This window comes from Arachis ipaensis, chromosome B5, assembly GCF_059453495.1.
Source record: "Arachis ipaensis isolate K30076 ecotype BB chromosome B5, ASM5945349v1, whole genome shotgun sequence".
In the NCBI taxonomy this organism is placed as follows: domain Eukaryota; kingdom Viridiplantae; phylum Streptophyta; class Magnoliopsida; order Fabales; family Fabaceae; genus Arachis; species Arachis ipaensis.
In genome coordinates, this window is record NC_142440.1 from 61,739,301 (window position 1) to 61,811,389 (window position 72,089).

Below are 72,089 nucleotides of genomic sequence, written 5' to 3' on the forward strand. Positions count from 1 at the left end.
CTATTCTATTTCCCTATCTTCTTTCTTTTATTTCTTCGGGTGTTTTGAGTGAAGTGTGAGAGAGAAGGGAGTTGTGAGGGTTAGGGTTAGGATTAAAAAAAATAAAATAAAAGATTATTTAAGAATTTTTATAAAATTAAAAGATAAAATAGAGATTTAGGATTAAATATATATGATATAATAAAATTAATTTAGAAAATATAAATATTTATTTTTTAATTTACTAACTAATTTTAAAAAATTACTTAAATTTAAAATAATTTTATTAAATTTTTATTCATAAAATTAATTCTAAATCTCAATTATTTAAATTAATTTATTTAATTTTTATTATTTTTTAATTACTAAAATTTTTAAATTTTAAATATGAAAAATACACAATATTATTTAAAATATGCACAATGTGAAAGATAGTTATTTTTACTGATGTGACGTTACGTAATTGGATGCATGTGTAAAATTATTTTACACTGACAGTGCATCAAAATTAAATTCTTTATATGAGTCTAAAATAATTTTAAACTCCAAGTGTCATTAATTTAACTTAAATATTTTTAGTAAAATAATTTTTTGAATATAAATTCTTAAATAAATATAATAAATCATAAATAATTCATTATTTTAATTTTCAAAAATTTAGAGTCTTAAATTTAATATCTTGAAATAAAATTTTTTATTAGTTACAAAAATTTTTTGAATTTTGTGTCAAATAAATAACTTGATACAAAAATATTGTATTTTGTGACAAATTAATTTTTGGTTACAAAATATTTAGAGCTTTTGAAACAAATAGATATTTTGTTACAAAATATTTTAAATTTTTGTAACAATATAATCTTTTGTTACAAAACATTAAAACATTTTGCAACAAAACAACAATTCGATATGAAATCTAACATAATTTGTAACAAAAGAAATCACGTTGTTACAAAATATTGAAATATTTTGTAACAAATTTTATCGTTGTTACAAAAAACGATAATTGGTAACAATTTTAAATTTGATACAAATTTTTTGTTACAATGCTCCATTTTCTTGTAGTGATGAGACACCAGAAGATTCTGCTTATGAGGACCTCGCTTAGGTAGCTATCTAAGTTGGGGTGGACTTGATTCCCATCTGCATATATATACTCTATGACCCGTTAAAGAGAAAGATTACGTAGTTGTTGCTGTTTTTGAGACATCCTGTTTAGCCACGTTTAAAGATCTAGAGTATCTTTCCCTCACTTTTGTAACCTTAGAAGGGACTAAGCTTATAGAGAGAATTAGGCTAGCCTAGGTTCCAGTTTAAGGGCTTCGTGAATAGGCCAGGACTTGAGATGTCGTGTGTGCGTGCGTGCGTGCGTGCGTGTCAGGAATGTTTTGAATGGACCTTGTACGAAGTTGACGACTTATCACCGTATACGTGGTTTCCTATATGTATTTGTGAGTTGGTTATGAATATTTCTATATTATCTTGTGACTGTTATTATATCTACTGTGATATGTGCTGACTTAATGTTTTGTTAAAAAGAAAAAGTTTTTCATAAAATTGACAACATGTTAACTACGATTAGACTCATAATTATTAAATAATAGATAATAATTAGGAAGATAAGTTGGTAGCACTCAGTTTTCGGTATGATCTAGACATACTGAAAATTGGGCTGCTACAACTTAACCACCCTTTAAAGGTTTCCTCAATCTCAAAAATTTATCAACATTTCCTGAATAATGATCAAATAAAAGATTCTTAGTAATCAACACAATGATATCAAGCAAAAATTAAAACTTCCAATAAGAATTCATCAAACAATTCACAAACTCACACGCATTCAACCATTATCAAATTCAATTACATCAAATAGTTAGGTGAGACAACTATTTGCAATTATATGCTAAACTTTATGGGCATTCATTAATTAAAAACTTTAATTTGAAAACGTATCCCCTACCTCAATTAGTCAAATCCGTAGGAATTATAAAACACGACACTCTCTGTTCTAACTCGCAGCAACAACAACAACAATAACTCTCAACAACACCAGTGGCTTCAAACAAAGATAGCAGCACCGAACAATAGTAATAACAATTTTGGCGAACAAGATGAATCAGAAATAGTTGTAGAGTAGGCCAACACAGAGCAAGATAAGGGCAGTTTTTTGACAAGCTTACTAGAATAGGAGGTGGTGGCAGTAGTTTTCGACGAGCAAAGGAAGTAGCAGTAGCTCCTTTCAAGCTCACTAACAACAACTGTGCTAGAACAGAGCCATAACAGTGACTACAACAACTCCGGTAGCAAGGGCACAACTGGGTTCATCTCCAATGGTGGTGGCAGCGAACTCCGGCGATGGCGAACTCCAGTGGCGAGCCATTGTAGCAATAGCAGCGGCGGCAAATAGCTCCAAAAACAACTCTGACAACCTTTTTTCCTTCCTCAATTCGTGATTCCGACGGTGGTGACATTAGGCAGAAGCGGCGACAGAGGCATGACGGCGTGATACAATGCCTCCTTATCTCTCGCGCCTCTCTCTCTCTCTCTCTCTCTCTCTCACACACACACACACACACACACACACACACTCCTCCTCCTTCACTCGACAACGACAACGGCTCCCAGCCCCGCCGATGTTGTCCCCTTATTCTTTCCCCTTTTTTTCTCTTCTTCTTCTTCTTCTTCTCCTTTGCATTCTGATTTCTCACCTCTCCCTCTTTGTTTTCTTCTATTCTGTTTTGATGAGTCATGGTGAAAGAGTGAGGGGAGAGCTACACGTGTTTTTGGTGAAGCACGCGTGCGCGTAGCTGATTTTAGGGTTAGGGTTAGGAAAAATAGGCATTAAGAGTATAGGAATCTTGCAAAATATTTGGGGACCCAATAATAATTTAGGATTGAAATATGATATCGAAAAATTACTTTGAAAACGCATAAAATTTTATTCATCAACATACCAATAAGTCTACATAATTATTTCTAATTTAAAATCTAAAATGATCAAATTATTCATCTTTTATAAAATACAGTTTAAACTCAAAATATCAATTATTCAAACTAAATTACATAATTTTCATTATTATTCACCTTTCTTTGTAGTACAGCCATATGTTATTTTTGCACCACCATCCATGAGTCGAATTGCTCCTTCCCCTCTTCTAGGACTTTTTTAACCCTGTCTAAAGATATATTTCCCATTGTGCCCTTATTTCCTCCATTAATATTTGTTTCGTTGGTGTCATTACTTTGGTTCTCCTCTACTTCCTTCCTGCCATTATTGCCCTTACTAACCTGCTTGGAATAGTTAGCTTTTCATGTCCCACAAGACCACAACTAAAGCAAATATTATGGATACCTTCATATTCAACTTGATATCAAACTCTATTAATGGAATACTATAATACCAAGAGTTCCATCAAATTTAGTTGGACACAGAAGCGAGAAAATTTCCATGACACTTTTTAGCACTTTTGGTATCTACTCTTAGTGTCTTCCCAAGCATATGTTTTATTTGTTCTAGAATTTCTTGGTCGTAGTACTCTGTTGCAAGATTGCGAAGTCTCACCCATGCCACCACCGTGTCAATGGTTGCTTCCATGGTCTTAGAGTTAGGTAATGGTCAAAAATTTTCTGTGGACCTCCAATCAGGAAAAAGTTGAGGTCCTTTTGAGAGAAGAATCTGACTGAGGTAGAAGTCATTCCTAAGATCAATCACTTCAATACTACTTTGCCGCTGCCACACAGCTTCTAAACTTCTTGTCAAAATAGGGAGCGATATTCTCCTTCCTATCAGTTTTACGATAAGGGTGTCCCACCTAGGGTGTATTAAAGTCTCATAGTTGTCTCATTGATCACCAGGTTGAAAATGCTGTTTACTCTTTCGACCCTTATTTCTGGGTGTTGACCCCATCCCTTAGCTCCTTTGTTAACTTCCACATGAGGCTCATCTCCCTTCTCCTCCTCTGACTCCTTTAACTCTTCTAAGGATGAGAAGCTATCATCTTCTTCCATGAGTGCTAGATTCTTATCTCTTTTAACACCTTCACAAAATAGCATTTTGATATCTCCTGTACCATCGTAGTATCCTTCCCAGCCTCGCCCTCAATAACATCGTCATTCATCCAATCATCTTCCTGTGGCAACAAAGAGGTATCCACCAGAGAACACTATTCCATTACCACCTTTCCTCACTTTCTTAGTGAGATGGGCGTTCTGGTTATCCCTTCCTAACGGAGGAAGTTCATGGACATATGAGTGCTATTCTTAGATATATCGACCCCTCATCGTTAGTCCTAATGCAAGCTCACAAGTAGAAATGACGAAGAGTGTACACAGAGAAAATTTTATGACTTGGTCAAAAGTTTTCAATAATATATTTATTTAGACAGAGCTAAATAGCATTTTCTCCTTTCGGAGATTTTTTTAAATAAATATTTTAAATATTTTATTTACTGATATAGGTAATTTGGACATAATTTACGTATTTGTATCATATTATTTATCTCGTTTACAATCTAAACAAATTACTTATGAATATATCTCGTTTACACTGTAAACGATATAAGACACAAATTTTTAAACAAATATCATTAGTGCACACGTGATACGTGAAAGTTGACGTATTCCACCTATCTTGTTGATAATGTAAATGAGATATATTCATAATTAATTTGTTTATCCTATAAATGAGATATGGATATTTGTAAACATAAAAATGAAATTTTTATAGGCATAAAAATATAATTTTTTAAAATAATAAAAATATTAATAATTTGATTTGGACCAATTTAAAAAATAAAAATCGATATATTTTGTTACTATTAAGATAAAATGGAACATTAATAAATGTTTTAGTTGGATGATTGAATTAAAACAATTCAAATGTAGTTACAAAAATTGTGTTCGTTTTGTTTGGCTCAAAATCCTCTCCTTAGTCACTCTTTCGCTTTCAAAGTTATAAAATAAAAATAAAGTAAAAAAAAATGAAAATAGCATTTCCATGTATTACGAGTTGCAGTTTTGGCGAGTTCAAAATCTCACCTCAACCTACTTTTTTTGGCGATTTGATCCGACGAATTCGATTCGTTTTGCCATCACCAATTAAATATCTAAACCCTACTATTCCTTTTTTTTTAAATTTATTTTATTATTTAATTTTCAAATTTTTAAATATTACGATTACCATCTTTTTTTTCCTTTTTATCGCACACTAAATTCATGGACTATATTTACGTTCTTGTAAGTTGTAACTGATTTCTATATTTGAGTTTTTTAATCCAGCCATCCAACAATAGTATTTGTTAATATTCGATTCGATCTAAATAATAATAAAATATATCAATTTTTATTTTTTAAATCAGTCTAAATCAAGTTATTAATATTTTTTATTGTAAAAAATTATTTTTATACCTACAAATACTCATATCTCGTTTAGTGTAAATAAACAAGTATATTAACCCGTGCCATGCACGTGATAAAATTAAAATTATAATTTTAAATTATTTTGTTAAGATTAATTTAAATTATAATAATTTGATTAATAAAAATATAGCATATTATGTATTATTTGTTTTTTCTTAATCTAGTGTTAAATATATTAACTCTAAAATAGTTATTAATTGGTTTTAGTAATATACTTTGTTCAATAAATCAAACATATATACTCAATGTGATCATAAATAACTTAATAATACTTAAACCCACCAACAAATTTTTATATGTTGTTTTACTGTCAAGTAAGAACATATCAAAATTAGTCCAAAATAAATAATAAATTATTAGCGAATTCTAATGCACAAAATTCTCTAATAAACAATAAATAATTTAAATCTACTAAAAAATAACTCAACACTTTTCTTTGATGCCTGCAAAACATATACCTGAAATAATATTATATCAATGTTAATATACAGTTTTACAATTATCGACCGTATTTACTATACATGGCTCCTTCTTAAAAGTTATTCTACACACATGTGCAGTCAGAAGATAAATTACTGGACTTTTATTTTATTTTTCTAAATTATTATAATTATGCATTATTCATTAGATGCTAATTATAATATTGTAATATAATTATAATAAAGATATTTTTCTAAAATAAATTTAGAAGAGAGAATAGTGCTTTCATTTTGGAGAGAAAATGAATTCACGAGGAATTGACACCTCACTTTTATTAGTTGATAATGTATTAAATATTGATTTTATATAATTATAATAAAAATATTTCTCTAAATTAGTATAATCATGCATTATTCGTTAAATATTAATTGTAATATAATTATAATATATATATTTTTCTAAAATAAATTTAAAAAAAAATAGTGATTTCATTTTAGAGAAAAAATGAATTCATGAGAAATTAACACCTCACTTTTATTAGTTGAAAAAAAAATCTAGTTTTAGTATATTTTGTCATTATTATACATTTTTCTCTAATCACATATATCCACTATTTTCTTTTATTTGTTTCAGCATTTTGAACTTGGGTTTAACTTCTCGTAGTTCTCACTTCTCAGTCATTCTATTAGATGTAGTTGATAACTATTGAAATTCTTCGATTAATACAGGAAAAAAATATATTATTATATGATAGAATTAATATATATGAGTATATTTTATTATTAAATAAACAAAGTTAATATAAAATAAAGTTATACATAAAAAAAAAGCAAAGAAAATAAAACTAAAATAGCAAAAGTGATAAAAAGATTATTTTTATAATTTTATTTTGTCATTTCTATGTATATAAGATTAGAAAATAGTAAATTTTTAACTAAATTAATTTATATTTTTTGTATTCAATTTAAATAAGTAATAAATTATCTTATTTTAATTTATTCTTTGAATTTATATATCATAAAAATTAAATCAAATAATTAATATACATAATTTTAAATTGTGTGATATTTAAATATTTATTCAAATCAATTAGTTGATATAATTAATTCATCATAATGAATTATCTTTGATGAGTTAAACAAAATAAATCAGAAGCATACTACGTTGATTCTATCATTAAAGGTAAAAATTCGATTTTTATATAATAGAATAGATAGAATAGATAATATAATAGACGGCGAGAAAGAGAAAGATAAATATTTTAGATCCTAAGTTATTTCATTTGGATGTTGCAATGTGAGTATCACATTATTTAACTTATTCTACCGTATGGACCATTTTGTAACTTTATTTCAGTATCAATGGAATTTCACTACCTTTGAGTACTAAATTAAAATTCAAAATGAAACTGAAAAAAAAAGTAAAGAGTATAAAATTATTGATTGAAAAACACTCTAAATAATAAAAAGTCAAATTAACTTTAATATTAAATTCATTAATACGATTTACATTTTATATAATAGTTAGATAATAGATTAGTAAAAGCAAATGGAAGAATGACTTTAATTAGTATTTGATAAAATATTCAATTAGAATAATTAAAAAATATAAAATTATGATATTATTAAAAATAATACATTTTTATGTTAAAAAATTATATTTAAATAAAATATTTATAAAATATAAAATTTAGAGTAACATAGCTTCATGAACATTAATCATTAATCAATTATGAACTAACATTAAATTATAATATAATTTATTTATGAAAAAATAATCAATAATTAATATTAATAAATATAAAAATCATCCAAATACTTTGATTAAAAGTATGAGTGGTTAATTATTATTCATTATTAATAATATTTTGTTCATAACAAAAACTGAAAATATAATTATTCAGATTTAGATTTTAGAAAAATAAACGTATAAGTAACAAATGATCTATTTTATCATGTATATTATAAATTAATGAATTAAACTAACTGATATAATGAATTATAATTAATTAATTGGTATAAATTATAATAAATTATATGATATTTAAAAAGAAAATAAAATGAATAAAAAAATAAAAAAAATAGAAGAATAAAAGACTACAATAAAATAAATAAATTGAATGTGAGTTTTTTTCCTTTTACAAATTTTATATCACATCCGCTTCAATAATAATAAATAAAAATACATCAACTTAATATCTAAGAGAAAATGATGAGATAAAATCATAACACAATTCTAAAATAAAAGTTTAAATTAAACCATAATATCATTGCACAACACAAATTGAAAATACTTTCACACTACAATATACCACACAAATAAGTAAATGACTTAAGCTTAATTACGGATTTTTTTTTTTATTTATGTATACATGATAACACCATTGGTTTATAAATGGGGCAAAAAACATAAATAAGCTAAGGAAAAAAATAATTTACGTGAATAAGCCAAAATGAAAACTGTTTCATGAATCCACCAATGCACGTTTATACGTAGTTCGAACCAGCTTGGTTCGAATTCCATTTCTACATAATTCGAACCAGCTTGATTCGAATTATACACAAACACATGCACACACTAATTCGAACCAGCTTGGTTCGAATTACACACAGTAATTCATGGTATAATTCAAATTATGCTGTTAAAAAATTAATAATTTATTAAAAAAATTTTATTAAAAAATTTATTAAAAAATTAATAATTTAAAATTAAAAAAATATATATTTTATTTCATACGTTAAAAAAAAGCTAACAAAATATTTAATTACGAGACTTCTTTAAAATATTAATGAGCTATCAATTCGAATTCCATACAATATTTTTCTGTCCATTTTTAATAGCTCATGAATATTTTTTAATAATTTTTTTAATAAATTTTTTAAATTATACTACAAAAAATATTTTATCCTATGCAAAACAATTTTAAAAAATGGCTTAAAAAATATTAGGAGTACTATAAAAATTTGTAATGTTATAATAACTTAGGTAAATACATGCATGTACTCAAATTTTAAATAAAATATTTTACATAGTCAATAATAATTTAAAAATGAAAGAAAATATTTTATTCCATACAAAATAATTAAAAAATATATTTTATTCTATACAAAATAATTTTAAAAAATGGCTTAAAAGATGTTATGAGTACTATAAAAGTTTGTAATATTCTAGTGATTTAGGTAAATACATGATAAAAATATTTTTTCTTTAATTTCTAAATTATTAGTGACTATGTGGAGTAATTTTTTTATGTCCTAAATCATTAGGACATTACAAATTTTTATAGTACTTCTAACATCTTTTAAGCCATTTTTTAAATTATTTTGCATAGAATAAAATATTTTTTTGTGGTATAATTTAAATAAATTTATTAAAAAAATATTCATGATATTTTTTTAATAAAATTATTTAAATTATATGGTGAGATATTACATTATTCGAATTACGAATAGGGAAGTTCGAATATTCAAATTATATGGTGAGCAATTCGAATTCTATACAATACTCTTCTGCCCATTCTTGATAGCTCATGAATATTTTTTAATAAATTTATTTAAATTATACCACAAAAAAATATTTTATTCTATGCAAAATAATTTTAAAAATGACTTAAAAAATGTTAGAAGTACTATAAAAATTTGTAATGTTCTAATGACTTAGGACATTAAAGAAATACTCTACATAGTCACTAATAATTTAGAAATTAAAGAAAAAATATTTTTATCATATTTTTACCTAAATCACTAGAATATTACAAACTTTTATAGTACTCATAACATCTTTTAAGCCATTTTTTAAAATTATTTTGTATAGAATAAAATATATTTTTTAATTATTTTGTATGGAATAAAATATTTTCTTTCATTTCTAAATTATTATTGACTATGTAGAATATTTTATTTAAAATTTGAGTACATGCATGTATTTACTTAAATTATTATAACATTACAAATTTTTATAGTACTCCTAACATTTTTTAAGCCATTTTTTTAAAATTATTTTGCATAGGATAAAATATTTTTTGTAGTATAATTTAAAAAAATTTATTAAAAAATATTCATAAGCTATTAAAAATGGACAGAAAAGTATTGTATGGAATTCGAATTGATAGCTCATTAATATTTTAAAGAAGTCTCGTAATTAAATATTTTGTTAGCTTTTTTTTCAACGTATGAAATAAAATATATATTTTTTTAATTTTTAAATTATTAATTTTTTAACAGCATAATTCGAATTATACCATGAATTACTGTGTGTAATTCGAACCAAGCTGGTTCGAATTATGTAGAAATGGAGTTCGAACTAAGTTGGTTCCAACTACATATAAACGTGCATTGGTGGATTCATGAAGCAGTTTTCGTTTTGCCTTACTTACGTAAATTATTTTTTTCCTTGGCATATTTCTGTTTTTTTTTTCCTTATAAATGCTTAATAGATAACATATCATATATTGCTCTGAATGATGAGCACCAGAATTGAAGAGTGTATGCTGATTTGTGTCCATGATAGTTACCTTCTTGTGACGACGCCTCATAGGAAGAAAAAAAATTGTTGTAAAAGCTACCCAATGAAAGAGTAATTGGTAAATGAATGATATTTTCTTCTAACATATATGGTCTTTTATAGTGGTGAAATAAAAATGAAAGGAATAAAAGTTTGTATTTTTATATTAGAAATAGAATTTAATATTTATCCTAATAAAATTAAATAACTAATTAGTTATATTTAAATAAATTAAATAAAAATATTTTTAAGAATTAATCAAATCAATTAGTCAATACAAATAATTAGTATAATTAATTTTATTTGATTTATTGAATTCAAAAAATAAATTAAAAAATAATTGATTGAATTAATTAGTTGATATAATTAATTTATTATAATTGATTAGATTTAATGAATTAAAAAAATAAATAGAAAAACATAGGAGACAATGATTTTTTTAACTAAATTAATATATATTTATTGTATTTAATCAGTATAAGTAACAAATCATCTATGTTATTATGTACCTTATAAATTAATGAATTAAAATAATTATTATAATAAATTATAATTATTTGATTGATATAAATTATAATAAATCGTGTGATATTTAAATACCTAATCAAATCAATTAGTTGATATAATTAATTTACTGTAATAAATTGTATTCAATGAGTTATAAAAAATAAATTAAAAAACACGCTAAGAAGTATGCCACGCCCATCATGAAATGCAGAAATTCAATTTTTATATAATAAAAATATACATTTTTATATATGTTATAGAAATATGATTTGATTCCATTAACTTGCTTATTTTTTTTAACTTACCACCTATATTTAGCATGAAATTTTAATTTTTCTAAAATAAATTTAGAAAAAAGAATAGTACTTTCATTTTGGAGAGAAAATAAATTCATGAAAAATTGACACCTCGCTTTCATTAGTTAATAATGTATTAAATATTCATTTTATATAATTATAATAAATATATTTTCCTAAATTAGTTTCATTAAATGTTAATTGTAATATAAATATAATAAAGATATTTTTCTAAAATAAATTTAGAAGAGAGAATAGTGCTTTCATTTTAGAAGAAAAATGAATTTATGAAAAATTGACACCTCACTTCAATTAGTTAGAAAAAAATAAAATTTTTGTATATTAAGTAAAAGTATATTATTATTATTATTATTATTAAAATGACTAAAAATATTTTCGATTGATAATTGATAAGTAGTTTAATAATGTATTAAATATGAATTTTATATAATTATAATAAATATATTTTTCTAAATTAGTATAATTATGCATTATTCATTAAATGCATTCTTTTTGGAGGGAAAATGAATTCATGAATAATTCACACCTCACTCTAATTAGTTGAGGAAAAACCCAATTTTAATATATTAAGTAGATTATATAAATAGAAATACTTGCTAAGTATATATAAAAGAGGAGATATATAATTATATATAATACAATTGCTATCTATGTAACAGATATAAATTGCTATAATTATAGAGACTTACTATAATTATATTAAATTTAATTATAATGTAAATAAATAAAATTGATAATAATTAATATTATTTTTTTTACATTTAATATTTACCGTAAATATAAAAAATATTGAGAAAAAAGTAGATACTGACTTTATTTTATTTTACGTCATAGATTTCTTTACTAAAATTAATGGAGGAAAAAAAATCTTTATGATTATATATCAATCACAATCACAATAAATAAGATGAATCGGTTGAGCAACTAATAAATTTAACGGGTAAATGTTATTTTCCATTTATGAAAAAAATGAGGTAACATGCATACGTATATTAATTGCTATAATTATAGAGACTTACTATAATTATATTAAATTTAATTATAATGTAAATAAATAAAATTGATAATAATTAATATTATTTTTTCTTTTTTACATTTAATATTTACCGTAAATATAAAAAATATTGAGAAAAAAGTAGATATTGACTTTATTTTATTTTATTTTACGTCATGGATTTCTTTACTAAAATTAATGGAGGAAAAAAAATCTTTATGATTATATATCAATCACAATCACAATAAATAAGATGAATCGGTTGAGCAACTAATAAATTTAACAGGTAAATGTTATTTTCCATTTATGGAAAAAATGAGGTAACATGCATGCGTATATTAATATAGGAAGAATATATACTCACAGCTTTAAAATATTTAAGAATATTCGATTGTATTATCTTTCAAGTAAAAAAATCCATCCTTTATTTTCATTAAATATTTATATTAATTTAATTAGATGAGTGTTTTAATAAAAGAAAAGACGATTATTATTATTATTATTGAATCATAACGATAATTTTCGTTATATATATATATATATATATATATATATATATATATATATATATATATTTTGTTGCTTCTACAATCGTGCAATAATATTTCCTTTTATTTGTTAACTAATTAAACTTGGTTATTTATATTAAATATATTTAATGATTACTAAAAATTAATCATATAATTATCCTTATTAATAACCAATTATTAATAATCAATTTATATTTCTCTAAAATATAATTTTCTATCTTTTATTATTATTATTATTATTATTATTATTATTATTATTATTATTATTATTATTATTATTATTTAGGTTACCATTAAGATAATAACTTATCACTAATAAAATTTTAGGATAATGAATAAAAAATAGAATTATATCAATATAATTAAAATAGTTAAAAATATTTTTGATTGATAATTAGGTTAATAACTCATTAATTATTGATTTTATATAATTATAATAAAGATATTTTTTAAATTAGTATAATTATGAATTATTCATTAAATGCTAAATGCTAAGTATAATATTGTTATATAATTATAATTAAGATAATTTTCTGAAATAAATTTAAAAGAGATTAGTATAATTATAATAAAGAGATTATCTTAAATTAGTATAATTATGTATCATTCATTAAATACTAATTATAATCTAATTATATCAATTAAAGATAATTTTTAAAAATAAATTTAAAAGAGAGAAATAGTGCAATCATTTTGGAGGAAAAATGGATTCACGAGAAAATGACACCTTACCATCATTAGTTGGGGGAAAACCCAGTTTTAGTATATTAAGTAGATTGGTATAAATTATAATAAATTATATAACATTTAAAAAGAAAATAAAATGAATAAGAAGAAAATAAAAATAAATAGAATAGATAGAAGACTATAATAAAATAAATTGAATGTGAGAGTTTTTTTTTTGGTACATTTCATATCACATCCGTTTCAATAATAATAATAAATAAAAATACGTCAACTTGATATCTAAAAAAAATGATGAGATAAAATCATAATACAGTTCTAAAGTAAAAACTTAAATTAGAACATAATATCATTACACAACACATATTGAAATTAATTTCACACTACAATATACCACAAACAAATAAATGACTTAAATTTAAATACGAAACATTTTTTATTTATGCATACATGATAACACCATGGACTATAAATACTTCGTAGATAACATATCTTATATAGCTCCAAATGATGAGCACGAAAGTTGGAGAGTGTGGTAGTTTGTGTTCACGATAGTTGCCTTCTTGCAACGACGTCTCATAGAAAGATGGTAAATGAATGATATTTTCTTCTAGCATACATGGTCTTTTTATAGTAGTAAAATAAAAATGAAAGGAATTAAATTTTATATTTTTATATTAGGAATAGAATTTAATATTTATCCTAATAAAATTATTATTATTATCAATATAAATGGGTTAACAACTTGCCATTAATAAAATCATTGGATAATGAATAAGAATTATAAGGATATTAATATAATTAAAATGAATATAATTAAAATGTTTAAAAATATTTTCGATTGATAATTAGTTTAATAATGCATTAAATATTAATTTTATATAATTATAATAAAGATATTTTCCTAAATTAGTATAATTATACATTATTTATTAAAATAATTAAAAATATTTTTGATCAATAATTGATAAGTAGTTTAATAATGCATTAAATATTAATTTTATATAATTATAATAAAGATAATTTTCTAAATTAGTATAATTATGCATTATTCATTAAATGCATTCATTTTGGAGGAAAAATGGGTTCACGAGAAAGTGACACCTCACTTTCTTTCGTTGGGAGAAAACCCAATTTTAGTATATTAAGTAGATTATGTAGAGTACGTCAACTTCTAATATAATGTGTGCACTCGTGAGATTTGTTTAAAAATTTATGTCTTATCCCTTTATAGTATAAATGAAATATACTCATAATTAATTTGTTTACATTGTAATTGAGATAATAAGATATAAATACATAAAATATATTGAAATTACCTATTTCGAAAAATAAAACATTTAAAATGTTTATTTAAAAAAAAATCCATCTTTTGGGTCATGGGAGCTAAATATTAACTTCTAGTTTTTGTCTGGAGCGGAAATGCTCTAATGAAACATTGGGCCAAGTCCAGCATAAACTAAAAGAACCGGCAGGAGGGGAATCGAAATCCAAATTGAAGCAAACCGTTGTCAAAGAAAAGGTTGAAGCAAGGCCCGAGGAGGGTCGGAGGGAGAGAGAGAGCGCGCATAAGGAAAACTGGAAAAGGAAGAGAGTTTATTCTTCGTAGGGAAGAAGAGTGAGGGTGGAGACTGGATTCCGTTTCCGTATCAATCGATTTATAAGAGCTAAAAAGTGAAGCGAAGAGTGAGAAGGCACAGCCACAAGTTCACCGTTGAACCCTGTCGGCCACAATCAACAATCATTCAACACCGATAGGTAAAATAAAATTAATAACCTCACCTCGCATTACTCTTCTCACTTCGTTTATTTTCTTTCTATTCTTCTTTTAAGTTTGTTTCCCCCCTTTACTTTTCCGCTCCCTGCTGAACTACTAATTTATCAGTTATCTATTTATTTTTTATATTTTTTTATTTACAGTGTTTGGTTGATTTGTTGGGTGAATGAATGATGATATGCCCTGTGCTATGTGCAACACTTGAATAAAAACGGAACATTCATACTCCTAATCTTTGTTTCTATTGTTAAGTTGTTTGGTTTTAGGGTTTTATAGATTTTGATAGTTGTTGATGATGCTGAAACAGTAATGGAGAGTGCTTTTGCGAGTGCTTCTGCCATTACAGACCAGAGGCAAAAGATAGAGCAGTACAAGCACATCCTTTCTACCGTTATTTCTTCCAATGACATTGTTCAAGCTAGGAGATTTATTGACCACAGTTCAGTTTCTTTTCCTTGTACCATAATTTTTTTTTCTTGTCCTAATCTAGGGTTTTATTTGTTTTCCTCAATTCGAAGTTCATGATAATGATGCTTTTGGTTTCGTAGTGTTGTCGGATGATGTCCCATTAGTAGTGTCTCGGCAGCTGTTACAAACTTTTGCTCAAGAATTGGGACGATTACAGCCGGAGACACAGAAAGAGATTGCACATTACACCCTTGCGCAGATTCAGCCTCGTGTTGTGTCTTTCGAAGAGCAGGTTTAAATTCACACATTCTGCAGATTTTAAATTCTATGCTACTTAATAGCAGTGCTTGATTGTTGTTTATGGAAACATACTTGCCAGGATGTTCTCTAACCGAACCCCCCGCCTTCCCCCTGTGCTAGGAATCATTTTTCTTTTTTCGTAATTATCACTAGTTTGGTGGGTAAATTTTGTGAACCAATAAGACTTGTTTGGTAAAGAGGAATTTTTTACTCGCGTTTTGTGCTATTTTTAACAATTGTATAAATTCTTCTGAGTTGGTGGGAAGGAGATGACAGAAAGCATTCTTTTGGTAGAGCCATTTATCTGGATATGCATTCGACAACTTAATTATTGATATGGTAGTTCATTGTTATGTCAATCATCAGGGTTTTGAATGTGTAGTAAAGCTGACAGAAAGTGAAGCTAAGTAAAATATGTAAATTGGTTAAGATGTTCAGTTAGACATTCTGTATGAGGGTTGAGGAAACATTTTACTTGTAACTAAAACTGTCCTTGACTTTATACAAAATTTCTCATTATATTATCTACATGTTTGCCTTCTTGTATTTTAATTCATTTCCGTCAACTATAATGACCACTTGTTTTATTGTAGGTTTTAGTTATTAGAGAGAAGCTTGCAGAGCTTTATGAATCTGAGGAACAATGGTCAAAAGCAGCTCAAATGCTCAGTGGCATTGATCTGGATTCAGGAATGAGGTCTTAGAAAATTTCTTGCTGCTAAATTTATTTGCTTGTGTGAAATATTGTCTCAGCCCCAAATAATAAACACACTCCTTCCTTACTAATTTTTATATTTTGAATTATTTTATCAGGGTTATTGATGATAAATTCAGGTTGTCAAAGTGTGTCCAAATTGCCCGCTTATACCTTGAGGTAATGACCTTTCTTTTGGCAAGGAAATACATATTTGATCGGTGCTGTTTCTAAGACCATGTTTGACTTTTTATTTTCTTGTTTGTTTTGGATCTTGTTAGGAGGATCTCTTGTCCTTCAATCTTGTACTATTTTTCTCTGAGTCTTACTTATATCCTTCCTTTATCAATTTTTACTTTTTTAAAACAGAAATGCCATATAGGATATACTCGTAGCAAGTCATGGAAGAGCAGAAGTAGTCAATAATATATTATCAATGATTTTTAGAGTTATATACTGTCTATTGCAATTCCTGTTCTATTTTTGCATACAGACGAACACTATTATTTTAACTTCTGTAAGTATAGGGTTGTTTCTTCCTATTTACTTACACTTTTTGTCTTTGTTACTGATGGCAAATCATTTTTTTATTGTTATTATTATTTGCAAAGTAAAGTCTTCAATTAAAATCTACCCTTTCTTGGCAGGATGATGATGCTTTCAATGCTGAAGCTTTTATTAATAAAGCATCATTTTTGGTTAGCAATAGCCAGCATGAAGCACTGAATTTGCAGTATAAGGTTTGAACTTATAGCTGTGAAAGATGACTTAGCTGAATGATGCATAAATCCATTGAGTCTTGACAAATCTGTATCTCTTTTTTCCAATTCTGTTACCCCTCAGGTATGCTATGCAAGGATCTTAGATTTGAAGAGGAAATTCTTGGAAGCAGCTTTGCGATATTATGATATATCTCAAATTGAGAAAAGGCAAATAGGGGATGAGTATGTACCTTGCATTCAGTCATTTTTCTGTGTGAATTTATTGATATCATTACATGTTTCTACGTATGCACTTGCTGTTTTCTTTATTGTAGGGAGATCAATGAGGAAGCCCTTGAGCAAGCTTTATCTGCTGCTGTTACGTGCACAATATTGGCAGCTGCAGGACCGCAACGTTCACGTGTTCTTGCAACATTGTACAAGGTATTTGATTCAATCATTAATGAGTGTACAATTGTGTAAGTTCTGTTTGCCATGTCAAATGTTTATTATATTAATGTTTGCGTACTTTGATTAGGATGAACGGTGTTCAAAGTTAAAGATTTATCCAATACTGCAGAAGGTCTCTCTCTTTAAACCCTACAACAACATTAACATTTGCAGCTCCTCACTTATATTGTATAATGTGAATCCCATTTATATCAGGTGTATTTGGAGAGAATTCTTAGAAAGCCCGAAATTGATGCATTTTCAGAAGAATTGAAACCACATCAGGTTAATATAGGCTTGCATTGTGTATCTTCTTATTTTGGGAAGTTATGGTATATTTGTCTCGGTTTTTATTTTTCTTTTTCCACAGAAAGCTCTTCTTCCAGATAATTTCACTGTGCTGGACCGTGCTATGATTGAACATAACCTTCTGAGTGCAAGCAAACTGTATACCAATATAAGGTTTGTGAAATTTTATCACCAGTTTATTGCTTCCTTTTGGTTAGATTAATTGGAAATTGATATTATCAGGTTAGACCCCTTTTAAGCTGTTTGTATTCTTTTGTAGCTTTGATGAGCTAGGGACGCTTTTGGGGATCCCACCTCACAAGGTATAGCATTTAGTCTCAACAATCTACATTTTTAAGCTGCTAAGTTTTTATTTGAATTTTCCTATGTTTCTAATTCATACACTTTTATTCAAGTTCAATCCGTCCATCTTTGTTTTGATTTTATGTTTAACAATAAATTTTGCTTTTAGGCCGAGAAGATAGCATCAAGAATGATTTATGAGGATAGGATGAGGGGATCTATTGATCAGGTATATACATTACAGTTATGGCCTCGTAGTTTATAATTGGTACTTATAATTGAATGACTCTTGTTGACAGTATTCTTGCAAGGGTTTAACATTAGTTTTTGCGTCACTATTGCAGGTTGAAGCTGTTATACATTTTGATGATGATACTGAAGAGTTGCAACGATGGGACCAGCAGGTAACTTTAATGATGTTTTTTATGAATACCTGACAGGAGTTACTTTTTTTCCTTCACAAAAGCACTAAAAAATAGCAGGTCTTGAAATATTGATAGCTGCAGAAGTTCTCATTCTTTCGAATTCAATGTCTACATGCTGAATGAATAAATTTCTTTTAACCTTAAGAAATCAGACAACAGATTACAAAAATAGTTATTACCTTGAACGTATGATATGCTACGTTTTGTGCCTAAATCTTCTGCTTATATTATTACTATACCGCATTATCATGAAAAAAAAGGATCTAATTGGGCATGTTGTATTGGCTAGGAACCCTTCCAATCTTAACCTTTTGCCGTGATGGTTTATGCTTTGCAGATTATGGGTCTTTGTCAATCTCTCAACGATGTTTTGGATAGCATGGCCAAGAAGGGGTACCCAGTGCCTGTTTAGTTAATGTGGATGATTCACAATTTCTTTTTTTATACATTCTTAGTAAAACATCTTGTTCCTCCCCCCCTTCAATTTTTTTTGGCGAACTTCACTATAACATACAACCACATTAATTTCGTTAAATCCAGGCATATTTGGTTCGCTGCTTCAGTTTAAGTTTAATGTGTTGTGTTATTCATGACTTTTGCTAGAAACAAAATATATCACATATAAGGGAGACAAAATTAATTTTCTCAAAAATTCGCCAAGCTTGCACTGCGAAATACACTAGTTTTGGCAGGGGCTGGTTCATTGGGCTAAAGAGCTTTGTTTTTTCAACAAGGGTGATACTATAAGAATATATGTACAAAAATTGAAAATTATGTTTTTCAAGCACACTTCATTGTTGATGTTGAGGCCGTTTATGAGTGACAAATCTGTCTCATAAATTGTGTAAAAAAGAACTTTTAGTTGCGAGTGAATGAGTGTGGATATGAAATAAAATAAAAAATTTTATTTATTTTGTTATTAATTTTATTAATTTTATTTTTTAATATTTTATTTTCTTTTATACTCATATATGTAAGTAGTTATGTAATTTAACTTATTTCTTAAAATAATTATGGTTATTTTGTTTTTTTTTTTAATCATAACTCTTGTTTTTATTTGTGTTGTATTATATTGTAAATATTGTTATTATTAAAAATTAGTTATTTGAAAATTAAGTTGAAATTTTTATTATGGATAATTTTATTGACGTTTCAAATTTAGAAAAAGATTGTACAAAAAATTATATTATAATTTGACTATTTTTTATTTAATTTTGAATTATGATTAAATTTTTACATATTATTTTTTAGATTAATTTTTTTTTTTTTTTAAATTCGATATACTAGCATTTTTTACTCTGGACTTTGGAGTGCGGTTCACCTTTTTTGGACCGATCTTGGCGAAGAAGGGCGGACTATCCACTGTGTCATTTCTAATAAATAATAAACAAAATATGGAAATAAAAGTTATGCATGAACAATCACAATAAATAATAATAAAAAATGTTTTAAAGTCACAAAAAATGTTTTAAGGACCGTAAGTAAGAGTAACAACAGATCCAGATTAGACTTTATCCTTAGTAGGTTACAGTTTGCTATAAGCTAATTTTTAAGAGAAAATCTCTATATACAAGTATTTTGTGTTTACAAGCTTTACAAGTTTGAAGAGAACGAAACTCACTAAACGCGTTGTGTATGTTACGTGCCTCTTTAATAGACTTTAAATCAATTCAAATTAATTAACATGCAAATATATAACTTCCATTTTTCAAAAGATTTCGTTTCTTTTTTCGAGTTTCTTGCCAAATTTGTTGGATCTCCTTCGTACTTTCTCTCTTTGCTTGGTTTTTTTTTCGATTTTCATAGTTTCTGAAATCAAGCTTTGAAATCGTTTTAAAGATAATGGAACTTCAGAAATACACCCAAACGGTTACAGAAATACACCCAAACAGTTACAGAAATACACCCAAAGAATTTAAGAAATACACCCAAAACATGGGGAGACAGTATATTTCTTCTTTAAATTTTTTAATGTTTTGCTGGTTAAGGATGAGGCACATGACAGAAACAATCTAGGAAAAAACCTAGAAGAACAGTAAAACTGTACATTGAATAATGTTTCTTCGTTTTTTCTGGTGATTTTTGATGGAGATTTGTATCTTTTCTTCTTGATTTCTTCTACTCTTTGCGAGGAGTTGGAACGTTTCTGCAGAATCGTAGTTTGTTTTGAATGTCCCTTAAATTTTGACGGTTTACGTTTTGATCGAGGAAGAAGAGGAAGAGTGAACGTGTTGTGGAAGGATGATTAAAGCGCGTGCATTGGACGCTTGATTCTAAAAAAGTAGTGCGTGCGTTTTTTTCTTGGACTTGGAGCAACTTGTATAACTTGTAAGCCAAAAAGGCTTATATGTGTAGCAGGCCTGAATTTTTAAATACTAAACATGTTCTGTAATTAAGTAGGCCTATCATGAAATCTATTAAAAGGTTTAGAATGTACGATATATCAAATTTAATATTTATAATAATATAAATATCTAAGCTTTTAAAGTATTTAAAATGTATAAAATATTTATAATAAAATATAATAAATTTAAAAGATCTAATTTTTTTATTTATGAAAAATTATTTATATATTTATTTACATATTAACAAATTAAAACAGGTATGACAAGTGAAGTAGACTAATTTGTAAATCAAAACTTGATTTATTAATAAATTTAGACTTCAAATTAGTTTAAATTTGACTATATTTTGTGATAATCCAACTAATCTAGGACTAAACATAAGTCTAATTGTAATTTCCTGATAAGTGGTTTGACATATTTCTATCCCTAATTATAAATATGTAAGTCACAAAAATAGTTAATAATAGTTTAAAACTATCACAATATACCAGAGAAACTCCACTACGATTCAAAATAATAGAATGTGGATAAAATATAGAAAGAAATGGACATGATTTATATTGAAAGTTTTGAGATTTAATTTGATAATTGAATACAAATTTAAAGAACTAATTTGGCTAAAAATAAAATTTTCTTTGAAAAATATTTTAAGTTGATCATTTACTCATGAGTTCCGCTAAGGAGTCAATGGGATATTTATATAATGTATATAATGGACTACTTATTTAGTCCAATATGAGTTAAAAATGAAAATTATCCACGAAATATAGGACCGTCAAAATAGGTGGACTTTGTCTCTAAAATTAAGCTCGTTTAAATTTCGGATTAAACAAGCTGAGTCCGATTAACCCGAAAAAAATGACAGGTTAAATGGCTAGTCCGCAGGCTAAACGGATGGCTGTTTATTTTTTTTTTTTACATTTTTTTCAAAAAAGCAGTACTTTTAGCCGATATTTCTCCTAATTTGACCCGAAAATACGACCCATCAACTAAAAAAAGATATTTTTAAGTGTAAATACCCTTTCCGGCCCTTGAGCATTTTAAATTGGGACATGTCGCACCTTTATCATCCAGAAACCTCAACTAGGTCCTCAACCATCAGCATTAGTGGACGTATCGACCCTTGTGACCGGTTGCCAACAGGTTGCCTGGATGACATGTCAGGTGGAGGCTGAGTTGTCAAATGCAAGTGCCACGTGTCACTAGAAGTTGCTGCAGGGACTAAAAACCCCCTCCCTGCCCAAATTGTTCTCAGCCCCACCGGCAACACCCTCCACTCACCACCCCTCCTCAGCACTCCTCCACCACCGCCACCGCCGCCACCACTACAACCGTCTCACAACCTTCGCAACTCATGCGAGTCCTCCACCTCTTCTTCTTCCTCCACAACCTCCCAAAGCTTCACCCAATGGAGGTTCTCTCTCCCGAAAACACCTTCCACAACAACCACCACTACTCCTCCGCCACAACAACCACCACCAACTTCTTCCACAACAACCACCACCAATTTCGGAATCAACTTCTTCCTGGAGGGTGAGGAATGCAGGATTATGAGGCGGTTGAAGACCAAATGTGAGATGGGATAAGCCAACTCCCTCATTTTCTTCATGTACTCAAGTGAAAGCTTTATGACACCTTTATCCAGCATTGCAATGACCAGATTGTTGTATAGCAACTCATTCTGAAACTCAGTTGGAATGCGAGGGAAGAGCTTCTCACCATGTTCAATCCCATGAAGCTTAATTGTGAATTCCACAAGATAAGAGTAATCAAGTTCCCTAGGCCTATAGGGCCTCTCTCGGATCACCCATTCCATCACCTACAATAATTGTAACATGAGTTCAACTTAAGGGAATGTTTTTGGAAGTAAAAATCATATTTTTGGAAGCAATAATGATTGGTTGTTACCTCAAGTGGGCGTTTGTTCATGTTGAGCTTGCGAAGACGGTTGATGGCGTGGAAGACATGGCCTCTGTGAACGGGGAATCCATCACCCATCCAAGTGCAGAAGGCAGACCCAACAGCCTCCCCTTTCCGAAGCTTCTCGATCCTTCTAGACAAGCTCTCTGAGTTCTGAGGGCTCTCGGAATCACTTTCGGAGGATTCTCGCGATGATTGGATGCAAAGGAATCTGAAACGAAGGTGGGCAGAAGGTGCTCGACGCATTGCCTCAATAAACCTGCGTCGCATCATGTTTCTCTTTTCTTCCCTCGCCCAACAGAATTGAACAAATGAACAGCACGTTATGAGAATTTCCTTTCCTTTCTCATTGGGAAAATAACCCGATATTTTTTGGCGTTGGTAGTGGTTGTTGTGGCGGAGGAGTAGTGGTGGTGGTGGTGGAAGGTGTTGTCGGGAGAGAGAACCTCCATTGGGTGAAGCTTTGGGAGGTTGTGGAGGAAGAAGAAGAGGTGGAGGACACGCATGAGTTGCGAAGGTTGTGAGGCGGTTGTAGTGGTGGCGGCGCTGGCGGTGGTGGAAGAGTGCTGGGGAGGGGTGGTGAGTGGAGGGTGTTGTCGGTGGGCTGAGAACAGTTTGGGCAGGGAGGAGGTTTTTAGTCCCTGCAATAACTTCTAGTGACACGTGGCACCTGCATTTGACAACTCAGCCTCCACCTGACACGTCATCCAGGCAACCTGTTGGCAACCGGTCACAGGGGTCGATACATCCACTAATGTTGATGGTTGAGGACCTGGTTGAGGTTTCTGGATGATAAAGGTGCGACATGTCCCAATTTAAAATGCTCAGGGGCCGGAAAGGGTATTTACCCTATTTTTAAATATTTTTTACCTAAAAGTGGTATTTTTTGTAAAAATATTTTTCAAAAAATAAAATTAAATGATAAACGGGCTGGTCGGTTTAACCCATCAGGCTAACCATAAACAGTCCGGGCTAGAAATTTTGGCCCGCGAATAAAACGGGTTTAAACGGGCTAGGCAATTTAACCCACGAGCTTAACGGGCCGGGCCTAAATGGGCCGGGCTAGCCATCAAAAACTCTTATTCAGTTATTTCACATCAAATTTCAAATTTCAAATTCTCAAAGTTCAGATTTTAAATTTTTAAAAAATCCAGTTAGTTATTTCAAAAAATAACCATCTGAAATCCTCAAATACTCTCTTCTTTTTCAATCGGCGGCCACCTCACTTTCATCAATAATCATCCCATTTCACCGTCGCTACTTGGCTTGCCACACGCCACTCACCCTTAATAAAAATAACGATCCACTTAAGGATAAAAATAATCATCCGCATTCCTAATGAATTGAACATCTAATATATTTTAATTATATATAACTAAACTCAATCCAATCAAAATAATCATCTACATAAAAATAAAATAACCATCCGCATACCTACTAAAATGACCATCCTAAATTGACCATTAAAATAGAAGAAGAAGATGAATAAACAGAAGAAACTATTATTGTGGTGAAACATAATTTTGAAGAACTAGTTATGACAAAAGCGGCACTATTGTGATGCATAGGGTTCAAATCATGAAAGAAGCTAACCATGCTTGGATTCGAAGAAGAAGAGCATGGTGGTATCATCGGTGAGAAGAGGCTTGAAGAAATGGGAGAAAGCGAAGCCGGTTCGGAAGAGAGGCACGAAAACAGCGGCAACAACGTTAGGCTGAGCGTCGGAGGGCGAGGCGCATCGGGCTGACTGGCGGAAGTGAAGATGGTGTCGGTGGGAGGATGCGACGGCCTCGGTATGGCCGGCGAGAAATTCAGTGACACGAGGTGAGAACCGGAGAAGATGACGGTGAGTTTTGGACGTGTATTGGAGGTTACAGTAAGATTAGAAATAACCGTACATAGTATGGATGGATTTAAATACTAATCTTAATTTTTAAATTTTAAAATTTGAAATTAAATAATTAATTAATGATCTAATTTTTAATTTTAATTTTATCTTTTTTTTAATTCATTGTACACATTGTACAAATTAATATTGGTTCCCAATACTTTCTCTTTACTCATATTTGAATCAATTATGTTACATATATACTAAAATCAATTATTCGTATAAAATATATATTAAAATATAAAATATATATTAAAATAAATTAAATAATATATATTTATACACAAATATATAATACCAAATTTAGTAGTTAATTTTTAGTGTATAAGTAACATTTTTGTATTTCAATATATAACATAAAGAAGTAACTAATTACAATTGTCAATAATCTAAATGCTGCACATCTATCTTTCAAAATAAAAAAATAATTTAATTAAAATTAAAAAAATAATTAAGAAAAAAATTAAATATGTTATTTTTTATGTATTTTTATAACACAAAATAACGTCTTTGAAAAAAATTATAAATTTTCGAGTAATAATACTTTTCTTTTAATAAACCAAGAGGAATGTTAGGGAGCAGGCAGTTTTTGTGATTTGTAGCCATCAAATAGTCATCAATGATGGTTTTAATGGTGTGAGATTGGTGTGAGATTTCATCCAATGACTCACTTTTCGTTGCTGATTACATGCTGGCCAGAAATTTAACAAAATTGCTGGCCCTAGACTTTTCCTATAAACCAATTTACATTATCCAAACACCAAGAGAAAAAAAAAAAGAAGAAAAGAGTATATTTTAACGGGTTATGATAGGTAATCACTAATCAATGACTCTCTTGAATAACATGAACAACTATCAATCAAATAAAAACATACTATACTTCTAAATTACACCATCCATACACCTAGTGAAATGAATATCCGATATATCTATTATTCACATTGTTTAGTATTTTCATTGTCTACCTATACTTTTTCTATTTTAATTTATTTTTTAGAAAAGATTTTGAAAACTAAAATAATGGCAACAAGTATAGTGCTGGCGCAACAATGCCTCATTGTTTACACGAACCAGTTAATCTCCATAGAATTTCTTTTGAAGCTTAGGATTTGTGTGATATGAAGTGCTACCTCAAATTCGAGCTACAGTACTAGTAAAGAACAATAATTTTATAAACGAAATAAGATATTCACAAATGAAGTGATGTTCTCAACAAACTATCCGAACCGGCTTGGTGACTATTCCCTGCAACACGATCAACCTTCAAATTTTTCGCCAATTTCTCTAACCGCAACACGATCAACCTTCAAATTTTTCGCCAATTTCTCTAACCCACGGACATTGATTCCACGGCAAAACTTAATCATTCGCTTCATGTCATAAACATAAGACCTAAATAATTCAAAGACAACAGCCTTAAAAACATCAAGATCATTGGGCAATTTCCTTCCAGTGAGAACCTTAACCATGTACCCAAAATCATAGGAACTATGGAAAGTGACCCAAGTCAGATTCAGCATACTAAACATCAATCTTGATCTCGGAAACAATCTTATAAAGGCCACCAATTAAGATCCCCTCTTCTTAGCGAAATCGATTCCTTGTTCTGCGAGTAACTGAATTGCCTCCCGATTATGATGGTCGCGGTGGACGTCGAAGCCTTTGAAATTGAATTCCCAAAGTAGCAAGGTCGGGTAAGTGGCCGGCATAATTGGAGAGGGCGAGACCCAATTGAATGAGTTTCAGGAAATCGACATTGGCCTTCACGAGTTTGTAAACGTAGGAGGGTGGAAGCTTTGAGTAGTGGCAGTTCTTGTCGGACACATGGATGAATCCTAGGAACTGTGTCAAAGGCAACATGGCACTAACAGGGAAGATCTGTTCAATGAGAGCGAACTCAGATTCAAGGTTTGATGTCCAGACTTGACGAATTACCACGGGTTTGGTGCCATTGATCAAGAAAACGACAACAAATCTATCTCTGTTATAAAAATAAGATCGGACTGACTGGTCGAATCGATCGAACTGAAAACCGGCGATGTAAACGATCCGATTCAGTTTTTAAAACTGTCAAATAACTGGTAATTGGTTGGTTGGACCGGATTAGAAATCGACCGATTCTTATAATTAAACGACGTCATTTTGATTTAAAAAAAATGTGTAATGCGTCACCCACTTCCTTCCCCTAACACCCTCTCCCTCTTTGTTACTCATTCAGAATTAGAAAAGTAATGCTTCAAAGTTCAAAAATTAGGGTTCTAAGTACTAACAAAAAATTAGGATTCTGCCGGCGATGTCCGTTGTTGTCATCGCCTCCGTGACCTCCTCCTTCCCCCTGTCCCGAACCTAGCCCCTCTTGTAGATCGGCACGTCGTCCCCATCCTCCTATGGCTTCTCTGGTTGAGGGTTGGAGCTGCTTGCCGTTGTGGCCGTCATCTCCCCGCTCGCCGTCGTTTCAGCGCTCGCCGTTGCACTCACATAGAGGAAGAATCATTGCCAGCGCCGTAATTTCCTCCTCCTCTTGGTCAAGCCGTCATTTGCTTCTCAGGTGTGCCGCTGTTTGCTTCTCAGCCATCCTACTTGTCGCGGTTCCTTGTCGTCCACGACACTCGGTCACGTCACGTCCTCTGTATCTTAGGGTTTGCAGCTTTCTTCTTTTAATTTCTTTGTGCGTTTTGGTAATTTTTGATGTGTTAAGTTTATTTTTTTGTTTGATTCTTCTATTCTGCTATTTTATATGTGTTGTGATTTTATTATTTTAATTTACTGATTATTAATTATTGAATGTGTTGTAATTATTGATTAGCTTTGGTTCTTCTATGCTGCTGATTGTTCTAAATTTCTGAATGTGAAATCATTGATTTTGTGTTGTTATGCTGTTGTGCTATTTTTTTCTTTTTGTTGCTAATTGTTCTTGATTTTTGAATGTGAAATTATTTAATTTTTGTGTTACTAATTAGAGTTTTTGTGAGTAGTTAAGACCAAACCAAATATAATTGAGCAGTTAAGAAATGTTCCATCTCATAGGAAACTCTCATCTTTTGAGACCGAAGATTCTTGCTGTGTGCAGTAAAAATGAATGCTTGACCCCCGACTCTTGGTTTTACACCCTATTAGCTTAGACATGCCGTATTGTATCAAGTTTGTAACTAATACACCTTCTAGTTTATACTTATCAACTTGCATTGTCATCTTTTCAATGTTTAGACAAATCAAAATTGATTTTTAATTTTTTCACATCCCAAACAAACAAATATTATGTTTGCAGTGGGAGACTCTCTTTTAAATTCAAATAATAAATTATTTTTCTCACAGTTAGTTTTGCTTTGATTTCACTGAATATATGTACTAACAATAATATTAAAAAAATATTTGTTTGTAAATGAAAAAAAAATTCAAGAACTCTGATGATTAATTTTTGGTATTTATTACTGTAAATGAGATTAAATGACAAAATTAGTAGAAAATAAATAATTTCTCCAAATAATTTTTCAATTTATCAATTGAACACAAAAGCTAAATGCCAAAGCTACAATTTGTTGCTTCTGGTGAACGAGAGTTCAAACCTAGAATCATGTTCGTGTTTAGAGGAAAAAAGTTAGCAAAACAAAAAATTATGGTGTTCAAGAAGATTGAACGTGTTTCTTGTGCTTCCAATGCGTTTGCTAAAGACACCTTTATTTCTTGATGCATACTCCTTTGCCATTTTCTTGAAGTCAAGTTTCAAGTATGCGATATCTAGGGTAGGGGTATGGTTGTTTGATGTCACCATCCAATATCATCACATTGGCCATCGCTGACCTCTGTCTTAGTAGATTTCTAACCTACTTGTGTATCAGGGACTTGAAGCCGAAGATTTGGGGCGAACCAATGATGACTCTTTAGATTAAATGGAGTTATGTGTGGACATGGTTCATTCATGCAGTCTGGGATATGAATCATATCTCCCTACCATAACGCCGAAAGAGAGCGACAATTAGCAGGTAATTCTGGATGCAAATCTTGTAAAAAGATTATGTTAAGAAGTTAATCTGACGTGTTTGTCACAGATAGAGGTGCAATGATCATGATATACCAATAGGCATGCCACGCCTTATTGGCCGATAGATGTATGAAGAGGCTGTTAGAATTTGATGGCGGAAAAGTTGGCGCCATCCAGAGAGATGGATTTCCTCCAAAAAGTTAAAATTCGAAAGTGTTGACGCTGGTGATGATTGGATCCTTTGCGTAGTGTGACTAATTGGTGATTTAAATTCCTTATTAGAACACGTGCTTAAACAACCAAGGAAAATGAAAATTCAAATTGCAGGACTTTTAGGAAGGAAGAGCCATTCTAATAATTTGTCCTTGTGGTGATCAGAGCTAATGGGCCAATGCTACGTGTGAGTGTTTTTTCTAATGTCAATCTTTTTTGTTGGAGGTACTGATCCTTTATTATATAACTTGTTTTAGGTGGTCTCCCCTCTCTTCGTATCTGTCCCTATTTCACTATCTCGGTATCGCATTTCTTCACAAATACTTTCTACTACTACACTTGCTTAGGGGGATCGCCATGGATGCTCCGATGGAGTCTCACCTTCTAACAGAAGAGGATGGGTACGTGTTTCAGTTTGTACGATTCGCATAAAGTTGAATACGTTATATTAAAATAACACTTTTTAAAGTTATTATTTGCTCGGTGGTATTGGGTCTTCATTGAGTCCGTTTTGAACTAAAGACATGTATTTGGTGTGCAGGCTTGTGCAGTCCTCTCTGACTCCCTTCTGCAACCACACCGCTCGGGACGTAGGTACCAGGAACGTGAATCTAGAGCTTGCAATGGATGTGGTGAGTTTCTCTCTTCTATGTTCTCTTTCATTTTTGTAAATAATGGCCTTTATTGACCTTTGACTATTCATGGTTTCTTATGCTATGTTGCGATATAGTCAGCCCATGCAATTGATAAGGCTGTTCAAAAGGACGTGGTCGACTCCAATGATGCTCACAATGAGATGCTCGACATGATTTTGGCAACGGTGGAGAGTTCCTTTATTTGTTTCGAAAATGTTTCATTAGTTTAGGGTTTGGTATTGGAAATATGTTTCACTTGTAGCATGTAATGTTCAGTGTAAGAACCAAATTTTAGAATAAAATAATAAACTGATTAATTAGAATAAATTAATAATTTAATTGTCTAGAATATGTTTGAAAATATAGAAATATTATTTCTCGGATTTAATAAATTTTTTCGAATAGAAAAAAGTATTTTTCTGCTGAAATATGTGTAAAAATGCGTACCAGCTTAACTCTGTCTGGTACTACGTGAGAGAAATAAAAACTGTAGAAAAACTTAGGTAAATATTTAAAGTTGAAAACTAGGTACTAATTCTAAAGGTTTGGCCAAAAGTTAGGCCAAATGGGCCAAATATACTAACAGATTAGACCGGGCCTAAGTTGGGTCTAAACGCAACATATATAAACTCAATTAATGAGCCAACAAGCTCATTTTCAGCCCTAGAGAGAGGGAGCCACGGTGAGTGAAGAGAAAGGAGAAGAAAAGGGGTGTCACTATTCATCGTCACTTTTCTGGAGCCATAACTTGAGCTACGGTGCTCCAATTGACGAGCCGTTTGTGGCCACGCGAAGCTCTCGACGAGCTCTTAAATTCTATTGAAAAAAGTTGGTAATATTTTGAAATCCATGCTCTAATTCCTGCCCTAATGAAATCTGAGATTTTACGTTTGGTTTTTGAATAAGTTTTGTGATTTTGATGGTTTAGATGAACTTTAGTAGCAAGTAATTATCGGGCTTTGCTCCCAAAAACTATTCAAAAAGGTGAAAGAACTCTTTACCCTTGTTGATTTGTGAAATTGGTAAACTCTATGTATTAATTATGGTAGTATTGGTAGTATAGCTTGAAATTATGATTATTGGAGTTGATTTGGAGCCTTGAAATTGAGTTTGGTGGATTGTTGGTGATTGGAGGCTTTTTAGAATGAAATTTGGTAATTTTGTGCATGTTAGAGATCGGCCAAGACATGGTTTCGGTTTTCTTTATGTAATATGTAATATTTCGTGAAACTTAGGCTAGTTGACCTTAAGATTGGATTGAATGATGTTGGTGTATGATTAACTGTATGTGAAATTATGTTTGATGATGAAGAGTATGATATGGAGTGTTGAAATATGTGATATATGAATTATGATACTAATATGATGAGTATTGGTGGTATTTATGATTGTGATGATATTAATGAATTATGATGGTGATTGTTGATGTTTGGTGTGGATATGATTATTGTTGTAGATGATTGATGATGCTTATTGAGATTTAGTAATCATGAGAAATATTGAAATGAGTTGATAAAACATTGAAATTGAGATTTATGAGTATGAGTGGTTGAATGAATGATAAATAACTGAATTGTGATTGTGGTATGAGTTGAGATGTGGTTGTGGTGGAACTCCAATATGATGATGATAATTGAATTGAGGAATAAGGATGTTGGTGGATTTGATTAGTAGTGATGAGATTTTATGATAATGATGTTAATAGGGATCTAAGTAAATTTGTGAAATTGAATGGTTTTGATAGTGAATGGATGAGAGATGGATGAACAATGTTTGGTATGAGACTTTGGGTTGTTTTGAGTGTGTTTTGAATTGGTTTGGTTTTGAATTTTTGGAAACTAGTAAACTTTGTTGATTTTTGTAAAAACATTATTTTTGACAAATTTTTTGCGAGACATAACTCTATCTCCGAACCTTTGTTTTTTATAAAATTTGATTTAAATGAAAGCTGGGTCCGAAAGTGTTTAGACGTTCGAAGGACGGAAGAAAATATTTTAAAATGAAGAAGTTATGCACATTTGAAGTTCGGTATGAAAATCTGAAATTCTGCAACTTTCAAAATTTTCCAACCCTGCTATGGCTCGCGTACGCGAACCTATGCACGCGACGCGAGCATTTTCCACTACCAGGTGATCTCGCGTATGCGGGAATGAAATTTCGAGGCATGCGTACGCGAATTTTAAACACGTGAAGTGAGGATTCCCTTCGGGTTGGGAGTCTCGCGTACGTGAGGGATGTGTCGCATATGCGACCACCCTGTTTCAACCTTGTGCATATGCGGGACAGAGGTTTGTGTACGCGAGACCTCTGTTTTGCTAAAAACTTACTTTTCCTCATTTTAAAGGTTCTTCTAGCTTTCCAAACTTCTTTATTTTATGTTTAAGATTTATGGAGTTAGTGAATTTTGAGTTGTGAAGTGTTAAATTGAGGAGAAACTGAGAAATGGTAATGTTGATGATGAGTTGGGAACTTGGAAAGGAATGATGGACTTGTTGGTTGTTAAAAGTGTGTCATGCACTATATCCTTGGAACGATAGTGTGCAGGGCATTATTTCTCTGGGATTGAATTATTATTGATAACCTTTTCTGTCACAAGAGTGTGCCAGGCACTATATCCTCAAAATGATGCATGCAAGTGTGCCAGGCATTATATTCTCGGAACAATAGTGTGCCAGACACTATATCCTTAGAACAAAAGTGTGCCAGGCGCTATATCCTCGAACGTGGCAGAAAGGCAACATTCGAAAGGATATGTCGGGTTGGCATTTTTGGACCGATAAGTGATATCACGAGCCAATAGGACAGGCATTCATCACATGCATCTTTTATGTGTTTTGCTTGCTTTGCCTAATTTCATCTTTTGCCTAAATGTATAATATGCTTACTTGCTAGTTGTCTTACTTGCTGTATATGTATATTACTTGTGTTTTACTTGCTTGCATTACCTCTGATTGTCTGGTACTGAGGAGGTTAGGTAGGTGATGGCGATGGAATTTCATGGAGGTTAGGCTGGCGAAAGCTGTGGGAAAGCGGTGTTATGTTAGATAGAAATCCCTTAAGCTAGATTACCCTCTTTATGGTTTAAGTTATTTATTTTGTTAAGCTTGAATATTTGTATCGATGTGAAGTTCTAGGATTGCCTTTGGCTTCCTGGATCCTTATATCTTACATATTGGGCACTGTTACCATACTGAGAACCTCTAGTTCTCATACCATATGTTGTTGTTTTTCAAATGCAGGTCGCAACCCACCACGGTGAGTTTGTAGACATGGTGACAGAGCGGAGGATGATGTTTCTTATGTTTTATTTCTACTTTAATTTTGTTGTAGTTATTCTCTTATCTTTTTTATATTTAACTTTGTGGCCTTAGAGGCTTTATTTCTAAAAACTTAGAGAAATAGGTTGTATATGTTGTTTTAAACTTCAAAACTCTGTTGTATTCAATTTGACTACCCGTCCTAAATTCCGTAGGCTATGACTAGTTCCTTTTTGTATATCATGTTTATATCTATCTTGACTATTATTGTATATTGTTGTATCTTGCTCCCCCTTTATGCGTTTAGTTAGTTCATGTGAACAATTCGTGCTTTTGTAATTCCGCTTTATGCGATTTTGAGCTTTATTTCTTCATCGGGCTTCTTGTATTACTACTTCTTTCTATATATATAGTATGGTATGAGCTTTAGAACTATTGTGGCACTTTGTTATCTTTTGCTTTATGGCTAGAGTAAGGCGTAGGGTGACAGGTTGTTACATTAAGTGGTATCGGAGTGGTTCGTCCTCGTGAGCATGAGGGATGGACCGTTGTGTCTTTTTCTTTCATACTATTTAGGTTTATCTTCTTGATATATGTATGCATTCTTGTTTGTTAGTGCCTTTTTGGGATAATTGAAGCACTAGACTTGAGATATTGAGACTGATCATCTTGATATCGATTGTTTAGTGCAAACAGGAACCCTAATGGCTACTCGCGGACGAGGTCGTATGCATACACGGAGAGACAATGAGGATAATCAACTCGTTAATGAACATGCCGAGTTTATGGTGGCGATGGACAATCTAGCAAATATTATGCAAGTAAATACTGCTGCGACTATGTGATGAGCGGATATTTTATATGCTTTTGACATCATTTTCATACAGTTTTTGTTATGTTTTATTTAAGTTTTATTATATTTTCATAGGTTTTAGTGTAAAATTCATATTTCTGAATTCTACTATGAGTTGTTGTGTTTTATAGTGATTTCAGGTATTTTCTGGCTGAAATCTGAGAGTTTTGACAAAGTTTGATTCAGAGGCAAGGAAAGTGTAGCAGATGTTGTCAGGATCTGACCTCCGTGCACTCAAGCAAGCATTTTGGGAGCAAAAGATATCCAAATGGAGCGTTCTCAACGACTATGGAAAGCTAATATTCAGAGCTTTCTAACAATATATAATATTCCATACTTGTCTTTGGAGATGAAGGCCCAAAGCTGGCGTTCAATGCCAGCCATCTACCCGGTTTCAAGTAGGTGTCCCAAGTAGGCGTTCAACGCCCATGGAGCTTACTAGCACGTGGAGACACCCTTAGCTCAGCCCAAACACTCACCAAGTGGGCTTCGGAAGTGGATTTTCACACTACAAGCCTAAGCCTATCATATTTCTGTAATCCATAGGAGAAGATCAACCATGTTTAGGATCTTCTTCCTTCCCAATTATTTTCGAACACTATTATGTACAGTATGAGCCACTAAACATCCTAGGTTAAGGTTAGGAGCTCTGCTGAGTTTTATAGATTAATAAAAGTACTACTATTCTATTTTGATTCGTGTTTGATTCTCTCCTAAGATGTATCTTTGTTCTTCAACCTTATGAATGAGTTGAACCGTCAAAAGTTATCTCTATTCTACATGGGTTCAGCGAGCGTCTTTCATCGGATATCAATGAACCACTAGCTTGAGGATACATCTCTTAGACGGATAATTCAAGACTTCGTTGGGGACTTCTCGAGACATCAGTTCAGCCGAGGTGTGGGGAGATTAGGGTCTTTGTGGTAAAAGCTAGAATCAAGGCGCAACATTCTTTGATCCGGAAGATTCGACCTTGTCTGTGGCATTTTGAGTAGGATCACCAAGGGAATGAACTGCAGGAGCTTCACCCTCATTCAGACTGGATGCACACTAAACCTAGTGTTTAGCCTAGAGGAAGATTGGCGGCCGCTCAAACTGGCATTGATCACATACAGCCTGCTATAGAAGAAATCATTCACAGTTGGAGTAGAAAGTAAGAAAGTATTGATCGAGAAGAACAAAGCATCTCCGAAGCCTTAACCATCTTCTTATCATTGAATTCACAACCACTGAGTAACGTTATTTTTATTTTACTTTATTTTTATGTGCTTAAACAACTACACAAATTTTCTATCCGCGTAACTAAAATTTACAAGATATCCTCGTGGGATCGACCCTGACTCACCTTAGGTATTAATTACTTGGACGATCCAGTGCACTTGCTGGTTCAGTTGTGCGGAGTGTGGGAATCCACGCACCAAGTTTTTGGCGCCGTTGTCGGAGATTGTTCGAGTTTGAACAAACTAACGGATTATTTTGTTGCTTAGATTAGGTATTGTCTTTAATTTTGTTTGAATCTTTTATTTTCTTTTTCAAAAAAATAAAAAATTTTTCAAAAATCTTTTCTTTTGTTTATTAATCTTTATCTTTTGTTTGAGTCTTTTGTTCTTGTTCTTATTAGAGTTCGAACCTTGTTGAGTCTTTTTCAAAAAAATTTTCAAAAATAGAGTGTTTTGTTTGAGTCTAGTGTCAAATCTTAAGTTTGGTGTCCATTGTGTGTTCTTTAATTGCTTTGAATTTTTTGAGTTTGTTCTTGGTGTTCTTCTTGGTCTTCAAGTTGTTCTTGTTTTGATCTTTAAAGTTTTAAATTTGGTGTTTTCAGGTTTTTGTCTTTGAAATTTTCGAATTCTAGTGTCTTTAGATCTAAAAATTTTAAGTTTGGTGTTATTTAGTTTTTTTCCTCTTCCTTCATTAATTCAAAAAAAAATCTTTTCTACCTTTTTTATCTTAATTTTCGAAAATATAAAAAATATTTCAAATTTTAATTTCAAAACTACTATCTTATCTTCTCTTAATTTCAAATCCTTTTCAAATTACTATCTTATCCTTTTATCTTTCTTTAAAATTCAAAATTTTTTTTATCTTATTTCAAATTCAAATTTTAAAACTCAATTTCAAAATTTCAAATTTCAAATTTTAAAATAAAATCTTTTTCAAATCTTTTCAAATTCTTATCCTATCTTTTCTAATTTCAAATTTTGAAAATCAAATCTTTTTCAAATCTTTTCAATTTCTATCTTATCTTTTCTAAAGTTAAATCTTAAATTCAAATCTTTCTTAATTAGTTACTTATTTTTTCTTTCTTCTTTTTCAAAACTTCTCTTCTAATTCTCTATCTTCTTTTTAGAAATTCATCATTTAATTTTCAAATCTTATTAGTTATTTAGCTTTTAATTTTCGAATTCAATTAATAAATAAAATATCTTTGTTTCTTATTTCTCTTTTCACTTCTAATTTTTGAATTCTTCTTTTCTTTTATTCGAATTCTTTTTCTCTTCTTTTATTTTCATTCTTCACATCTCACTGAAAGTCCTCTATACTCAAGCATAGAAGCTTCCTTTCTTTCTTTCTTTATTTTCTTGTTTATGATCAGGAACAGAGATAAAGAACCTATCTTTAATCTTGATCCTGAACCTGAGAGGACCTTAAAGAAGCGTTTGCAACAAGCTAAAGCACAACACTCCGGAAGAAACCTCACAAAGATTTTCGAACAAGAAGCTGAAACGTTGGCAGCCGAGCCTAATAATGAAGGAGATGCAAGAAAGGTTCTTGGTGACTACACCATACCAACTTCTGATTTCTATGGAAGAAGTATCTCCATACCTGCCATTAGAGCAAATAACTTTGAGCTTAAGCCTTAGTTAGTCTCTCTTATGCAACAGAATTGCAAGTTCCATGGACTTCCACTGGAAGATCCACATCAATTCTTATCTGAATTCTTGCACATCTATGACACTGTTAAGACCAATGGAGTGGATCCTGAGGTCTACAGACTTATGCTCTTTCCCTTTGCAGTTAGAGACAGAGCTAGGATATGGTTGGACTCTCAACGTAAAGAAAGCCTAGACTCTTGGGAAAAATTGGTCAATGCTTTCTTGGCTAATTTCTTTCTACCTCAGAAGATGAGCAAAATCAGAGTAAAAATTCCAACCTTCAGACAAAAAGAAGGTGAATCCCTCTATGAAGCCTGGGAAAGATACAAGCAACTGATCAGGAGATGTCTTCCTGACATGCTCTCAGAATGGTCTATCCTAGGTATATTCTATGATGGTTTGTCTGAGATGTACAAAATATCATTGGACAGCTCTACAGGTGGATCACTTCACTTGAAGAAAATGCCTGAAGAGGCAAAAGAACTCATTGAGATGGTTGCAAATAACCAATTCATGTACACTTCTGAGAGAAACCCTGTGAACAATATGGTAGCTCAGAAGAAAGGAGTTCTTGAAGTAGACACTCTGAATGCCATATTGGCTCAGAACAAGATCTTGACCCAACAGGTCAATATGATGTCTCAGTATTTGACTAGAATGCAAGCTACAATAGGCAGCACCCAAGAAGCTTCTTCTGAAGTAGAAGCCTATGATCCTAACCAATCCATGATGGAAGAGGTGAATTGCATGGGAGAACCCTATGGAAATACCTACAACCCCTCATGGAGGAATCATCCTAACCTTTCATGGAAGGATCAATAGAAGCCTCAGCAAGGCTTCAATAGTAATCATGGTGGAAGAACCCAGAATAGATTCAACAATACGCCACCATTCTCATCTTCTCAGGAACATATGGAGACTCCTAGGTGGAGCCTTTCTGACTTAGTCAATCTAGCCTCCAACCTCTCTAAGACCACTCATAGTTTCATAACTGAAACAAGGTCCTCGATCAACTGAGTAAGAGAATCCCTGAGACTCCTCCTAACACTCTTTCTAGTAACACTGAAGTAAACCCAAGAGAAGAGTGCAAGGCCATCACTACTGAAGCTGAGGCAGAATCTGAAAGGAGTAATTTGGCGTTGAACGCCAATAATGAGATCCCTAATGGGCGTTTAACGCCCAATGATATGCCATTCTAGGGCGTTGAACGCCCAATGCTACACCTTTAATGGCGTTGAACGCCAGTAAGGAAGACCTTACTGGGCATTCAACGCCCAAACTGGAACCAGAGCTAGCGCTGAATGCCAATAAGGAAGACCTTACTGGGCGTTCAACGCCCAAATTGGCAGAGAAGGTGGCGTTGAACGCCAGTGAAGATGTCCCCACTGAGTGTTCAACGCCCAAAAAGCCACAAGAGATGGAGTTGAATGCCAGTAAAGGTGTTCCTACTGAGTATTCAACACCCACTGATGAAGTCCCTATCCAAGAATTAAAGGAAGCCAAAGCTCATATAGAGACCATAGAGGTCCCTTGCATGCACTCTTGCAATGCATGAGTTTTGATGAATACTCATCCTCTGATGAGAATGAGGAAACTAGGGAAGAGCAAGTTGTTTGGTACCTAGGAGCTCTCATGAAACTAAATGCCAAGTTATTTGGAGTAATGACATTGGAGGAAGAACCTCCAGTGCTTACCAAAGAACTCAATGCTTTGGTTCAGCAGAAGTTGCCTAAAAAACTTTTGGATCCCAGACGCTTCCTAATTCCTTGCACCATAGGCACGATGACCTTTGAGAAGGCTCTGTGTGACCTAGGGTCAAGTATGAACCTCATGCCACTCTCTGTGATGGTGAAGTTTGGAATCTTTGAGGTACAAGCTGCAAATATCTCACTCGACAAGTCAATGAAAAGATCATATGGCCTTGTAGAGGATGTCTTAGTAAAGGTTGAAGACCTTTACATCCGTGCAAACTTCATAATCTTAGATACTGGGGAAGATGAGGATGAGTCCATCATCCTTGGAAGACCTTTCCTAGCCACTGCCACTGCTATCATTGATGTAGCAAAGGGAGAACTGATTTTACAACTAGGGGAGGAGCACATCTTGTTCAAGACGCCTCACCCCAACTCTCCCTCTGAGAAAAAAGAGATAACGGTGCAACACTTAGTGTTCCAACTATCTCATTTAGTGCAGAGCTTTACTAAGCCCCCAGACACCAATTCTAAGTTTGGTATTGGGCAGCCATCAACAAGCACTATTAACAAAGGTACTAAGAAGAAAGTACTTAAAGGCTGGAGGGATAAAAAGATCCCCACTGAAGGTGTCTCACCTGGCATGAGAGTTGTCTTCACCAAGAAATCAGTCATACCACATATAGTGAGTCGTATCCTGTCTATAGAGCATATGGAGATCACCCATGAAAATACAAGAAGAAAGTTCATAGTAAGGGGCAAAATTTTGAGCCCATATCAATCTCAGTAAGGAGTTAACCGTCAAGCTATTGACGTTAAAGAAGCGCTTGTTGGGAGGCAACCCAACCATATTTATTATTTATTTTTTTCTTTGAATCTATTTTTCTTAGTTATTTTCTTTAGGTTCATGATCATGTGCATTAGTCAGAACAGAGACAGAAACGTTCAGAAGTGGAAACAGAATAACCTGGAGTACATGTCTTGTTGGCATTGAATGCCAGACAAGAAGGCAAGAGTGGGCATTCAACGCCCATAAAGGGTAACATTGCTGGCGTTGAATGCCAGCCAGGGAGCAAAGGCTGGGTGTTCAAGCCCAAAAGAAGCAGAAGACCTGGCGTTGAACGCCAGAAATGAGGTCCCTCCTAGGCGTTCAACGCTTTGAATGGAGCAGGAAGCTGGCATTCAGCATGAGCTGGGCGTTCAACGCCCATAAGGAGGGCAGGGAATTTGAATTCCTTAGCCTCTCAGGACCAGTGGGTCCCACAGCATCTTCACCTAGCCCACCTTTTTTTCTTTTCTTTTTCACACTTCCCCACACACTCTTCCCTATAAACCCTCAATCAATCAAATCCATACTTCTTCCTGAAAACCATCATAACTCCCACCAACCTCCACCCACTAAAATTCAAATTTTCCCACCCGTATTTCCCCCTTTTCTATTTAAAACCCTAACCACTACCTCCCTATAAATACCCCCACATACCACTTATCCCACACACTACTCATACACCTTTAGCCCTCACTTGGCCAAATTGCTCTTCTCCCTCCATCTCCATCTATTTTCTTCTTCTTCAACTCCATTCTTCTCTTTTGTTTATTTTTGCTCGAGGACGAGCAAAGCTTTTAAGTTTGGTGTTGGAAAAGCCTTGCTTTTTGCTTTCCATTCCCACTTATGGCACCCAAGGTCGGAGAACCTTCTAGAAAGAGGAAAGGAAAAGCCGTAGCTGCCACCTCTGACTCTTGGAAGATGGAGAGATTCATCACCAAAGCCCACCAAGACCACTTCTATGAAGTAGTGGCAAAAAAAAAGGTGATCTGAGGTCCCTTTTAAGCTTAAGAAGAATGAGTATCCGGAGATTCGACATGAAATTCGGAGAAGAGATTGGGAAGTCCTAACAAATCTAATGAAACCACATTTCATGGTATTTATTTGCTCTAATAGGGTGGATTTCATCAACTTTCCTTACATTTATTCAATGAAATAGCTTGGTTTTGTAAACTCTCCATAAATTGTGCTCAAAAGTGAAAACATGCTTTTTAGGCCTTTATTTGCTAAATTTTATCCACTTTAATTCCATTTGATGCCTTGATGTGTTTGTTGAGTGCTTTCAGGTTCACAAGGCTAATATGGATTGAGGAAGTGGGAAAAAAGCATGTAATAGTGGAGAAACCATGAAGAAATAAAGTTTGGAGCTTTTCAACAAGTGAGTGCACGCACAAGTGAGAGTCAGTAAGTGTGCGCGCGCACAACCTTATGTGCGCATGCACAAGTGGCAAAAATGGAAAGTATGCGTACGCACACGCCTGTGCGTACGTACAGGTACCAGCACGTGACCTCATTAATGCAATTTGCTGGCTGCGAATTTTGGACCTCCAAAACCCAATCCAACTCATTTCTGAAGCTATTTCAACCCTAATTCATGTGGAGGCAAGGGGGAGCACTTCGTTTTAGGTTTTTACATGTTTTGTCTTAGTTTTCTAGAGAGAGAAGCTCCCCCTTCTCTCTAGAATTTAGGTTTGCTTAGTTTAATTTTCTTAAATTTCAGTCTTTAATTCTTGTTCTAATGTAGTTTCATTTATGTTTTCATGCTTTATTGTCTTAATTCTCTTAGTTTTTCTTCTTAATTTCTCTTTTATGTCACTTTTATATTATGAACACTCTTGTTGACTTTGGTTTCATTTAATACAAATTTAGGTTTCCATGTTATTATTACTTTCTTTAGTTGTTATTATTAATTTCTTGCATTTGGTAGTTTTAGATTTTATTATTATTACAATTTAATATGCTTTTATTTTCATGTACACCAAGTGTTTGATAAAAATGCTTGGCTTAGTTTTTGCTTAGTTTTTCTTCACTCTTGGCTTAGAATTGAGGATTTTGGTGACCCTTAAGGCATTGATGTCCATTCTTGATTGATATATTAGAGTAATTAGTTGATTTGGTTTCCACTAACTCTAAGCCTCCCGTTAATAGAGTTGTCTAGGACTTGTGGATTGAGATCAACTATGCCTATTTGACTTATTCTCGATGTATGGTTGACTAAGTAGAATTATCTCTTCATAATCATCATGTGTTTGTGGTCAATGGCTAGGATAGGTAACCTTAGTCCTCAATCCATGTCAAGAGGTTTCTTAGCAATTGAATTTTCATTCCTTTTGATTAATTACCTCTGAATTTATTTCTTTCATTTAACTCCTTGCATGTTTATTTACTTTCTTGATATTTACATTACTTGCTTCTCTTGCCATTAAAATCCCTTTTCCCTCCATAGCCAATAATTGAGCATCTCATTTGCAACTCATAGGGAAGACGACCCGGGATTTAAAACTCCCGGTTATTTTGGTTTGGATTGTGACAATCTTTTGAATTTAAAATTTGATTTGAGAATTAGTCGTTGGTTTGGACTGTACTTGCAACGAAGGAATTCTATTTTTAGAAATTCTAGATCAACACTAATTTTCATTATCAAATTTTTAGCACCGTTGCCGGAGACTTGCAATAGTGTTATGTTATTCGCTATTGTAAATATGTTGATATGTAAATATTTTGCTTCTTTTTGGTTGTTTGCTTGATTTTGTTAGTTGTGAGGAGTTTGTTTTAGTTTCTCTTATTAGCTTTTATTTTTATTTTCATTTTGCCTTTTGCTCTATGAATTCTCACCCCTTTTGCTTGGAGTTTGGTTGTTATAATATTGTAGAAAATGAGAACCTCAATGATGAAATGCATCATGAATTGTTGGATCAATTGAGTAAGGAGCCATATGCTTCTAGGCAACCCTCTTGGCAAGAACTTCCTCCACACACTTATAGCTACTACCCACCTCTTGATGCATACCAATACTAATTAAACCCTCAACACTATGATCAACCTTACTCACAAGCCATATCACACTATTACCAAACACCTCCACATGAATACTCACTACTATACTCACCACACCATCAACCTTATGTACCTCATGAACAACCCTAAACTTTACTCACCACACCATCAACCTTATGTACCTCATGAATAACCTTATGAACCACATATAGAACTACCACAATTCCAACACCAATACCCCTCACCACCTCAATACTCTTATCAATATCAACCACCTTCTACATATGAGAACCCTCTCCCACATGATGAACCTTCTTTTTCCCCACAACCTTCAACAGAGGAAGCACTCCAATTCTTCCTTCAAGAGAAAGAAGAGTACCAAAAGAGGCAAGACAACATCTTGGCTACCTTAGTCGGAGCCCTATCCCATCTAGCCTCACTACACTCTTCCAACAATTCAAGCACCTCCATGGATGAAAGCGAATGATCAACTTCAATTGAGGTGTGTAGAGTGGAGGAGAGTTTGGAAACACAAGGGAAAGAAGAGGGATTAAAGCATGAGTTACAAGTGGAGAAGGTTGAATTCAAGGAAATAGAACAAATGGGTGAAAGACTTGAAGAGGTGGAGATCATGCATGAAGCACTATCACCTCCTCTATTTAAGTGGGTAACATCCTTAACCTTGAGCTTCATTATTCCACTTGAATATGATTTGATTGAAAATGATAGTCAACTTAGGAATATTTGTGGATTGAAAAATAAAGGAAAATTAGGTAGTAGTTGAAAACATGATCCTAGGTTCATAGAAGTTGAATCTTTGGAATTTTGCTTGAATGGTTGGTGTAATTTTCATTTGGATGGAGTGTTTGGTTGCTTGAGTGAGAACTCTAGATGCTTGCCACCCGGATGGAATCACATAAATCAACAAAAAGATCGGGTGCGCAAGACTTGGGATCCCGGAGGCAATTGGAGAAACAAACATTGGTAGGAATTCAAGGAAGAATTCAAGCACAAGCCACCATAGCAAAGGCTCTCCCAATTGTATAACTTAAAGACAATAAACGAAAGTGCTAGGTGGGAGACACCCCACCATGGTAACATCCTTCTAACCCTCTCTTTGTATATAGTTTTAATTCATTGCAATTTGTTTCTTGTAGATAGCTTAGGTTTAGTTTATTTCAAGATTAGTTTGATTAGATTTTAGTTTTGATCATGTGTTCTTGATAAATAATATGTTTTGGGGTTGAAAAGCTAGTATGAATGTCAAGTTTGGTGCCTTAAAGCACTAAAATTTTTTGGAAAAAACAGAGCATGTGCGTGCGTTATGCCAAGCCATCATGGCCTATTTTTCTATGCTTTTTCACCTTTAATTTTCACTAATCATGCTTAATTATTGAGTATTTTTATGCTTAAATCATAGATTACTTTCATTTCTTTGAGTTGATCTATTTTGCAGAAATTGGTAGAAAAAGGAAGTAAAAAAAGCACAAAACAAGCATGAAAGAAGAAAGGAGCTTAAAAGAGAAGTAGAGAAGAGGGGCAAGGAAGAAGCAAGAAAGCAACGTTGGAGCCAAAGCTGGCCTCCAACGTTGCCTCAAATGTGCCGAGAAAAAGGTGCAAAGTTGGAGCCAAAGCTGGCCTCCAACTTTGCTTCAAACGTGGCTAAGGCAAGGAAGAGAAGGCAACGTTTGAGCCAAAGTTGGACTTCAAACGCTACCTCAAACGTTGGCCATGAGGAATTCAAGGTGCATAGTTGGAGCCAAAGTTGGCCTCCAAATATGCCTCAAACTACTCAATTCAAGGTGCAACGTTGGAGCCAAAGTTGGCCTCCAACTATGCCTCAAACTACTAAACTCATGGTGCAACGTTGGAGCCAAAGTTGGTGGTCCAATGTTGCTAGCAACGTTGAGGGAAAGAGGTGCCAACGTTGGAGGGAACGTTACCTCCAACGTGCTCGATGATTTTCAAGGTGCATAGTTGGAGCCAAAGTTGGCCTCTAACTTTGCCTGAAACCTTGCTCCTGACAGCCTGACTGTGCCTTCTATAGATGTTGTTACCAACGTTGGTGCACCAACATTGGGGTCAAACGTTGGGTCCAAAGTTGGGTCCAACTTTGGGTTAAACGTTGAAGTGAGCCTGGGAGCATTTCTCAACGTCTGTGACATCAAAAATGGCCCCAATAAATGCCAATACACCCCTGGATCATGCAAGCAAGCAGAGCCCATCAAACATCACTCAATCCAAGGCACAAGAAGCATTTAGATTAGGAATTTTCATTTGTAATTTGTATTTCCATCTTTTAGTTTGTAAGCCTATATATAGGCATTAGCTGGATTGGAGGGGAGTCTAGAATCACGCATAGACATCCCCTGACACAAATCACTCATACACTCTTCTTCCTTGGTAGTAGTTCATTTTATAGTTTGTAATTTTCATTTATGAATTTTGAAGTTTCAATTTTAGTTTTAATTATTAATCTTCATCTTTATTTTTCTGCACTTTCTTCATTTTCTGTTTGAACAGAGTAATGAATTAAACTAACTCTTTACATTGGGTTAGAGAGCTCTATTGTTATTTAATGGATCAATTGTAGTTTTCATTTTTTTCCTCTATCTTTTCTCTTGATCTTGCTAGAAAGCTTTCGATCTTCACCCAATTGAGTAATTGTCTTAGAAGAGAAGTTACTCATACTTGGATTTCCTCAGAACCTTGAGAGAGGAATGAGGAAATCATGCTAGAAATACTTTCTCACATTGGATTAGATTGGGGGTTGGATGGATATAGTGACATGTAATCCTACCAATACTTTGATATATGAAAGTGTGTGGTATAATCACTGACCAAACTTCATCTCTTTCCATGAGCAATTAAATCAAGACATTGGACAATTGTTCAAGCTTAGAGATATTGGTGAGCCAAGACATTGGGATCCAATCACCTAAGATTGCCAAGAAGATCAATGAATGCATTGATTGAGGAAGAGATGAAAATGAAATTGATCCGGAGAATTCAATATCTCTTGATCCCAATGTTCATTTTATTTTTAGTTCTTACATTTACTTCATGTCATTTACTTTCTGCACTTTACATTTATGTCAATTTATTTCTCTGCACTTTATTGCTTTCCTTTACTTTTATGCAATTTACATTTCCTGTTGCTTATTACTCCAATATGAACCGTCTAACTAGGCTAATCAATTAACCATTGATTACTTAATCCATTAATCCTCGTGGGATCGACCTCACTCTTTAGTGAGTTTTATTACTTTATATGACCCGGTGCACTTGCCGGTAGTATTGTGGAATTAATTTTTCCATACTAGTGCGCACACTTCTGTGCGTACGCACACCTCCCCCAAAATCTGCATTCTGTGTGTATGCATCAACCTGTGTGTACGCACACTCATTAACACAGCCCCTGTTCAGAGTGTTCGCACGCCTTGTGCGTGGGCACCCCTTTGCATTTTGCGCTCTGTGCATATGCACCAGCTTGTGCGCACGCACACAATCCCAATTTTTGCGTTTGTGCGCACGCACCCCCTGTGTGTGCACACGCCAATTTATACTCCTCTTGTTCACAGCGCTCGCACACCTTGTGCGTCAGCATCCTCCTTCTTTTTGCGCTCTGTATGTATGCGCGGACCTATGTGCGTACGCACACACGTCGAGATAGCTGGCAATTTTGACATTTTATTTTCTTCTTAAAAAAACAAATCTCTTTCTGTGCGTGCGCACACATCGATTTTCACCTTCTGCCCAGAGCGCTCGCACACTCTTATGTGTGTGCACACCCCCATCTTTTACCTCTTGTGCGTACGCACGACCCTGTGTGCGTACGCACGCCCCTGTTTTCTCACTACCCTACTTCTTTTCTCCCCTTCTCTCTATTTCTTCTCTTCTTTTCTCTTCTCCTCTCTTCCTTCTCTCCTTCAACCACCATCCATCACTATTATTCACCACCCGTTATACTCACCTTTAGTTAGTTAGTTAGTTAGTGTTTAGTTAGTTAGTTAGTTAGTTATTGCAGTAGTTAGTTTAATTTTCTGTTCTGGTGCTAAGTATTGGATGATTGAGTTAATTTGTTAATCTGTTGAGAAATTACTGCTGAATTATTGATATTGTTGTTGCTAAATATTGTTGGATATCTTCATTGAGGTCATATTTTGTTGCTTGGTATCGAGTTTTGAATGTTGAATTTTGTGTATACCAAGTACTCATAACATTGCCTTTGAGAATGCTTTTCAATTTCTAAATTGCATGTTTTGGCCACCATGTAATTTTATTTCATTATCTATATTTGTTAGGTGATACTTGTTATGATTGATTTTTATTTAAGTCACCTAGTTGATGCATTGGAATTAAGGAATTGTTAAATTGTATCATAAGCATACCTAGTAACATTTTTTGAGCTTTTTAAGCTTTGTGGACTATGCTTGCCATGTTTTCCACTTTATGTCAATTAGGTGTTGCTTCATTATCCATTTCACAATAGCTTTATTTTTGCTTGAATGCTCTTGTACTTCTTCATTGCTTGTTTATTTATCTTAACCTACAAGTTTCCTTTTTAAAGTATTTCAAGCATACTAGAATGAGTGAAGTGCATGTTTTTTGTGTAATTGTGACATAGCTTTCTTTGCTAGTGTGTGTGTTCTAAACCACATGATGGGTGGAAAACGATCCAACACAAAACTCACCGGAAAGTGTACTGAGTCGCATCAAGTAGTAATTACTCACATGAGTGAGGTCGATCCCATAGGGATTGAAGGATTAAGCAAATTTAGTTAGGTGGTTAGTTTAGTTAAGCAAACAGTTGATGATTTGAGTGAATTGTAACTAACAAAAGCTAAATTGCATGAAAATAAAAGGGAGAGGGAAAATTGACAGTAAATTGAAGAGCAGAAGAAGTAAAATAGCTGAATCTTAAAGTACAAGTAATGTAAATGACTGAAACTTAGATTGCAAGAAAAGTAAATTGCAGAAACTTAAAGTGCAAGAAATGTAAATTGCTTGAATCTAAATTGCTGAAAAACTTAAATTGCTTGAAGATTAAAGTGATTTGGGATGCTGGGATGCAGAAATTAACAATAGAAAGTAAAGAAGATGAAGTAAGTGCAGTAGATCCAAACAGAAATGGAAAATTGCTTGAAGAATAAGACAGAAAGTAAATTCAGCTCAATTGTAAAAGTTAGGCAAGAAATTCAAGATCTCAGGGGCTCAAAGAGACTAGAAAATAGATCTAGATCTCAATTCCTTCCTTGATCCAACAGAGAAGATTAAAATTCAATTCTTAGATTAATTGAGAGGAAGAGTGAAAGATAATTCTCAGAATTTGAATCAATGAAGCTCTTCAATCTCAATTCATGATCCAAAACAGAAAAGCATAAGTTGCAGAAGAAGAAAAGTGAAAACAGCAAGTGAAAATTTGAATTATGCAGAAGAAAACAAAGATGAGTTGCAGATCAAGGATTGAAACAGAATTCCTTCAATCTCAATCTACAATTCAAAAACAGAAAGTAAGAAATGAAAAAGTAAGAACAAGGAGGAGATAACTCAGCTCTCAAGCCTAATTCCCCAATTCAAAGCTAAAATGTAAAAGTGAGCTAAAAATAAAACTAAAAATAAAAGAAAGTTCAAAAGTGAAAGAAAAGGTTCCTCTCTAAATCAAACTAAGTCTCATTTATACACTTTCTAATTTTGATTTTAGAATTTGGAGTGGGCTTTTTCATTTGGTGAAGAGTTGGATCCAAATTGGTTTTTGAATTAAAATTGGAACCATGGTGCAGCTCCCAGGGAAGCGTTTAGTCAACTTCACCAACGGAGCGCTACCCATTGCCTTTCCTTGGCTTGTTTTGGTTCATGCCCAACATTTGGTATAGCGCTCAGTTAACAAAGGCAACTTAGCACCCTTTGCTTGTAAGCCTTGGTCTCCACTTCGAATCCTGGCTCTCTCAATTTGCCAATTTCTTCATGAAGCATAGCGCTCAGTGAATGAAAGTAACGTAGCGCTACTTTGCTTTGGAGAGAGGCTCCCACTTCAAGCCATGCTGGTTGCATTTTGTCATTTTCCTTTTGTGAAACATTGTAGCACTCAGTTAAGGGAATTAACGTAGCACCCTTGACTTCCTTATGTAGCGCTTTCTCCTTGCTCCCTTATGTGCTTGGTTCGAGCATTGGTGAGTTCACTTTGGCCCATTTTCTTTTGTGCCAAGCCTTGCACACTAGCGCATCCTTCCTTTGGTTCATGGGTTCGAACCTTGGCTGCCCCCTTTCTTGTTGTTGCGCCTTGCCTTTTCTTTCATGAGGAGCCCGATAAAGTGAAATAAAGTAACGGAGCGCCCTTGCTTTCTTTGGTTTTTGTAGCGCTAAGTTAAGTGAGTTCACTTAGCGCCATAGGCCTTGCTCCCTTGGTGCTTCTTTGGCCTTGTTTGGTTTGGTGCTGGGCACTTAGTTTGGCGCTCAATTAGAGAGCGCAACGCTCAATTAGTGAGCGCTGGTCCTTTGCTTCCTTGATGCATAACGCTTTTGTGCCTTGGGTCACGCTTTTCAAAGCGTGGCCTAAGGTCTAAAGCGTGCCATAAATTCTTTTTTCCACTATTTCTTCACCTACAAGTAATCAAAACAACCAATCAAAAGCTTCAACAATACACAAGGTTTATAAATCATTCAAAAACCAACTAATTCTAGCTTAAACCATGTGATTTTGTGCCAAATGAATGATGGTTGATTGAATTGACATAATCATGCAAATCCACTCCAAGTTACTTACTTACTTACAATGTAAGAAAGTGCATAAAACCTAATGAAACAAGTGAAAAATGCTTGAAAAGCTAGCATAAGATGACTTGTCATCACAACACCAAACTTAAACCTTGCTTGTCCCCAGGCAAGCACTAAACATAAGAGAAAATGAAATGACACAGAGAAGTATGCATGTCCTTATTTAGCAGATAATTGAACTTGGTTCATGGGGTATTATGCAAAAAATGGTAGCTCACTTAGTACTTGCTGACAGATAAGAAATGTTTCCTTAAAGGTTCACTAGAGTTGCTGCTATAATGCCTTACTTTTGCTTGATCCCTTACTAGCTTTTTCTTTCTTTGCTTTGCTTGGAAAGCTTATTCTTTAATGAAGGCTTGGTGGCAAATGTTGCAGCAGCCTTTTGGCTAGATTTTGCTCAACATTTCTTCACCACAGACACATGGCTCACAATTTCTTCCTAGGAACATTGATGCCCAGCATCTCTTTGGATTACTAAGTGCTTTGTAACTAGGTTGCTCTTGATAGTGGACTTTCAGTTGGCAATCCCAGATCAGTTGATCTAAGTGGCCAAGTTTTAAAATACTCCTTAGAACCTACTTGTCAAAGCATATCCTAGTACAAAAACACCACAGGCATATGTCCTAGGGTCCAAGCTATTGGTGTATAGCCTTATTGTTTGTTTCTTTGCCCATTCTTGGCTTTTCTTTTTCTTTTCTTTTTGTTTTGCTTCATTCTCAAGGAAATTTCATTAATAACAGACTTTACAGCAGCAAACTAATTCATACTTCAAAGAACATGTTATTATGTAGCTTTTGTTATTTGAGCTAACCATTAAATCAGACAACTACCACCACTGAATTCTCATTCTAATTTCTACAACATTGGACAATCATTTTTCTAAATCAAAAATTTTTTTTATTTATGCAGAAAGGAACAAAACAAAATTCAAGCTAATGATGGATGACAAGCACAATATGCAGGCTAGCATTCTTAGCAAACATCTCCACTTGAACTTAATTGAACACTTCAGCAAGACATATAGGAATTTCCAAATTAAAGTACTTCAGAGCAACAAAGATTAAGTGCCAATACAACCTGTTGGGAATGGCTTCTCAACTTTTTCTTTTGTCATCATTATTTCTCTTTGTTGTGCTTCCTTTGGACAATGATGCAGACTCCCTCCACAGGTTGGATGTTTTCCTGCATAATCCTTAGAAGTTGCTTGTTTCTCAAGCCCTTAGGCAATTGGTTAGTGTGCAGGAATTATTTGTGGGCTTTTGAACTTACTTTGGTGTGTGAACACCAAACTTAGTCCCTTGCCAATGTTTCTTATGCATCAAATTAACCATATGTAAAACCCTTTTATCTTTGCTGAAGGTTATAAAACTAAAAACTAGAAGATAGACAATGGTTCAATGGTTTATCTGATTGCTTGGGGCTAGCAACCCTTTATGCAAAAGGTGAGAATGTATTTTTAAATGAGATTTTGGTGGAACACCAAACTTAGCATCTTTCACTCTTCCATAAATTATTTTGGTGTGTAACACCAAACTTAGCTCTTTGCAATACAGGCAAAACCATTCAACCTTTTTATTAAAATAGCTATGAAAAGAAAACTACCTTAGGTTGGGTTGCCTCCCAACAAGCGCTTCTTTAGTGTCATTAGCTTGACATCTTTCATTCTTTGATCATGGAAGCTGAGAATCATATTGTTCATACACTGGGTCGAGTTATCCGACCTGGGATGATTGGCGACAAAGCGACCGACCTCTTCAGGTCAGGCTACCCGACCTCTTCTAAAAGAGGTCGGCCAAATCGACAGGAAAGCCCAATAAAGGGCCCAAATAGAGGAACACAACCCAAATCCAAAGGCAACCCAAGCCTATAGAGATAAAGGCGGTTCCCTTGAAGATAAGCTGACTTCACTTAAAATAAGATAAGATAACTCATACTCTGATTCTACTAAAAACCTGTTTAATACCCATGCTAACTTAAGCATCGGAGTCTGTTGCAGGTACCCCCCCTCTGGTGACGAAGGATCAGCAGTGCAGCCAAGCTCAACAAGTCGGATACGATAGCTCCGGCCTCCACTCACAGCCGCACACGTCATTTCTGATTAGCACAGAAGATTCCGTCCTAGATCGACCTACAGTTTCAGGTAACCCTCGAAACATTGGCGCCGTTGCCGGGGACCCTGAAAGTCATCCCACCTCCATGGCGGACGACCATGACAACGACCATGATTCAGATTTAGAGGATAGAACACCGATAAGAAGGCGGGCACTACACCAAAAGATACTCCGGAATCTAACGGAGACAAAAACTCATCGAATCCAGGAGTAATAGAAGTGCTTCAAGATCGTTTAAAGCAACTCGAAAAAGAAAGCCAGCATCAACGAGAAGTTGACAAGGATCTACAAAGAGAGGTAAGGCGATGTCGAGACTTAGAAGATAAAATCCTACAACTCGAAGCCGATCTCAAAGCAAAGGCTACCCGGACCACCCCTGAGGACAATTCACGCAGAGATCAAGATCCATTCACCAGGGAAATCATGAAAACCAAAATTCCTAAGGACTTCAAACTCCCGGATATGACTTTGTATGATGGCACTACAGATCCCAACCATCACCTCAGCAACTTCAGAAGCAGAATGTATCTCACCGATGCCTCAGACGCTGTTCGCTGCAAGGCTTTTCCAACGACTCTCACGAAGACAGCAATTAGATGGTTTGACAATTTACCTCCTAAGTCCATCTCAAGCTTTGACGACCTAGCCAAAAAATTCTTGGCCAGATTCTCCATCCAAAAAGACAAGGCCAAGCACGCCCCCAGTCTACTAGGAATTAGGCAAGGAGATCGGGAAAGTCTTCGCAACTACATGGAAGGATTCAACAAAACATGCCTAGATATACAAAGCTTGCCAACAGAGGCTGCCGTCATGGGCCTCATCAACGGCCTATGAGAGGGACCTTTCAGCCAATCTATATCAAAGAAATACCCCACATCTCTGGATGAGGTGCAAGAGCGGGCAGAGAAGTACATCAACATGGAAGAAAATTCCTGACTCGGAGAAGGCTCGAAATCCGGTTTCACCTACCGAGCTAAAGATAAAGAATCCAAGAAAAAAGAAGATCGAACGGGGGAAAAAATCAAAAAGTATCATAATTACACACCTCTTCGGGTGTCCCTTGTGGATATTTACAAAGAAGTCTGTAACACAGAAAAGATACCCCCAGCCTGACCACTCAAAGGAAAAAGAGGAGGAGGAAATCGGAACGAATACTGTGAATATCATCGGGTCTGAGGACATTCCACCAACGAATGCTTCGACTTAAAAAACATCATAGAAAAATTAGTCAGAAAAGGAAAACTAAACCGGTATCCGGCCACCCGAGATGATGAGCAAAGAAAAAGACGAAGGGATGAAGATGTCGGACGAGCTGAGCGATCACCTCGTACGCCAGAAAGACATGTCCATATGATACACGGAGGATTTGCAGGAGGAGGAATCTCCAAATCATCCCGCAAAAGATATCTCAAAGAAGTATATCATGTCGAAGGGAAGGAGGAAGCATCTGACATCCCTGCAATCACATTCACCAAAGAAGACGCATCCAGTGTCATCTCAGGACACGACGATCCCATGGTCATCACCATCATACTGGCAAACGCCAATCTCCACCGCACATTAATAGACCAAGGGAGCTCTGCCGACATCTTATTCAAAACTGCCTTCGACAAGCTCGGCTTAGAAGAAAAGGAGCTTAGAGCATACCCGAACAGCCTGTTCGGACTGGGCAATACTCCAGTACAACCACTGGGATACGTATCACTACATACAACCTTCGAAAAAGGGAACCAATCCAGAACACTCAAGATAGACTACATCGTGGTCGACGTGAGTTCAGCCTACAATGCCTTAATAGGTAGGACAACACTAAATCAACTCGGCGCAATAGTCTCAACTCCACATCTATGCATGAAATTCCTAACTACAGAAGGGATAGCTACGATAAAAGCAGATCAAAAGATGGCACGCCGCTGTTATAATGAAAGTCTAAACCATAGAGGCAGAGGAGAAGAGTTCCATACAATTGAGCTTGGTGGAGTTCAGAGACGAGAAGAACTCCGTCCACAGCCCGAAGGTGAAGTAGAGAAAGTTCAGATCGGAGATACCTCGGACAAAACAACTAATATTGGCACGATCCTGAAAGGAAACAAAAAGAATTGCTAGTACAGTTCTTACGAGATAATGTAGATCTCTTTGCATGGAAAGCCACAGACATGCCAGGCATAGACCCCAAGCTAATGTCTCACAAGTTGGCGGTTTATCCAGGATCTCGGTCGGTACAGCAGAGACGAAGAAAACTTGGGCCAGAACGATCCCAAGTTGTGGAAGAACAGGTGCAAGCACTACTGGAGGCAGGATTCATAAGAGAAGTCAAGTACTCGCTATGGCTAGCTAACATCGTCTTGGTGAAAAAATTAAATGGGAAGTGGCGAATGTGCACTGACTACACCGACCTCAACAAAGCTTGCCCAAAAGATCCTTACCACTCCCAAGTATCGACACTCTGGTAGATGCTTCCTTCGGATATAGATACCTCTCGTTTATGGATGCATATTCCGGATACAACCAAATTCCCATGTATCCACCAGATCAAGAAAAGACCTCGTTTTTGACACCAAAAGCAAATTACTGCTACGTTGTGATGCCTTTCGGTCTCAAGAATGCGGGAGCTACTTATCAAAGGCTAATGAATAAAGTCTTTTCAGATCATATCGGAAAAATCATGGAAGTCTACGTGGACGACATGTTAATAAAGATACAAAGCGAAGAGACATTATTGTCCGACCTGGCCCAAGTGTTCGACACTATAAGGAAGCATGACATGCGACTCAATCCCATAAAATGCACCTTTGCAGTAGAAGCGGGCAAATTCTTAGGTTTCATGCTCACACAAAGAAAAATTAAAGCAAATCCAGATAAATGCCAGGCTATACTCAACATGAAGAGCCCGACTTGTGTCAGAGAGGTACAACAACTCAACGGGAGATTGGCAGCCTTATCCAGATTCTTAGCAGGATTAGCGATAAGATCTCTCCCCTTCTATGCCACTTTAAGGAAAGGAAAGAAGTTCGAATGGACAACGGAATGCGAGCAAGCCTTCCAGGATTTCAAAAATTTCCTGGGACGACCACCTATCCTAACTCGACCACGAGAGGAAGAACCACTCGTATTATACCTTGCAGTAGGAAGTCAGGCAGTAGCCTCAGCACTGGTTCGAGAGGACGACAAAGGGGAACAGCCTGTATATTTCATCAGTAAAGCGCTGCAGGGATCCGAGTTGAACTACCAAAAAATAGAAAAGTTTGCCTACACTCTCATACTGACATCTCGACGACTTCGCCCGTACTTCCAGGCCCACACCATTAAGGTTCGGACCGACCAGCCCATAAAGGGGATACTGCAGAAAATAGATCTAGCAGGCAGAATTTTACAATGGGCAATCGAGTTATCCGAGTTCGACCTCCAATATGAAGCTCGGACAGCCATCAAATCACAATACTTGGCCGACTTCATTGCAGAATTCACAGATACCCTGGAAACCCCCATAGAATGGAATCTCTATGTGGACAGGTCTTCAAATAAAACTGGAAGCGGCGCAGGTGTGATAATAGAAAGCAACCAAGGAACCCAAGTTGAGCTTTCCCTCAAATTTGGGTTCCCAGCCTTAAAATATGAAGCGTTACTAGCTGGTTTGAAGCTGACTAAGGAGGTTGGAGCTCAAAAACTCAACATCTTCAGCGATTCACAAGTAGTCACCTCACAAATAACAGGGAGCTACCAAGCCAAAGATCCCACCATGAAAAAGTATTTGGATAAAACCAAGGAACATCTCGGACAATGCGTGGAATATAAGATCTGCCACATACCCCGCGAACAAAATGCCCGAGCTGATGTACTCTCAAAACTAGCCAGCACCAAACCAGGGGGCAACAATAGAAGCCTCATCCAGGAAATGCTGCAGAATCCATCAATCTCGGAAGAGGAAGAAGTCCTAGCCATAACAAATCAGGATCAAGGATGGATGACCCCCATAATTAATTACCTCAAAACAGAAACACTCCCCACAAATGAGAAGGAGGCAAAGAGGTTAAAACGGGAGGCTCAGTACTACACCATCATAAACAACACCCTATATAAAAGAGGGATTTCAATACCACTACTAAAATGTGTGCCGACGTCCAACACAAGGGAAGTTTTAGAGGAAGTACACAGTGCCATTTGTGGCAATCATCTCGGGCCACAAGCTCTCACCAAAAAGGTACTTCGGGTGGGATTTTACTGGCCAACTCTACAAAAAGAAGCTACAGAGTTTGTAAGGACATGCCCACCATGCCAGAAACATGCCAATTTTCACATCGCCCCACCAGAAGAGCTCATCAGCGTAACCTCACCTTGGCCATTTGCAAAATGGGGACTTGATCTCCTCGGACCTTTCCCCCAGGGATTAGGACAAGTTAAATTCCTCATAGTAGGGGTAGACTGTTTCACAAAGTGGATCGAGGCAGAGCCCCTAGCCAACGCCACTGCCCAAAGAACCCGAAAATTCCTATATAGGAACATTGTCACAAGGTTTGGGGTTACATATTCCATCACCACAGACAATGGCACCCAATTCACTGATGCAGGCTTCAGAAAGTTAGTAGCCGATTTGAACATAAAACACCAGTTCACCTCCGTCGAACATCCTCAAGCCAATGGACAGGCCGAAGCTGCCAACAAAGTCATATTGGCTGGGTTGAAACGGAGACTGCAAGATGCAAAGGGAGCTTGGGCCGAAGAACTTCCACAAGTCCTATGGGCATATCGAACAACGCCACATTCCACCACAAACGAGTCACCATTTCGACTAGCATATGGAGTGGAGGCAATGATCCCAGTAGAGATCGGGGAAGGGTCACCTAGAGTAGTCCACTACAATGAAGAAGCCAACTATCAACTTCAAAGAGAAGAGCTCGACCTACTTCCGAAAATCCAAGAAAGTGCCCGGATCAGGGAAGAAGCGCTAAAGCGACGAATGGCTTCAAGATATAATCAAAGGGTAGTGCCAAGAGGTTTCGCTGAGAATGATCTCATCCTAATCCGAAATGATATTGAGACAACTCGACCCGGAGAAGGAAAGCTGGCAGCAAACTGGAAAGGACCCTACCGAGTCATAGAAGTACTTGGAAAAGGCTATTACAGACTCTCCGAACTCGATTGACGAGAGCTTCCCAGATCATGGCACGCCTGCAACCTAAGAAGGTACTATAGCTAGAGAAGGTAACAGATCTCGGATGCACTCTTTTTCCTGAAAAGGTTTTTTAATGAGGCACCAAGTGGAGATCCAGAAATTATCCGACTTAAAGGGATGAAAAATTCCCGCATGTATATATTTGCACTTGCTTCTGAATAAAATATATGTTTAGATATTCTATAAATTCTCAAGATGCATTAATCTGAAGCATTCATCGTCCGATTATAAAGCAACAGATCGGCAGAAAGTGAAAAACAGATTCACTATCACGAGGGAAGACCAATAAAGATGAAAACGCGATTCATCTAAAGGTCGACCAAACAAAGATAGAAATCACCTTCTACAAATCGGCAAAGATGAACACAGAATAATGTAAGAAGTTATCGAAAGTGATTTGAAAAAAGAACCTGACGAGGTCTTACGGATCGCTAAATAATAACTTAAAAGACTGGCCGACGTTGAGAAGTCGGACCAAGTCAACCCAAGTTATCAGCAATCCCTGGAAAGAGGTCTGGCCAACCCTATAAAAGAGAAATTTCTATAACTTAGAAGAGATCGACCTGACGAAGTCAGTCTCCAACAAAAAACAAGTTATAAAAGTAATCCCTGAAAGAGACCCGACAAAGGTCCAAGAAAGAGGATTACGAAATAACTTAGAAGAGATCGACCTGACGAAGTCGGTCTCCTACAACAAACAAGTTATAAAAGTAATCCCTAAAAGAGACCTGACAAAGGTCCAAGAAGGAGGATTACGAAATAACTTAGAAGAGATCGACCTGACGAAGTCGGTCTCCTACAACAAACAAGTTATAAAAGTAATCCCTGAAAGAGACCTGACAAAGGTCTAAGAAAGAGGATTACAAAATAACTGATGCACGGAAACTTGTCTCTCAACAATTTTCCTTCGGCAAGTATACCGAATTGTCGTCAAGTAAAAACTCACAATAGAGTGAGGTCGAATCCCACAGGGATTGATTGGTCAAGAAACTTTAATTAGAGGAATGTTCTAGTTGAACTAAGCAGAATTGGATTTGAGATTTGCAGAAAATTAAATGGCGGGAAAGTAAATAGCAGAAAACGTAAATGCTGGAAATAAAGAGCTGAATATAAATAGCGGAAAGTAAATTGCAGAATCTTAAATGGGAATGGGGAAGATGCTCATAAAAGTAGTTTGCAGAATTTAAAGAGAATGGATAAGATCAGAAATGGGGAATTCATTGGGCTTAGGAGATGTTGCATTCTCCGGATCAAGTTCATTTTTATCTCTTCCTCAATCAATGCATTCATTGATCTCCTTGGCAATCTTAAGTGATCGAATTCCAATTTCTTGGTAATTCAATCTCTCAAATCTTGATCAATAGCCAATTCCTTGGTCAATTGCTCATGAGAAGAGATGAAGTATGGTCACTGATTATACCACATGTATTTCCAAATTAAAGTGTTGGTAGGATTATATGTCACTATATCCATCCAAACCCCAATTTGGTCCAACATGAGAAAGCATTTCTAGCATGATCTCTTCATTCCTCTTCCAAAGTTCCAAAGAGATCCAAGTATGAATAGGTTCTTTTCCAAGATAACTACGCAATTGAATGAAGATTGAAAGCTTTCTAGTAAAATCAAGAGAAAAGATAGAAGAAGAATAATGAAAACTAATATTGATCCATCAAATTACAACAGAGCTCCCTAACCCAATGAAATGGGTTTAGTTGTTCATAGCTCTGGGAATGAAAAGCATAGATGGAGAGTACATTCTGAGAATTAAACTAAAAGTTGCAGAGAAAGTAAAATACAGAGAGTAGTTCTCTAATTTCCAACCCCTTTTTTGATTCAAAACTACCTCTATATATACTACTCTTCTGATCTTCTAGTTGGTTCTTCAAATCTTGGATATGGGCCTTTGGATCTTGAGTTTGAAGCAGTTATCCTCTTCAGTGGGCTTAGCTTTACTTGCAGAGAGAAAGTGTAAAATAGGCAGGAACTTTTAGCTTAGGACGTTAGTGGCGTTAACGTTAAGTGAAAGTGTGGGTTCGAGAACGTTAGTGGCAGTCACCTTTTTCACTAACGTTCCTAACCCAAGGGTGATCCATGTTAACTTCAACGTTAGTGGCACCAACGTGACCATTAGTGTTGTCTCTTGATCTTTCGCACATGTTATTGGGTCTTACCTTTTCCAATAACGTTGAGAATCCTCTCTTCCCTACGTTAGAGTTCACGTTAGTGTGGCTAACGTGACCTTTAACGTAGGCTTGCCAAATCTTCGAAAACGTTAGTGACACTTACCTTTGTCACTAACGTTTCAAAATGCCCCTACTTCCCACATTAGAGTTCACGTTAACTAGGTTAACGTGGCTTCTAACGTGGTGGTGATAGCCATCTCCAACGTTAGGGACAAAGGTGAGTGTCACTAACGTTGGCTCATCATTCTTTCATCCACGTTAGCTTTCACGTTAACTAAGTTAACGTGGGAGTTAACGTTGCTCATAGTGGCACATTCCAACGTTAGTGACAAAGGTGAGTGTCACTAACGTTGGCGATTCTTGCTCTCTCCACGTTAGCTTCCGCATTAACTAAGTTAACGTGGCAACTAACGTGGCTCAAAGTGGCTTAGTCCAACGTTAGTGACAAAGGTGAGTGTCACTAACGTTGGCCATTCTTTTGCTTCCCCACGTTAGAGTCCACGTTAACTGAGTTAACGTGGCTCTTAACGTGGCCAATATGAGCTTGGTCCAACGTTAGTGACAAAGGTGAGTGTCACTAACGTTGGCTTTATTTCCTTTTTCCACGTTAGAGTTCACGTTAACTTAGTTAACGTGACTCTTAATGTGGGCTATGATGGCTTTCAGGACATTATTGGCGATTACTTTTCTCATTAACGTTGCAAACTAGCTCCCATCCCACGTTAGTGGTTACGTTAGTTAGACTAACATGGCTGCTAACGTGGTTCTTCCTTGCTTCCTTTGTCCTGAAATCAAGCAATAGAGTGCATCAAAGTTCTAATCCAAATCATGAGACATGCATCATCCAGTTTGTCATACAATTCTTGCATAATTCTCATGAAATCATATAAAGTGCACAATGTTTGCTTGAATCAAGATGTAAGTGAAATTCTACCCAAAACTTACTTATTTCCTAAGAAAATGTATGAAACTACCCTAAAACAGTAAAGAAAAGGTCAGTGAAACTGGCCAAAATTCCCTGGCATCAATAACTTAGAAGAGATCGACCTGACGAAGTCGGTCTCCTACAACAAACAAGTTATAAAAGTAATCCCTGAAAGAGACCTGACAAAGGTCCAAGAGAGAGGATTACGAAATAACTTAGAAAAGATCAACCTGACGAAGTCGGTCTCCTACAACAAACAAGTTATAAAAGTAGTCCCTGAAAGAGACCTGACAAGGTCCAAAAAAGAGGACTACAAAAATAACTAGAAGGAGGACCAACGTAAAGAAATCGGTTATGGATTAATATAAGTAAGAGCCAGAAAACCGAAATACAAGTTGGATCCACACATCCACAACCTCAAAGGATCCAAGCCACAAGTAATAAGTACAAAGCAATCCAAAGAGGCTAAACAGCAAGGCTCCAGTATTCTTGGAGAAAAGTGCCAAGACAAATGCAAACAAGCATAATATAAAAATTATAAAGCTTCAGGGTCAGGCCCAAAAGCTTGAAAGCTACTTGTTGTTTTTCAAAATCAAAAGTTGCTAAACAAGCAACCAAAAGGAGTATCAACAGTCAGCCTAATATTCAAGACTACAAAAATAAAGAGTTTAAAAATCCCACAAGTCGGGCTATCTACACAAATATCCAAGAAAATTCAGCTAAGATTAGAAGACTTCTCGGTAGCATCAGTCTGAGGTGAAGGAGGGCGAGTCTGAATAGGCACAGCATCCACAGTACCATCATCCCGATTCAAGATCTGACAGTCCGGATCAGAAACGGATTGACCGGCCTCAACTAGGGGAACTGTGGAAATTGACACTTTGACAGAAGGCACAGGGGGAGGCTCGACATCGTCATCATCCTGGTCATCAGGGACAATCTTACCATCCCTCACAACATTATCCAGGCTAAAAAGAGTAAGATCGGCCTCAGGAGCAATAATTCAAACCTGCTCCTTCAGGCTCTCGTAAGCAGCATTCACACTGCCAACAAGATGATCCTGGAGCTCAGAGTAATCAGCTCGGGCGTTCTCCAACTCCTCCTTCAAATGCATCCCCTCCCGATAGGCTGTGACATAGTTGTCTTTATGCCTCAATGCCGTGTCCTCGGCCAACCGCACAGAAGCCGCCAGAGCAAGGGAACTCGCCTTCTCATTCTTCAGATCCTTCTCCAGTTTGGCCACCTTCGCCTCAAGCTCCTCCTTCAAGCCCTTCATCCTATCAAACTCTTGTTTGGCCTCCTCCATAAAGGCTTTGGTGGCATGGAGAGGAAGATTTTGAGCAGTCTGATACAGGGCAGCCCCCATATGGGCCATCTTGATGCTGCTCCGAGTTATAAAATCTAAATGACGAAGGAGCGAAACATCATCCATGGGAGGGCACCATAAGGATCGATCTGTTGGTCAACAAACTCCACCGCATCAAATTCAGGAGCGTCAAGTTTGAAAGGCTCAATTGTTTTTTGTTTTTTATTGGGAGGAGCACCAGAAGTGGCGGCAGAAGTGTGTGGAGGGTCAGCTAGACGAACTCGAGGAGTAGGGATCACCTTCCTCGGCCCAGGAGAACTCGGCACGGGCAGCTTCACCAAAACTTGAGAAGATCCCTCTCCTGCCACATTGGCCGAAATGTTTTGAGCAGCTGCAGCCTTCTTTGCCTTCTTGAAGGCCTTCATGGAATCGTTGTTTTTCGACATCTCTGAAAATTACAGAATCAACCATAGTGATAAGTTACTATCTAGAAGAAGCAAAACTAAGAAACAAGTACGGAAACAAGTCAGACAGTACCCAAATCAGTTTGAACCAAAGATGGATCACTCAAAAATCTTTTTGTATCCAGATGGGGTGGTTCCCCCCACAAATCCTCAAGAACAACTACAAAAGCCCGCTCAACCTCGTCAAGCATCTCCCATGTATAGCGAGACACTCTTACATTGTTTTGCCAATCTAGAGGGAAAGCAAGCTCATCATTCTCATCAAGAAAAAAGGGGCGGACCCCCTTAACAGCACGGACTCAGAAGAAATAATTCTTAAAATCTTTAAAAGACTCATCATATATGGCAAAACTTTATGCCCCTGGGCCGACCTGAAAGAAACCCAGGAAGCTTTCTTTTTGGAGGAACCTCCAGGCTTGGCAGAAATAAAAAGATAAAGGAAAAGAGTCTGAGAAGGTGTTATGCCTAACTCTTGGCAAAGCAGCTGAAATATCTTGATAAAACCCCAGGAATTTGGATGAAACTGGGATGGGGCAATATTACACGACCACAACAAGTCGGTCTCAAAAGCAGTAAATGGAAAAGTAATGTACAACTGACTGAAGAAATACTCATAGCCGTAGAAAAAAGGACGCTGCCCCTCGACAGAGGTAGGAAAACAAACCCTCTCGTCAGAGTCGGGCGCCACAAGCTCATAATCTCTCTCTCGGGCACCACCACCACAAACCCTATGACGTTTCCTCAGCTCTACACAAAACTCAGCATCCACAATAGAGACAAACATTAAGACAAGGAAGTCCAGCCAGTCGGACATCCCCTCAGAAACTTTAGAAGACATCTCTACAATGTTATTGCGAGAAGACATGAGGCCAACCAATCCTACAACAAGAAAAGAAGATTGGATTACTAAAAAAATATCTCGGGCAAAGGACGAAACAACTCGACCAATATGATACAGAAGAACAAACAGAAAAGGAAAACCCCAAGACTCAAACCAAAGTCCTGGGGCATCCTTTGGAGGCAGTAACAAAGCAAGGTTTCAGGAAAAATCTACAGCTTACGTCTCGGCATCCCCCAAACAAGAAAAGAAGATTTCAAACAGCAAGCATTTTCATAGGAGAAAGACAAAACACAAAAAAGTACAAAAAGTCATCAAAGCCACTATCTTTTTACAGTCTATCAGCAAAAAGTTTCGACAACATGAAACACGGCAAGCAGAAATCATCAAAGACACAACCTTTTCTCCAGAATCAAACAAATTATCATCAAAAGCACAAACAAAAACAGTGATAACATGCAAAAGCCCTAAGAGCGTCAAGCAATAGGAAAGACGAAAAGATTCATACAAAAGGGCGAAGAAACTTCAGAGCACGCATTACGACAGTAACCAGGCACAACAAAAGCAGAAAGATCCAAACTTTCTCAAAGCAAAATCAAAACTTTCTCACCATCAGACGGAAAAAAATGATGAAGAAGGAAAGGAAGAAAAAACCAACCTAAAATAAAGAAAGAAGCGTCAAAAACGGAATCGCCCGGAAAATCGCTGAATGATGTCGTAAAGCAAAGACAAAGCGCAGGCAAAAAGTGAGAAAGTAAAGGAAGAAGTTACGAAGAAGGACGAAGAAGAGAAACCATTTTTCTGAATGCAGAAATTCAAAATAAAGCCAAAGGAAACGGGAAAATTAATGCCAATTAATGAAGGAATTTAACCCTCGCACGTTCCCTAGAAGCGCTAATACACAAGCGCGCGCTTTTAGAGAAAAACGTTCCACATTCAAAAAGGTTCTACAAAGGAAGGAATCAACTAAATGCTTGAGTTCGACTTCACTAGAGAAGGACCGAAGTCAAGGACTCGACCCAAAAAAAAAAGAAGATCAAGCTCAAGCAGGGGCACTGTTCATACACTGGGTCGAGCTATCCGACCTGGGATGATTGGCGACAAAGCGACTGACCTCTTCAGGTCAGGCTACCCGACCTCTTCTAAAAGAGGTCGGCCAAATCGATAGGAAAGCCCAATAAAGGGTCCAAATAGAGGACCACGACCCAAATCTAAAGGCAACCCAAGCCTATAGAGATAAAGGCGGTTCCCTTGAAGATAAGCTGGCTTCATTTAAAATAAGATAAGATAAGATAAGATAAGATAACTGACTTATCTTATCAGAAAGGTCAGCCCACACTACTATAAATATACTGGAGCACCCAGGTATAACTCATACTCTGATTCTACTAAAAACCTGTTTAATACCCATGCTAACTTAAGCATTGGAGTCCATTGCAGGTACCCCCCCTCGGTGACGAAGGATCAGCAGTGCAGCCAAGCTCAACAAGTCGGATACGATAGCTCCGGCCTACACTCACAGCCGGACACGTCATCTCCGATCAGCACAGAAGATCTCGTCCGAGATCGACCTACAGTTTCAGGTAACCCTCGGAACACATATTGCCTTAGATTTTCTCCTCTTTCTGTGAGCTTCCTTTCCTCTATCTCCTCTTGTGGAACTTCTCTCTGGTGCTTTTCTTGGATAATGGCTTCTTTTTCCATAGTCTTCTCACTTTCCTCTATGATTGCTTTCCACTTCTCCCACTTTGTAGCTTTTTCGTTGTCTCTTGAGTTGTCTTCAGTGGCTCTGGAGAGGGTATTTGCCCTCTTCTCACTCAGTTCTGAAACGTGTTTAGCCACTTGCCCCATTTGTCTTTTAAGGCTTTTGAGTGCTGCTTCTTGGTGTTTGTTTGCCAGGGTTTGATGGTCCATGAGCTTCTCCATTATTATCTCTAGGTTAGAGATTCTTTGAGAGCATGGAATTGGTCGTGGTTGTGTGAACTGAGATGGTTAATGGAAGTTGTTTTGGGAGAATTGTGAAGTGTAAGGGGGTTGGAGGTTTGTGTGTTGTGGTAATGTGTAATGGGTGTTGTTAGTAAGGTTGTGGTTGTGCTTGTTTGTGATGTTGGGGCTGTTATAATTGAGGTTCCTTGGTCCTTGATTTTGGTGCTCACCCCACCTCAAGTTGGAATGAGTCCTCCAGGGTGGGTTGTACACATCACCATGAGAATTGTGTTGGAACAAGCTTGAGGTGTTGTTTAGAGAGTGTACTTGCTCAAGGCTTCATTGCTCATAGTTGATTGCTCCAGAACCTTTTTCAAATTGATTCCATCCATGTGAGGTTTGAGATTGGCTTTGTGCATTTACTACAGCAATTTGTAGCTCATTGATTTTCCTGACCATCAGCTCCATTTGTTGCTGAAGTTGTTGGTGCATCTGCTTGTTTTGGGTCATGATTGCATTTACTCCTTCAAGTTTCATCACTCCCTTCTTTTGTGTGAATGGTTGCACTTCTACCTCTAGCTCACTGATTTTCTGGGGTGGGTTGAACTTGGCTAGGAATTTACTCACTAGATCCTCCCAGCTAGTGATGCTTCCTTGTGGTAAGGCTTCAAGCCATTGAGCAGCTTCGTCCTTCAATGAAAATGGGAACATCAACAATTTGTATGTGTCTGGATGCACACCGCTGGACTTCACTGTGTCACAGATCCTCAAGAAAGTTGATAAATGCTGATTTGGATCTTCTAGTGGACTTCCTCCATAGGAGCAGTTGTTTTGTACCAAGGTGATGAGCGGGTGCTTCAATTTAAGGTTGTTTGCATTGACATTCGGGGTAAGGATGCTACTTCCACAATGCCTCGGATTCGTTAGGTTCTCATCCATTGCTTTCTTCAAAAATTCCAGAGGTGGAGAACTCTCTCTGTGATTATGTCATACAACCACAAAAACAAACACACACAGAGCAATCTATAGCTTGAGTGTAGTGAGAGTTAGTAGAGATAAAGTCTCGAACAGTTAGTATGCTTGTTAAAATAAAGAAAATGAACAAAAATAAAGAAAAATGCTTAATTTAAACCACCACCTTACTTAATCATTGTCAATCTAGATCAATTCCGGGCAACAGCGCCAAAAACTTGATGGTGTGGAAAATGATCCAACACAAAACTCACCGGCAAGTGTATCGGGTTACATCAAGTAGTAATTACTCACATGAGTAAGGTCAATCCCACAGGGATTGAAGGATTGAGCAATTTTAGTTAGGTGGTTAGTTTAGTTAAGCAAATAGTCGATGATTTGAGTGAATTGTAACCAACAGAAGCTAAATTGCATGACAATAAAAGGGAGAGGGAAAATTGACAGTAAATTGAAGAGCAAAAGAAGTAAAATAGCTGAATCTTAAAGTGCAAGTAATGTAAATGACTGAAACTTAGATTGCAAGAAAAGTAAATTACAGAAACTTAAAGTGCAAGAAATGTAAATTGCTTGAATCTAAATTGCTGAGAAACTTAAATTGCTTGAAGATTAAAGGGATTTGGGATGCTGGGATGCAGAAATTAACAATAGAAAGTAAAAAAAGATGAAGTAAGTGCAGTAGATCCAAACAGAAATGGAAAATTGCTTGAAGAACAAGACAAAAAGTAAATTAAGCTCAATTGTAAAAGTTAGGCAAGAAATTCAAGATCTCAGGGGCGCAAAGAGAATAGAAAACAGATCTAGATCTCAATTCCTTCCTTGATCCAACAGAGAAGATTAAAATTCAATCCTTAGATTAATTGAGAGGAAGAGTGAAAGATAATTCTCAGAATTTGAATCAATGAAGCTCTTCAATCTCAATTCAAGATCCAAAATAGAAAAGCATAAGTTGCAGAAGAAGAAAAGTAAAAATAGCAAGTGAAAATTTGAATTATGCAGAAGAAAACAAAGATGAGTTGCAGATCAAGGATTGAAAAAGAATTCCTTCAATCTCAATTACAATTCAAAAACAGAAAGTAAGAAATGCAAAAGTAAGAACAAGGAGGAGAGAACTCAGCTCTCAATCCTAATTCCCCAATTCAAAGCTAAAATGTAAAAGTGAGCAAAAAATAAAACTAAAAATAAAAGAAAGTTTAAAAGTGAAAGAAAAGGTTCCTCTCTAAATCAAACTAAGTTCGATTTATACACTTTCTAATTTTGATTTTAGAATTTGGAGTAGGCTTTTTCATTTGGTGAAGAGTTGGATCCAAATTGGTTTTTGAATTAAAATTGGAACCATGGTGCAGCTCCCAGGGAAGCATTCAGTCAACTTCACCAACGGAGCGCTACCCATTGCTTTTCCTTGGCTTGTTTTGGTTCGTGCCCAATATTTGGTATAGCGCTCAGTTAACAAAGGCAACTTAGCGCCCTTTGCTTGTAAGCCTTGGTCTCCACTTCGAATCCTGGCTCTCCCAATTCGCCAATTTCTTCATGAAGCATAGTGCTCAGTGAATGAAAGTAACGTAGCCCTACTTTGCTTTGGAGAGAGGCTCCCACTTCAAGCCTTGCTGGTTGCATTTTGTCATTTTCCTTTTGTGAAACATTGTAGCGCTCAGTTAAGGGAATTAACGCAGCACCCTTGCCTTCCTTATGTAGCGCTTTCTCCTTGCTCCTTTATGTGCTTGGTTTGAGCCTTGGTGAGTTCACTTTGGCCCATTTTCTTTTGTGCCAAGCCTTGTACACTAGCGCATCCTTCCTTTGGTTCATGGGTTCGAACCTTGGTTGCCCCCTTTCTTGTTGTTGCGCCTTGCCTTTTCTTTTATGAGGAGCCCGATAAAGTGAAATAAAGTAATGGAGCGCCCTTTCTTTCTTTGGTTTTTGTAGCACTAAGTTAAGTGAGTTCACTTAGCGCCATAGGCCTTGCTCCCTTGGTGCTTCCTTGGCCTTGTTTGGTTTGGTGCTGGGCACTTGGTTTGGCACTCAATTAGAGAGCGCAATGCTCAATTAGTGAGCGCTGGTCCTTTGCTTCCTTGATGCGTGACGCTTTTGTGCCTTGGGTCACACTTTTCAAAGCGTGGCCTAAGGTCTAAAGCGTGCTTTAACTTCAAAAGTGTGCCATAAATTCCTTTTTCCACCATTTTTTCACCTACAAGTAATTAAAACAACCAATCAAAAGCTTCAACAATTCACAAGGTTTATAAATCATTCAAATACCAACTAATTCTAGCTTAAACTATGTGGTTTTGTGCCAAATGAATGATGGTTGATTGAATTGACATAATCATGCAAATCCACTCCAAGTTACTTACAATGAAAGAAAGTGCATAAAACCTAATGAAACAAGTGAAAAATGCTTGAAAAGCTAGCATAAGATGACTTGTCATCACCGCACAACTTAGAACTCACACACTTGTTTCCTTCATGTCACAAACCTACTCACTCACTCATTTTAGTGATTTATACCTCATTCCAATGATCTATGCTTCCTTGTTTTGCAAGTACTCATCTTATGGTGTTATGTGCTATTTTTCATGAATGATTCATCGTAAGCAACAAGAGAAGCAGGAGAAAGAGCATACAGCAGCCGATTGATCCACCAGCTGAAAGTGGCAATCTGAAATCGCCATACCCCCTTGCTCACCGTTGAATGCACAGAGGACCGTGCAACCCTTTAAGTGTGGGGAGGTCGTCACTGATCGACAATCTTGGATGACAAACTCTAATCCTGACACTTTCACATTCTTTTTGAATTCTTAGTTGCATTTTTTCTTGGTTTGTATATATTTTAGAGCTTTAATTACATTCTTTCCTAGTTTATTGCATGTCTTTGCATACATATAATAAGCTTGGTTAAAATAATTAAAATCTTCCAAGAAATTTATCTATAGGGCATTCACATCCTAATTGATTTGAGTTGAAACTTTTGATTGAAACTTGCTTGGAAATATATTGTGGAACATATTTTTGAGCTAAGAACACATAAGCATGTGAGTTTTGAGCCTCATTGTTTGGTTACATCATATAACCACTATTTTCATTCTTGTGTGTATTATTCTCTTTTTATGATTGCAATCTTTGATTTGTTTGATTCTTTATGTCCATTGTTTGATGTATATATGCATTTATATAATTGAGGCCTTCTTTTCATCAAGCTCACTTTTCCCAAAGAGCCTACCCTTTTATCTTCCTTTGTTAACCAACTTTGAGCCTATTTCAATCCCCTTTCGTTCTTAAAATTTGGCACATTACTAGCCTTAAAGCGGAAAACAATAAATGTCCCTTATTTGGATCTTTGATTAGCTTAGGCTAGTGAGGGTGTGTATCATCTAAGTGTGGGGAAGTTTGTGAACTTTGGTTGAGGTAAAAGTGGATTTTTGTACTTTTGTTGAAAATATTGGGAATTGGGTACATACTCATGCATCAAATGCTTAAACCATATGTATTGACATGCTATTGCTTAAGTATGGGGATGTGATGAATCCACATTTCATGGTATTTATTTGCTCTAATTGGGTGGATTTCATCACCTTTCCTTGCATTTATTCAATGAAATAGCTTGGTTTTGTAAACTCTCTATAAATTGTACTCAAAAGTGAAAACATGCTTTTTAGGTCCTTATTTGCTAAATTTTATGCACTTTGATTCTATTTGATGCCTTGATGTATTTGTTGAGTGCTTTCAGGTTCACAAGGCTAATATGGATTGAAGAAGGGAGGAAAAAGGATGTAAAAGTGGAGAAACCATGAAGAAATGAAGTTTGGACCTTTTCAACAAGTGTGCGCACGCATAAGTATGCGTGCGTACGCACAAGTGAGAGTCAGTAAGTGTGCACGTGCACAACCTTATGTGCGCACGCACAAGTGGCAAAAATGGAAAGTGTGCGTACGCACAGGTACTAGCACGTGACCTCATTAATACAATTCGCTAGCTGTGAATTTTGGGCCCCCAAAACCCAATTCAACTCATTTCTGAAGATATTTCAACCCTAATTCAAGTGGAGGCAAGGGGGGAGGAGCACTTAGTTTTAGGTTTTTACATGTTTTGTCTTAGTTTTCTAGAGAGAGAAGCTCCCCCTTCTCTCTAGAATTTAGGTTTTCTTAGTTTGATTTTCTTTAATTTCAGTCTTTAATTCTTGTTCTAATGTAGTTTCATTTATGTTTTCATGCTTTATTGTCTTAATTCTCTTAGTTCTTCTTCTTAATTTCTCTTTTATGTCACTTTTATATTATGAACACTCTTGTTGACTTTAATTTCATTTAATGCAAATTTATGTTTCCATGTTATTATTGCTTTCTTTAGTTGTTATTATTAATTTCTTGCATTTTGTAGTTTTAGATTTTATTACTATTACAATTTAATATGCTTTTATTTTCATGTACACCAAGTGTTTGATAAAAATACTTTGCTTAGTTTTTGCTTAGTTTTTCTTCACTCTTGGCTTGGAATTGAGGATTTTGTTGACCCTTGAGGCATTGATGTCCATTATTGATTGATATATTAGAGTAATTAGTTGATTTAGTTTCCACTAACTCTAAGCCTCCCATTAATAGAGTTGGCTAAGACTTGTGGATTGAGATCAACTATGCCTATTTGACTTATCCTCGATATAGGGTTGACTAAGTAGGATTAACTCTTCATAATTATCATGTGTTTGTGGTCAATGGCTAGGATAGGTAACCTTAGTCCTCAATCCATGTCAAGAGGTTTCTTAGCAATTGAATTTCCATTCCTTTTGATTAATTGCCTTTGAATTTAATTGCTTTCATTTAATTCCTTGCATGTTTATTTACTTTCTTGCTATTTACATTACTTGCTTCTCTTGCCATCAAAACCCATTTTCCCTCCTTAGCCAATAATTGAGCATCTCATTTGCAACTCCTAGGGAAGACGACCCGGGATTTAAAATTCTCGGTTATTTTGGTTCAGAATGTGACAATCTTTTGAATTTAAAATTTGATTTGAGAATTAGTCGTTGGTTTGGACTATACTTGCAATGAAGGAATTCTATTTTGAAAAATTCTAGATCAACACTAATTTTCATTATCAAAATCCCATCCAAGAGGTTGGGATCTTAATGGTGCAATAGTTCTATGCTAATGCATCGGTCACAAAAACCATGACATTAGTGTGAACCCTCATCTTAAAAATTGGAGCACCATGGTTCAAGGAAGAATCTTGGACTTTAGTCCGGAAAGTGTAAGGTTGTCGTTCAACTTGCCTTTGATGCAAGGAGACCCACATCCTTATACAAGAAGAGTCAATTTTGATAAAAGGCTGGATCAAATGCTCTCAGACATCTGTGTGGAAGGAGCACATGAGAAAAGGGATTCTTAAGGCAAGGCTGTCCAACTAAGAAGGCTTGACCTCAAGCCCATAGCTAGAGGAAGGTTGGAATTTATCCAACGCTCTATCATCCGTACTAGTAATTGGTCCATGGTGACCATAGACCAAGCCATCATGATCCATTGCATCATGCTCGGAGAGGAGGTGGAAGTACATGAGGTGATACCTCAAGAGTTGTACAAAGTGGCGGACAAGCCTTCCACCCAAGCAAGGTTAGCTTTCCCTTATCTTATATGTCACCTATGCAATTCAGCTGGAATTGTCATAGAAGGTGACACTCCAATTGAGGAAGACAATTCCATCACTAAAAGAAGGATGGAGCATACTAGAGAGCCAGCATATGAACCACAACATGAGCATGTCGAGCCGCCTCAAGGGATGTATTTTCCTCCTCAAAGCTATTTAGATCAATGGCATACTTCTATGGGAGAATTAAGCTCTAACATGAATCAGCTAAGGATGGAGCATGAAGAACGTTCCACCATCTTCAATGAAATTATAGAAGATCAAAGAGCTATAAGGGAGGAACAACAGAGACAAGGGCGTGACATTGAAGACATCAAGCGTTCTATTGGATTCTCTAGAGGAAGTAGTAGCCGCTGTCATTAAGGTGGTCCCGTTCCATCAACCGTTGCTTTTATGTCATTTTTCTGTTTTTCATTATGTTTTGTTGTCTGTTCTCGTGTTCTTATTGCATGATCATTTCTATCTATGTCTTAAAGTTATAAAATGTTCCACATATCTCTCACCTTACTTAAAAGAAAATCTTATTTGAAAAAGAAAAATTAAGATGCATAAATCTTCGAGTTTATCTTAAGAATAGTTCAATTATCTTGATGTGGTGGCATTGCTTTTATTTTCTGAATGTATGAATGAACAGTGCATATTTGAAATTGGATTAAGAATGTTGGCTCTTGAAAGAATGATGAAAAAGGAGAAGTATTATTGGTAATCTGAAAAATCAAAAGAAATTAATTCTTGAAGTAAGAAAAAATAGCAAAAAGCAAGATGCAATAAAAAGAAAAAAATTGCATGCGAAGAAAAAAAGAGAAGGCAAGCTGAAAAAAAAAAAAAGAAGCAATAGAAAAAGCCAATAGCTCTTTAAACCAAAAGGCAAGAGAAAAAAGCCAATAACCCTTTAAACTAAAAGGCAAGGGTAAAAGGATCCAAGGCTTTGAGCATCAATGGTTAGGAGGGCCTAAAAGAAACAAAATCTTGGCCTAAGCACTCCAAAGGAATAGTGTCCCTAACTATATGCTTGTGGTGTGAAGGTGTTAAGTAAAAAGCTTGAGACTGAGCAGTTAAAGTCGTGATCCAAAGCAAAAAGAGTATTCCTAAGAACTCTGGACACCTCTATCTGGGGATTCTAGCAAAGCTGAATCACAATCCGAAAGGGTTCACCCAGTTAAGTGTCTGTGGTATTTATGTATCCGGTGGTAATACTGGAAAACAAAGTGCTTAGGGCCACGGCCAAGACTCTAAAGAAGCTGCGTTCAAGAATAAAAAAGAACTGAACAAGGAGAGTCAATAATATCATCTGGATTCTAAGTTCCTAAGGATGCCAACACTTCTGAACTTCGATGGATAGCGAGATGCCAAAACTATTCAGAAGCAAAAAGCTACTAGTCCCACTCATCTAATTGAAACTAAGCTTCATTCAAAACTCTGAGATTTATTGCATCCTTCTATTTCTTTTTATCCTACTTTGTTTTTAGTTGCTTGGGGACAAGCAACAATTTAAGTTTGGTGTTGTGATGAGCGGATATTTTATATGCATTTTGACATCATTTTCATATAGTTTTTGTTATGTTTTATTTATGTTTTGTTATATTTTCATAGGTTTTAGTGTAAAATTCACAT

At 35.2% G+C, this 72,089-nt stretch overlaps 1 protein-coding gene and 1 non-coding gene across 3 annotated transcripts; one reads left to right on the forward strand and one right to left on the reverse strand.

Annotated features, from left to right (window-relative positions):
- The first annotated feature begins 14,682 nt into the window (after window positions 1-14,682).
- Window positions 14,683-19,263, forward strand: COP8 (Proteasome component (PCI) domain protein). Of its 2 annotated transcripts, none has more exons than XM_016347318.3 (15): window positions 14,683-15,107; window positions 15,434-15,565; window positions 15,675-15,826; window positions 16,428-16,531; window positions 16,648-16,708; window positions 17,176-17,268; window positions 17,372-17,472; window positions 17,565-17,673; window positions 17,768-17,812; window positions 17,896-17,964; window positions 18,050-18,141; window positions 18,248-18,290; window positions 18,440-18,499; window positions 18,615-18,674; window positions 19,033-19,263. In XM_016347318.3, the coding sequence occupies exons 2-15, from the start codon at window positions 15,436-15,438 to the stop codon at window positions 19,105-19,107; spliced, it is 1,194 nt and encodes a 397-aa protein (XP_016202804.1). In that variant the 5' UTR covers window positions 14,683-15,107; window positions 15,434-15,435; the 3' UTR covers window positions 19,108-19,263. The 2 variants fall into 2 exon arrangements, with proteins under 2 accessions (XP_016202804.1, XP_020979514.1); XM_021123855.2 differs by having other exon boundaries at window positions 14,835-15,107; window positions 15,270-15,565.
- A 17,653-nt stretch (window positions 19,264-36,916) lies between these two features.
- LOC148564400 (small nucleolar RNA R71) lies at window positions 36,917-37,025 on the reverse strand. The gene has a single exon (XR_015885309.1). It is a non-coding gene; the product is annotated as a small nucleolar RNA R71 (small nucleolar RNA).
- Window positions 37,026-72,089: the final 35,064 nt, after the last annotated feature.

Excerpts from the sequence above, each read along its gene's own strand:
- COP8 (XM_016347318.3), top strand. The coding sequence starts at position 15,436 with ATGGAGAGTGCTTTTGCGAGTGCTTCTGCCATTACAGACCAGAGGCAA. Across the intron at positions 18,500-18,614 it reads TGAGGGGATCTATTGATCAG|GTTGAAGCTGTTATACATTT; the intron begins GTATATACATTA and ends TCACTATTGCAG. Across the intron at positions 18,675-19,032 it reads TGCAACGATGGGACCAGCAG|ATTATGGGTCTTTGTCAATC; the intron begins GTAACTTTAATG and ends TATGCTTTGCAG.